At 38.6% G+C, this 62,274-nt stretch overlaps 2 protein-coding genes across 3 annotated transcripts; both read right to left on the bottom strand.

Moving 5' to 3' along the window:
* Positions 1-7,406: 7,406 nt before the first annotated feature.
* On the bottom strand, positions 7,407-15,478 carry LOC311081725 (guanylate-binding protein 4-like). 2 transcript variants are annotated; one of them, XM_084112342.1, is made up of 10 exons: positions 15,239-15,478; positions 13,696-13,888; positions 13,435-13,562; positions 13,010-13,119; positions 12,492-12,682; positions 12,054-12,296; positions 11,665-11,945; positions 11,172-11,384; positions 10,957-11,059; positions 7,407-8,298 (listed from the first exon to the last, which is right to left on the bottom strand). In XM_084112342.1, exons 2-10 carry the CDS (start codon positions 13,868-13,870, stop codon positions 7,856-7,858), a joined length of 1,887 nt encoding a protein of 628 aa, XP_083968468.1. In that variant the 5' UTR covers positions 13,871-13,888; positions 15,239-15,478; the 3' UTR covers positions 7,407-7,855. The 2 variants fall into 2 exon arrangements, with proteins under 2 accessions (XP_083968468.1, XP_083968469.1); XM_084112343.1 differs by lacking the exon at positions 15,239-15,478 and adding an exon at positions 13,987-14,091.
* Positions 15,479-19,669: 4,191 nt separating this feature from the next.
* On the bottom strand, positions 19,670-32,993 carry LOC311081738 (guanylate-binding protein 4). Its single transcript, XM_084112367.1, has 10 exons — positions 32,841-32,993; positions 32,108-32,300; positions 31,893-32,020; positions 23,702-23,811; positions 22,988-23,175; positions 22,498-22,740; positions 22,009-22,289; positions 20,819-21,031; positions 20,539-20,641; positions 19,670-20,230 (listed from the first exon to the last, which is right to left on the bottom strand). The coding sequence occupies exons 2-10, from the start codon at positions 32,280-32,282 to the stop codon at positions 19,785-19,787; spliced, it is 1,887 nt and encodes a 628-aa protein (XP_083968493.1). The 5' UTR covers positions 32,283-32,300; positions 32,841-32,993; the 3' UTR covers positions 19,670-19,784.
* Positions 32,994-62,274: the final 29,281 nt, after the last annotated feature.

Below are 62,274 nucleotides of genomic sequence, written 5' to 3'. Positions count from 1 at the left end.
AAACCAGTCCGATTAATGACCAAACGACTCTTAGTGAGTTTTAGAGCCCGCCAAAGTGAATTTTTGTCCCGCCAAAGTCTTATTTGATCGGTGAGTAATGTAGATGAACTGCTGCGCTTGTGACAGGGCGTATGTTTAACTGAAAGAACGAGCATAGAGAGAGAGAGAGAGAGAGAGAGAGAGAGAGAGAGAGAGAGAGAGAGAGAGAGAGAGAGAGAGAGAGAGAGAGAGAGAGAGAGAGAGAGAGAGAGAGAGAGAGACGGTCGCGCGCGCGCACTCTCTCTCTCTCTTCGGAGCCAGGCGAAAGTGTAAACAAGACTTCACCGTCTCCAAACTAGGCGCTGTCTTGCTCTCTCTCCCTCGCACATATTAATCAAAATAAATCGACACGGTGGTAAAAGGTCGGAAGACCAAAATTTCATGTGGAGCATTCAGAGATTTTTTTTTCCTTAATTACCGCTGGGTGTGAATTGTGCTAAATAAGTTGTTGCCTTATCTTCTCTGAAAAGCGATCCGGACATTCAGCTGACATAAAACAACACTTTAATTAAACGAAAAAAACTATCCAGTGATGAAATGTTTTCTGTGTTGACACTAATCTTGGATGTCCATGTCCTAACTGCTGGGATAATCACACAACGCGCACACGTCCAATTCGTTAACTAATGACTCTTGAACGATTCATTTTAATGAATGGTTAAAACAACTGATCTTTCCAACAGTGAACTCAGGAGATGTCTGAATCGGTGTTTAACTAATCAGTAACACTTTACAATAAGGTTCTATTTATTACATAAATTACATAAAAAGTACAGTTTGCTTAATCAAGCTTAAGCTTTAAAATAAATAAAACCCCTTGTTTTTTTTGAAAAGCATATGACTAAATGTTTCCACACAGTGCTATCAAGAATCGATAAGAGAATCGGATCGATAATCAGAATCGTCAGTGGCATTATTATTATTGATAAAATCTTATCATTTCCCATCCCTATGTGAAGACGGTAAAATTATAATCAAACATTAAAGAACATACATGTTTTTTTAATAGTTTTTTTAAGAGTTAAAAGTTTAAAATATTTTGCTAACATCAGGTCTTGTCACTGTCAGTCTTTTTACATCAGTGCAAAACTAGGGTATGCAGATTAAGACAATCAGCATGCATTGATTAATCCCATGGCATGTAGCAAAAAAAAAAAAGGTGCGACCAAATCATGCTGGTGCGACCAACTGAGAAAGTTGGTAGCACCAGTGCAAGTGGGTCTTGAGATTGATTATACTTGTCTAGGTGGGTCCTAGAATGAAAAACTTTGGGAACCCCTGGCTTAGATAATTACGAACCAATTACCATTTCAGTATAACCAATCATAGTGAAGAAGACTTGTGTAACTTGCGTTTTTTTATTAACTTAGTTGCAAGGTATGGATATGCGTGTATTTTTCTGTCCTGGGAGTGCTCCCGGCCATTGTGGAATAAAACTTTGTTCCTGCAAAGAGAAACTTGTGTTCTTGAATGCTGCATCTTGGAAATAGGAGTACTAAAGATTTTACGCCCAGATGATCAGAAAATAGTCAGTGTTAGCGTTGGAGAGCGTTGGCCCGATTCAAGGTTTTGTCGCAAACAACTTTTTTCCACAAAATCCTCAATTGTGTGGTGTCATTATGATTATTTTACTGCTTGGGATCATCAAAGCCTGCACTCTTAATCAGGCTGCCTCTGACATGATACCCGCGATAGCCAATGAGAGCAAGCAAGCTTCACCAACTGGATGTTGCGTACTTCTATAACTGAAACTTGGCAATTGCAAACATTCAACAAAAGTGGAGATATAGAAGTGGAGAAAGAAGACCAACCATATTATTTTTTTCTCCTTTGTTTAACAAAACTCACGCCAGGAGAACCAGCTGACGACGTTGATCGTCCTCCATTTGTTTTTATTCTCAAGTATATTTGATCTTGTGTAACCCCTCTCACCGGGTTACCATCCGGGTAACTTCCATCCGGGTCACGGCACCAATGTAACCCCTCTCACCAGGTCCTTCACACCCCGCTCCGTGCGGGTCTCGAACCCGGGTCTCCGGCATGAGAGTCAGGCGCTCTAACAAGGAGGCTAAAGACTGCAGCCTTTAGCGTCTGTCGTTAGAGCGCCAATTGAGATCAGAGGAGTGAGGTTTACTCGCACAGCAGCTACTAGCTGGCCTCCGTTACACTTGCATATCTGTGAGATCTCGTCTCACTGTAAAAAAGATACTAGGATCGACAGGTGTGTGGTCTCTTGGTCTGGACGAATCTTCTAGTGTGTGTATTCGGAAGATTATAATGCTAAAAATCGGTTGAAACTGCCTGTGGTCTCATACAGTTTTAAAATCGGTTCAGATGTGAAAATGGTCTACTGTGTCCCAGGCCTAAGTCCTTCGCTCATAGTGAGACAGTTATACTCAGAGTTATGATCATGTGACTCCCAGTAGGGTGGGGATAGTCAATAGATGCTAAAGACCTGGTACTCATCCGTGAGTTAGGGTAGTGATAGTAGTTTTTAGATGGGATGGCATCACCATATTCAGGAAAGGAATTACCCTTCCTGAAGTATTGTATTGTATGTATTCGGGATGGGAATTACCCTAAAATAGTTTTTGTATTGTATTTGGGATGGGATTTGCCCTGAAGAATTGTATTTACAACTGGAAGTTGTGGAAGCATATCACATGGCAAACCAGGAACTAAGACTGTGAGCATGAATACTATATAAGACATGAACACATAACCAAAACATAAACAACGTGACATATTCCCCTTCAGGGAATATTATATTCCCTGGACAGCTCCAGACTATAGGTACACCATACCTATACCATAGGTACACCATAGGTACACCCACCCCAAAACAAAAACAAAAAGTCCAGGAGGGTGGTGGAGAGAAGGTGGTCCAAGGGGAGGGATGGAAGGCCAGGCCCGTGAAGGGTGTTCGGCCTAGGCCATGGAGCAATGGCGTGAAGGATCAGGTGGTCATGGTGAGGCCAATGGAGATAGGAAACACCAAGGTGGCGCTGGAGGGACTGGACACCCAGGCAGATCAGAAGTAGCTTGGGACAGAGGCATAAAGGCAGCCTCCCATAAAGGCAGCCTCCGTGGCCGTAGCGTCACTGCCGCCTCTTGAGGGGCTGTAGCAGTCACTACCGAAGTGGAAGTGTATGCGGCTCACACGCACCAGATGGTGCCTGCCAATACAAGAAGTGTAGCTAATGGTGGCAGGACCTTTAAGACTACTGTATTTGAAACCACAGGACTTGGAAACACAACAGCCATTAAAAAGGGAAGTTCAATGCTGGACCAAGATCTGCATCGGCACAGCCCCACTGGAGATGGTGTCCACTTACATTTTTGCCAATTGTTCCAGAAGTCGGAAAGAAGTCAAACAAAATGATACCGGAAAGGTATTTAACAATAGATAGTCATCTGTAAGTGCATGCAATCTCTTCAGATTTATTTTTGAGTCACCTCTGCCAGTGACTGTGATTCCATGCTTCAGCTTCTTCACATGGCTTTTGTGAAAGACAAACTTGCATAAACGATCCGTGATCTTCATAAACTCAAAGGAAATTTCTCTGGAGAAGTTGGAAATGGGAAAGTGAAGCACATCTTGGAAGGGAAGAGTTTTTAGATGCACTCCCTGGGCAAGTTGTAAAACAAATGAGCACATTCTGCAGATCCTCTAAATTCAAATATTATTAAACCATAAGTATTACCTGAATAAACTATGCATTTTAAAAGAGTAATACAAAAGATCTCATGACAAACCTGTTAAAAAAACAAGTTACACATGGTGATAGTGTTTGTAAGGGCTCTAATAATAATTTGTTTACTATCAATAAATTACCATGTTTCAGCTTCAGAGAAAACTCTAGGTACTCATTCTCTGTTACGCCCAGATGAAACTAGGAGAAAACTTGACAAACTCGTTTGATTCATCGGCATCCTCATCTGATGATTTGACCTTAATGCAATCTGTTAGTTCAGTAACATATCTGACAGTATGTTCAGGCATGTCGAACATGTCAGGAATGTCAAGTGACTGTCAAACAACAACAAATGATTCATGGTCTATCAAAACAAATGTGTTATTCCATGAAGTACTAAGCAAAAATGGAGTTAGGAAAACTGGAGATTAATCTAAAAGAAAGCTGATCTATGATACTGTGTTAAATCAGTACAAATTTGTCTTTAATAAATGTGTTGCATCAATCCATTTTTTTAAAGGACAAGTTCGGTATTTTACACTTAAAGCCCTGTTTACAGATCGTTTCTGATTAAATAAACGCATTAAACTTTCGTTTACAAAGACGTGAAACTCACCGAGTGGTCAGGGGTGTTCACTGATATGCTCACACAAAAATCGCTGCAAAAGATGCTTTCCAACAGGTTTTATCGTAGTTTTTGTCCAACTCCATTGACTTGTATTGGATGTGCTGTGAGGTACGGTATTACTCCGCCGACAGAAACTGGACTGGAGTGTCTATTATTCAAGCTCTCAACGGAAGAATGTACGGGTGTGAGGCGTTTGGAAAGATAGGTCCACAGTTTTACAACGAATGGTAAAACACCTGTTGGAAAGCATCTTTTGCAGCGATTTTTGTGTGAGCATATCAGTGAACACCCCTGACCACTCTGTGTCAACTCTGTGAGTTTCACGTCTTTGTAAACGAAAGTTTAATGCGTTTTAGGAAGGATTGTTCCAGTGCACCTATGCAGCCATTGTGGAGGTGGGGGGGAAAGCGAAAGAAACCGAAAAAATTCTCAGGCCAGCAGCATGTGTCCAAATTTTAATCTTAACCGTTCTATTTCATCAGAAACGATCTGTAACCAGGGCTTTAAGTGTAAAATACCGAACCCGTCCTTTAAGAAAGTGCATTCACTGAGTCCTATTAACAACAAACTATCAAACTATTAATTTAATGCATGTTTATTCTCAAAAGCCAACAACATGCTGAATGTGACATTGTGATCTCTGATCTGAAAGTGAAAGTATTGTTGAACCATTGAAAATGCTTTTAAAATTTGATGTTACTTTTAGTTGTGTTTCAGTACTTTGGTTTTTACTTCACTTTGTCCACGTCTCCGAGTCCCTCAGTGTCCAGCAGCACCAGATTGATTCCTGCTTTAGTGGGGTGAGACACACACCACATCCAGATGCCCTTTGTCTCGGACTCAATGGTGCTGCCCAACGCAAACCCTGATAATGCCACACACACAAAAACAAAAAACTATGCCTTAAATGGATGTAACTGCATGATGATTCTAACAAGCTTTTGGATGTCATCAGCGCTGCCTGTGGGGCCTAACCTGTTTATTTCCCTGTGAGGCAATTCATCAGGTGCAGTAGAGACCCACCACCACCACTGGCAGCTGGATCTGCTGCAGAATCTGAGGGGAATTTGGCGTGGCGGCCATGATGATCTCCACAACTATTTCTAAACGTTTCATCTCAGGATGTTTCCCTTTGTAACAGTCTCGATATCTTTTGACCCATCCTTTACTAAATCTTAATCTAAAGCAATGTTTTAATCTAAACTTTATCTTTTAATTTGCCACACCATGCCAAAGGGGTTTTTGTGTATTAACTTTTTGATTTGATTTGTATTTATTCAAATCAAATCAATTAACCATCGGGATATTTCCATCAATACTTTTTTGTCCATCAGAGCGGATCTTCCTCACATGGAAGGACGATTCCAAAATATTTGTTGGGTAAAACAGTACCCTTGAAGACAAATCCTTGAGGAAAGCATGCTAACTGTTCTGTTGTTGGCTGCACAGATGAGCACAGAACACTATTTAAAGTCCCAGACTCAGAGGAGACAACAGAGCAGTGAATTTATTTTATTTTCAATGGAAATCCCCCAGAAACAGTAAGCAAAAACCTGCTTGTGTGCGCAAATCACTTCAAGCCGGAGTGTTTTCGCAACCTTGGAAAGTTCAAAGCAGGATTTGCATCAAAGTTGTACCTGAACAAGGGAGCGATACCAAATTAACGAGGCAAAGTTGCAGATGAAGAAAATATAAGCATTTTAAGTAATGCAATGTGTTTCTTCGATTCAGGCAGCTCCACTTTCGTGTGCTTTCCCTAGGCCTCCATACGCTCTATTGCATTATGCTAGCACAAACAGAAGTTGTGTTTGACAGAAATGTATTGGTGTTACTTATGACTCACACACAAAACAGCTTAGACTACTAATGTGTAAGACTTGACAATTTACAAAATGCATGGCCGTGCGGTTGAAGAATGACCACTCGCTGAGAAATTAAATTAACATTTGAACTCTCTCTTGAAAAACTAGCATCCCCATCCAAGATGAAATCACACTGAGTCAATCACCTCAGTATTGTATTAATTTACATTTATTTCCATTGACCTCTCTTCCCCCATCCATTCTCTCTCTCATGCTGAGATCACCTGAAATTCACCCAACAATCTATATGGTTTAATGTGAACAGTTATTATGTAACACTATACATGTTTGGTATCATTTGAAATGTCTCAGTGCGACTGGAACAAAGGTCTCATCCCCAAAGAAGTAATCCAAAAGGTAATAAAGTTTTTAAGAGTTTAGAGATATCTTGCTTACAGAGGAGGGTGGGTCTTTCATACAAATGACATCCTGCCCTCAAAAGGTGTAAACTCTGGAGACCATGATTAATGCGGTTTTTTTTGTCGTGGTCTGAGTATATAAAGAAATGTCTCAAGAGGCTCAGGGCGATTTGTAATGAGATCAGCCTGTAATGCTGAATGTCTTTCAGACACTCAGCATTATGTATACTATTTTCCTGAGTCAGGTATGCATCTTTTACTCTTTACCTCAGATTATTTGATGTTATGTATTGATCGTCTTTGAATTAATTCTGTAATTGGCATGATGCATTTACCTGACTAATAATAAATTGTTACATTTGATTTCATTCTGACTTACTCAGTTATTAACTTTAGTAGATTGCGTTGTATCCTTTGTTTCCGCAAAGCTACGACAAGTGTTAGATAGGGGCTAGATAAAAAAACTTTTTTCTTTTAAGGTCCTCTCATTAACATTCTCTTTCAATAACTTGAGCCTGAAGAGCTTATAGAGTTTAGCACTAGCAAACCTTACATTTTGTGAAAATCTCCTTTAATTTCATTATTTTTATTGTTTAGTGTAGCATGTAGAAAGCACAATTTCATTGAAGAGAAACTGACAAATCTAATTGCGTAATTATCTCATTATTTGTCTCAGTAATTTATCTGAATATTGACAGTTAGTACTCAAATAATTAACCACCCCTATGCAACACACACACACACACACACACACACACACACACACACACACACACACACACACACACACACACACACACACACACACACTGGTTTTGTTTTTACAAATACCATCAATTTATTTGATTCTAACATGGAATGCCAGAGAAATAGTTTCAGTTTCACTGTTCACTCTAATGAGAGTTATTTGACACATAGATGCAACATTACTTATAGTCAACATAATGTTCAAAATGGACCATCAAAATAAAGTGTTACCAAATCACTAATTAACCTTATTTGTCACTGTTTATAATTAATTAGCAATGTCAAATAATTATAACAACAATTATGATTTACCATAGATCATTTTAACTGGACACATAAAACAGGCTAGTGAACTGAAATTTAAATTTCCTTATCCATCATATCAAATATCACTAAAGGTCATATGAAGATAATGAGATCAATTGTATTGTTTTATTTTAAGATCATACCTCTATATATAAACTCTGATTGCACTGTGCAGTTACAATCCTCTGATGAGTTTGATGATCACAGAATTTAAGCATTTCACAAGATACAACATCCGCCTGAAGAGCCTGCATTCATCTCCTGTATGGCCTTCATTTGTTCTCTGTGTTGCTGCATCATCATAGCCATAGACTCCTCATGTCTCTTGTTGGAGTTTTCTAACATCTCTGCAAACTCTCTTGCTCTATTACTCTCAGCTTCAGCATTCTGTCTCTTGAACTCTTCCATCTCCTGGGTCATTCTGTCTGCCTTATCCTTAAAGCCCTTCTCCAGCAGATCAGCCTGCTCCCTCAGTTTGCTGTCCATGGCACGCTCAGCCTCCTCTCTCTGGAGCCTCATCTCCTCATCCATCTTCTCTTTCATCTGTCTCATCCTCTCTTCGTTACTCTTTCTCTCTGCTTCCATCTTCTCTTCAAGTTGTCGCTGCTTCTCCTCTTTAGCTTTGATTTCCTGCTCAAGAAGGGCTGCTTTCTCTGTTTCCTCTAGTCATTCATTGACAAAAAGAGAAAGGTGGAAACAGATGCTTTATAGATACTCAAACTATGAGATAGAGTTTTTTTTGGTGAAAGACAGATAAAATATTGATTATATATGATTCACATACTAGTACACATTTTAAGAAGAACACTTCCTTCCATTTTCAACTTCCAATATTTTACAAAAAAAGTGTTTATTTTCATCTAAGTTGCACTCTTTTAAAAACATCAATAGCATACTGAATGAGACATTTGCTAATGTAGTTCTGGCCTGATGAGTTAGAACTGAATTAAAACCATCAAGTAGACACAGAAGAGTTCAATGTATTGATCTTGATCACAGTGATCTTGATTTGTAATGATAATGTCATACAAAGCCAACCTGGACTGCATTTGTTATTGCAGGGTGCAATTCTTGGACCCTTGAAACAGCTTGCACCAAAATAATCTGGCTGTAACATCATCTTGTCCATGTCTCTGTGTCCTTCAGTGTCCAGCAGCACTCTCACAAGTACCTAAACCTTTGAGCACCTCTTTCACATAAAGCCTGGTAAGAGCTTACAAAGAAGGAAATTGGGATTTAAGGCGAGACACGGCAGGCAAAAACATCGATTTTTCATGCAGTGGTCAGTTTTGAGATTTTGGGCTAGTTTACTCCTTTAATATGTGTTCTTTCAAGCTGCTATAAAGAAAACGTTAAAAATATATATTAAGATGTTTAATTTTATTACATTTTGTTTACTTGCGGCAGTAAGTTTCTCCCGAATTTACCATGAAGTTAGCATTACAACGCGACACGCCGAGCTCCGTCTGTTTACTGAAGTCTGTCATGACCGGTATCGCTGTAAAGCTCTGAGTCTCCTGCACAACGCTATGTAACCCAAATATGGGCATTTCCTTTCTATCAGTAACCAATCGTGAATGTCCAAACGAATTAACTGTCGTTTTCTCAAAATTAGTTTTTTGTCATTCTCCAGTAGAAACATCTCAGCCTATGTAGCACCTATGTACACCAAACTTTCCAGTTATACACTTAGCAGTATTCTGAAGATATTTTCAGAGGGATTTGTTAATAAATCATTCCTGGCCTGATTTATGTGACATTTTAATAAAAAAAATATGGCTAAAATCGATTTTTTAAGGCTATGGACAGTATATTTTGATTTTCTAGGTAATGAAAGCATATATCCTGAAATCCCTCTGAGTTTTTATTTTCATCTTGTGTGTAAGATTTTGCATATTTAATGAGATAATGCCTAATTTGCATAATTAAACATACAAATTTCTAAAACTTGTAATACATTTTTTTTATATACTTGTGTAAGTAATCAACTGAGGAAGTTTTATGGTGATATCTATTATTTAAAAATTTTACCCTATTCACCTGTAGTGTCTCGCCTTAAAGGCTTAAGTAGTGTTGCGCAATATACTCCATAATCATATTGTCCTATTGTCTGCCTGTGCGATTGACGATACACAATACTATCTTGGGGGGCGGGGCTTACTTATTTGATCATTAAAGGGATGGTTCACCCAAAAATGAAAATGAGCCCATGATTTACTCACCCTGAAGTCATCCTAGGTGTATATGACATTCTTCTTTCAGACGAATACAATCAGAGTCATATTAAAAAATGTCCCGGCTCTTCCAAGCCTTATAATGGGAATTAATGGGTATATTTTTTTTGGAAGTCCTTCAAAGTTCATCCATCCATGATAAAAGTGCTCGACACGGCTCTGGGGGGGTTAATAAAGGCCTTCTGAAGCGAAGCGATGTGTTCGTGTAAGAAAAAAATCCATATTTAAAACTTTATCGACTAAAATAACTAGCTTCCGGCAGACAGCCGCACACACCGTTTACGGCGAAAGACTAACCTTGAACTTAATGCACAACGTAATGACGAACGCGGTTGCCCAGCCCTGTTTGTTTGAACCACGAGAGCTGTCAAAGCTTACGTTACTCGGATGTCCTACATCATACATCATCAAGTGTTACTGTTTAGGCGTAAGTTTGGGCGTCCCAAGTTCGTGTCCCCGCTCGTTGACCTTTTCTGATTCCTGATTAATGACAGTGAGAAGAATCAATATTTATAGTTAAATGCATTGTTTTTTAAGTCGATGTTTGAAGCTGCCTTTGATTTTCACAGATAACTGATTTGTGCTGTGTTCGGACTTAAAGACTGTTATTAGGATTATATAATATTAGTGACAGTATTATTATTAATATGTAATTGTATTGTTTTTAGCGTTATTGGTGTCATTAAATGTTTTGTTAATGAATAATAAATATAAAAATGATAAATATATATAAAATGATAAATAGATCACCTTGCAATTCTATTTTGATGTGGGATGTAGTTTTGTAGTTGTTTTAAAAAACATTTTCCTTGAGGAGTCCTCCATCCTGCGTGGCTGTCTCGCAAGTGTGGTTATGTGATGTTGTTATGAAATTAGGGAAGGCAAATTAATTGTAGGCCCGCCCTAATAATAATTTTATAATAATAATAGCCTTTTAATAATAATTATTATTATTATTATTTAATGCATTAATGGGAAAACAAGCCAATTATCGTTTTGATAATATCACCATAGGCGATATCTCTGGCTATCGTCGATACACGATACTATCGTCTGTTGGCCCAACCCTAGACTTAAGACTCTCACCCTTAATCTTTTTTTCCTTCTCGGTCAGTTTTTTGTCAGCCTGCAGAATTGCTTTTGATTCCACAGACTTCTGCTTCAGAAACGCCTCCAGGACCTCTTCAGCCTATTACATACAGACACATATAGAAAAACAATGGATAATTATGACAATGATCATATTTCTGTAGTGTAGTATGTGTAATAATGAGGTGTAATAAGTGTAATATGGGCAAGACCTTGACTTCTTTATTGGCCTGGTTGTTATAATTTTTCACAATGTCCTCCAGATCCTTGCAGAAGAGATCATAGCCACCAGGTTTGGCATAGAAACCCTGCTTGAGTTTTTCTGTCATTGTTTCCGAGAGCGATGACAAGAGATCCTCACATCGTCTCTTTGAAGCTTGCTCGTTTTGGCACAGGTATCCATCAAAGAGTTTATTAATGTTTTCCTAAAAACATGACATGTAGAATTTAAGTAGCAGTTCCCGGTTTTATACTGTATCAGAGTAGATTTCATTTATGTACACTCTGACTTCTCTTCATACCACTGAACCCCAGGAGAGGACAGTGAAATAATCACACTGATTATTGGGTTTGAATTCAGAACCAATAAAGGGCCAGAAGAGAGATTGCATTTTTCAGTTGGTTGCCCAGTGTTACTGAGTCAACAGTTCACAGCATCATCCTAAATTAACTGAAACTGAAAATCTGAGAAGAGATTCGGTCTACCTCTAGAGATTTCAGGTACTTCCCGTCAGAGTCCCTGAAGGAACGCTTCATGAAGGTTTGTGTCGCCATACTGCTGAGACGTTGGTGTTCTGAGGACACATCCTTCAGTTCCAGAGGGAAGGAGTCCTTCAGCTTCTCCATTCCACTCTGGTAAACCTGAAGCCCCTCCTTCACTGCAGCCTCATTCTCAATCATTGACATGGCGATCACTGCATTCTCCAGACACGGCACAGCCCCACTGGAGATGGTGTCCACATACATTTTCACCAAATGACTCAGAACTTCAGAGAAGGAAAGAAGTCAAACAACATGATACGGGAAAGGTATTCCACAACAGACAGTCATCTGTAAGTACATGCAAACTCCAAACAGATTTATTTTTGAGTAACCTCTGCCAGTGACTGTGATTCCATCCTTCAGCTTCTTCACATGGCTTTCGTGAAAGACAAACTTGCAGAAACGATCTGTGACCTCCAGGAACTCAGAGGAAAGATCAGCAGGATCCAAGCTCTCCAAACGAGACACATTCTCTGGGGCGGTTGGAAACGGGAAAGTGAAGCACGTCCTGGAAGGGAAGAATTTTTGGATGCACTCCCTGGGCAAGTTGAACTCCATCACTTTTTTTGATGTGCCTGAAACAAATAAGCACATGCTGTAGCTCTTTTCAATTCAAGTATTATTAAACCATAAGTATTGTCCAATAAATTCTGAATTTTAAAAGAGTAATACAAAATATCTGTTGAAAAAATCTAGTCACACAAACTCATTATGATTATGATAGTGATTGTGACTCTTAAAATAATCTTTTTGTACTATTATTAAATTACCATGTTTGAGCTTCAGAGCAAACTCTAGGTACTGATTCTCTGTTGCGTCTTTGCCATCGATCTTTCGCTCAAGGGTGAAGTCCCTCACAGCCCAGATGAAACTAGGGAAGAACTTCACAAACTCGCTTGAATCGTCGGCATCCTCATCTGATGATTTGACCTTAATGCACTCTGTTAGTTCAGTAACATATCTGACCGTTTGTTCAGGCATGTCAAACATGTCAGGAATGTCAAGTGACTGTCAAACAGCAACAAATGATTCATAGTCTAACCAAACAAATGTGTCATTCCATGAAGTACTAAGCAAACTCTGAACACCATTGCTTGCATACTTTTTAGTATCACAAAGCCTAGCTATGAAGGAAGCAGATAGATGTAGATAAGTAGGTGTAGATGTAGGTAAGTAGATGCAAATAAGTCCCCCGTACATGGCAATGTGGAGCAAGAGACATCAACTTGTATTGACAACAATGTCGTGATGTATTTGTACTCATTTGTCTAGGTTGTCAGAAGGATACTGCAGCTCCTCGATTGCCCTGTTGTCAATCGTCCCTCGACTGTTGTAGACCAGAGTGCTGCTCAGTAACACAGCCAGACAGAAGATGTTAGTGTCATGCTTTGAGTCTCCCTGAGAAAGAGAAAGACAATCATGGAGCTCTATTTTAATAGTGTTAAATCAGTACAAATTAGTCTTTAATAAATGTGTTGCATCAATCCATTTTTTTTAAGAAAGTGCATTCACTGACTCATATTAACAACAAACTAGAAAGCTATTAATTGAATACATGTGTTCATTCTCAAAAGCCAACAACATGCTGAATGTGACATTCTATCTGAATAAGGGTATCTCTGATCTGAAAGTGAAAGTATTGTTGAACCATTGAAACTGCTTGTGACATTTGATGCTTTAAGTTGTGTTTCAGTATTTTGGTTTTTACGTCACCTTGTCCACGTCTCCGAGTCCCTCAGTGTCCAGCAGCACCAGAGTGGTTCCTGCTTTAGTGGGGTGAGACACACACCACATCCAGATGCCCTTCGTCTTGGACTCGATGGTGCTGCCCAACGCAAATCCTGATAATGCCACAGCAAAAAAACCAAAAAAACATCACAATGACTTTTATGCATGTAACTGTATGAAGTTAAATATATGAAACATGTTGTTTCTCTCAAGCTTTTGGATCCTTCCAGCACTGCCTGCTCTAACCTGTTTGTTTCCCTGCGAGGCGATTCATCAGGTAGGACTTCCCGGTGCGGTAGAGACCCACCACGGCCACCACCACCACTGGCTCCTGGATCTGCTGCAGGATCTGTAGTGCTGACTCCTGCACACACAGCTTCCCTTCTGACCCAGTGTCAATCAAGCAGACTGGTTTATCCATGATCACTGGAGAATACAGCTGTACAACAGATACACACATTTAAAATCCTTCAAGCTACTGCAGTGTACTAGAAGTAAAAAGTTAAGTTGCATTGAGAAATATTCTAGTAATTCTACCGAACACCAGATGAGCAGCTTTTCCTTTTCTGTTTGGGGAAGTTTCTGTAAAAGTGTTTGACGTCACCTTAAAGGTGCCTTGAAACATGCAACATTATTCAGTGTGTTGACGTAATTTCCAGTGAAACAGGAAGGCAGGGAGGGACATATCGAACAGCTCCTCTCCTTTTTTAAAATGCCAGTAGCGTTTTGTTTATATCACAGCTCGGCCAGAGCCGTTAAGATCAGTAATGCATCAGTCAAGCATCAGTCACCTCCAAATCTCTAACTTTTTCTCTTTATAATCTCCTCCATATCACTTTAAAATATAGCATTCTGAGTTCAAATGGCTCGTTTTTTTACTCGCACGTATGATCTGCTCTGTATCTCTGGACTGGAGCTGCGGCGGTTTGCATGACACTTACATGTGAAACCAGGCTTCATTCACCCCACTGGAAAGCATATTTACACTGTACCATCCCCTATCCCCTATATAGTGCATTATGTGCCATTCACCATGTAGAAAATAGTTAATGTTTTGAACAAGTGACCAATTTTAGCTACAGCGTCTATTTAGGGGCCGGATGCTTCAGATTCTGGTGAGCATTTGATTGGACAGAAAATCTGATGAGAAGCTGAAGTGCAGAGTGATGTCATCAGAATCATTTATCCATATTGGCGGAAGTGAGAGACTAAGTTATGAACGCTTACAGTATATCTTGTAAATGCAAATTTTGTCATTGTTTTGGAGCACACTTGCTTTTAGATAACAGTAAGAGTAACATATTCATACTAAAAGACAAAAAACTTCCATTTTGATTTCATAGGGATTTTAACACTATAGAGAATAAAAATATGGAAAGATAAACAGACAAAAGCCACAGAATATGCAGACTTGTACACAAATACAAACATTCCAATAAAACCCACATCTTCCAAACTCACATAATGCACACATTCACAACAAATTACACAAACAAGCTGAATGGGGCGCATTCTGTAAGTTTAGTTTGTGTCCAGTTTGTGTATCAGCTTTACTGGGTTTAGTCCATGAACAATTATTTGAAGCTGTAACAAGACATGGCCCTAAACTTTATCGAGACATGTCAAGGTGTAGAGCTCACTCATACCTACTCACACACACACAGACACACACACGCACTTAAATCTTACTTATGGTGACTCTTCATATGTGTAATAGCTTTTATTTTAAACAATATTTTCTATCTGTTGTAATACCCATTTAATCCATGGATGAAGGAGTGTCACTTACCTTTTGGCTTTACTTAGGGTGAATTCAGGTTGATTGGGACACTTTTTTCAGTAGCTCGATCTGAGTTGTACACATGTTGTAGCTTCCTGTCATTCGATCTGTATATCTTTGACACTCCTTTAGGTTCGGCCTCTTAAGACTAATTCGTCTAGAGTAAGTACGGGGATGTTCCTTTTATTGACGGTGCAAATAACAATGTGCAGTTCAGCTCTTGGTTTCACTTTAAAAATCAGCAACTGCAACATGTTTTAGCAGGTACAAGAAACTTGGAGTCTTCCCAGACTGTGTAACCACATTGTCATTGTTAATATGTGCTTGGATTTTTTCCTGATGAAATTTACTGGTAATTCCCAACAATATCTGACTTTCTCCTGGGTATCAGACAAGAAAAGATTGGGGAAAATATGGTTACCTGTGGCTCAATCAGTAGTGTATGATGCTAACAATGTCAAGAGTTCAATGTCCAGGAAAGATTTTTACTCAAATTTCTACCTTAAAAAATGTGTTTAATAAGTGTATTGTTCAATAAAATTACAAACAACAATCCTTGTGTAACGTTGCTGAGAAAGGCAGGTGAAGACAAGGATCTAAACACAGGGTGATTTAATAAAGTAACACAGAACTCAAAGAACAAAGGAACAAAATCTTGGAAATCACAGAGAGATGCAACCATTACATGTACAACAACTGACAAAGTAACAAGTGAAACCAAGGGCTATAAATACACAGGGGCAAACAAGCTAAACAAGATAACAAGGGGGTGTGGCTAATTAGAAACACCTGGGAAGACTAATAAGGACTACAAAACATGGCACAGAACAGGACATAACAAGTCCACACAAGCCAAGGGGAACACAAGACAGGAATCATGACACCTTGTGTCTTCAAAATTCACATGGAAAGGGTTTGGATTCTAAAGTCTCTGAAATAGCAAACTACTCCCATGGTCTGACATGCTGAGCTAAGAGGTTGTTAGAGCCATGATTATGTATTTTATTTTATAATCACTAAAAAATTCAGGTGATAACAAGCCAGAGCTCTTGGGATTCCATTATAGTATTATACAGTATATACATACAGCACCATATGACTTTGTGACTCACGTGACTTGACTTTATATCTTAACTTTTTTCTTAATTGCTAAACTTTTGCAAAATTGACATTATTTTATTACTGTGAAGCTGCTTTAAAACGATCTCTATTGTATAAAGCACCATATAAATACATGTGATTTGACAGGTATCACTTGCGGCAAAATATCCCAATAGCGTCTGGCTGAAGACTTGCACTCTCAGACACCTGCGTTTCCTCTGCAAGTGAGACGCCTGAGAACAGCTCTCAATGTCGTTCAAGATTATGTTTATCTAAGTTACTTATGCACAACTCAGTCTAGGCTTAACATTAACAATGCAGCCTAACTAGCCAACTATGAAACCACTCACTGTCTTGAATACATAAACTAAACTATTTGATAGAGTGGTATATAAGCTGTCTTATGTAGGCCTATACTGTCTTGCCATGGCTTACACGTTGAAACCACTGTATAGTTTACCATACCCGTTTTATTTTGGGGGGTGAAAACATTGTTATTAGCAAAATACGTCTTTTGAAATGTAATGTAAAATACAACATGTAATTAATAAATAAAGCAACACTGGGAAGGTCATTTAAAAAAAAGCAGTTATTTTCCAAGGTAGTGCATTACACTATTTTACAGTAATTGTAGCAGACTAATAGGAGTGCAAACACATACATATTTTTCCTTCAAATAAACATTACAAAGTACTGCTCTGAAACAATTTGTGCTGAGAAAACCACTTTATAACGACTAAAAAGTTGATGATGATGCCAAAAAGATTTGCATGCGCAGGGTAAGATTTGTGGAAGTGTACATAAGATTGTAAATTAAATTTATATTCAGATTTATTTTATTAGCATGTAAATTCAATTTACATAAAAAAATTTGTTAGTGTGAAGCTGCAGTTTCACAATCCATGAATTACGCTTACAGTACAATACAAAACAGTACATTTTGCAAATCTTTTTTCTTACGCTTGAAACGCTATTTACACATTTACAGTGCTTTTCTTGTGCATGCAGTTTATTAGAGTTGTATCTCCCTTGTTCTCTGTATTATTGCACACAATCACTTGATGGAACATTTGAATAAGCCAGCAAGTGGTGTTTTGATCAGTCAGTGCTTGTAATTATGCATAATCTATTTATTTTAAGTACGTTACATATGTAACACTGTCACTGTAAAATAAAGTGGTACCAGTTTATCTTTATATAGTACTATTTGTATATTGTGTATTTGTACATGTTACTCAGTAATACAAAACAATTAATAGATGTAAATTAACATTTACAATAAAAATGTAAAAACTAGCATGAGCTTAATGTTTTTTGTTATTGTTTTTTTTAAATTGTGTAGACCTGATAATTCCCTTGTATCCTTTGCTGTTATTTTAAAATAGTATTTGCTTACTTGAATGCTAAATAAATAATATAACATAATATTTCAGGGATCACACTTCTCAGCCTTCCCGGGAAAGTCTATGCCAGGGTACTGGAGAGGAGAATACGGCCGATAGTAGAACCTCGGATTCAGGAGGAACAGTGTGGTTTTCGTCCCGGCCGTGGAACATTGGACCAGCTCTATGCCCTCTCCAGGGTGCTGGAGGGTTCATGGGAGTTTGCCTAACCAATCCACATGTGCTTTGTGGATTTGGAAAAGGCATTCGACTGTGTCCCTCGCGGCGGCCTGTGGATGGTGCTCCAAGAGTATGGGGTCCGGGGCCCTTTGCTAAGGGCTATCCGGTCCCTGTACGACCGGAGCAGAAGCTTGGTTCACATTGCCGGCAGTAAGTCAGACTTGTTCCCAGTGCATGTTGGACTCCGGCAGGGCTGCCCTTTGTTGCCGGTTCTGTTCATAATTTTTATGGACAGAATTTCTAGGCGCAGCCAGGGGCCGGAGGGTGTCAGGGTGAGACCACGCGATTTCATCTCTGCTCTTTGCGGATGATGTTGTCATCAGACCAGGACCTTCGGCATGCACTGGAACGGTTTGCAGCCGAGTGTGAAGCGGCTGGGATGAGAATCAGCGCCTCCAAATCCGTGGCCATGGTTCTCAGTCGGAAAAGGGTGGCTTGCCCACTTCAAGTTGGTGGAGAGCTCCTGCCTCAAGTGGAGGAGTTCAAGTATCTTGGGGTCTTGTTCACGAGTGATCGAAGGATGGGACGGGAGATTGACAGACGGATCGGTGCAGCTTCTGCAGTAATGCGGTCCCTGTACCGGTCTGTCGTGGTGAAGAAGGAGCTGAGCCGCAAGGTGAGGCTCTCGATTTACCAGTCAATCTACATTCCTACTCTCACCTATGGTAATGAGCTGTGGGTCATGACCGAAAGGAAAAGATCCCTGATACAGGCGGCCGAAATGAGCTTTCTCTGCAGGGTGGCTGGGCGATCCCTTAGAGATAGGGTGAGAAGCTCGGTCACTCGGGAGGAGCTCGGAGTAGAGCCGCTGCTCCTCCACATCGAGAGGGGTCAGCTGAGGTGGCTCGGGCATCTGTTCCGGATGCCTCCTGGACGCCTTCCCAAGGAAGTGTTCCGGGCGCGTCCCACCGGGAGGAGACCCCGGGGAAGACCTAGGACATGCTGGAGGGACTATGTCTCCCAGCTGGCCTGGGAACGCCTCGGTGTCCCCCCGGAAGAGCTGGAGGAAGTCTCTAGGGAGAGGGAAGTCTGGGCATCTTTGCTTAGACTGCTGCCCCCGCGACCCGGCCCCGGATAATCAGAAGAAGATGGATGGATGGATGGATAGATAATATTTTGATGAACACAAGCTGCAAAAAATTACTTTTGGTGGTGTTTTAGCACTTAAGTACTTTAAAGCGTCAATAAATCTAATGCACAGGTGTCTAAGAGTGCAAGTGCAAGTCTGCAGCCAGACCCTTCTCAAATATCCACACTAAGATACTCATAGAAATGTCCACTCCTCCTACTTCTATTGTATTATACGACCTATTATAAACATCATGTTGCCTTCCTATGGTCAGCCTAATCCAATGTTTACAGAACATGAAGATCTAGGCAACATTCACTCAAACAACTGCTGTGATTCACTGATCCAGGAACCAGGTTGGCTGCAGCTGGCCAAGGCTTCAATTTTTACTTTAGCGAGGATCTGAGACATTCAGCCTATGAAGTTTTCACTGCTAAATTAAATATAATACATCGAATACTTATCAAGCCAAACTTAATCATTTAGACAGTGGCTACAATGCTAATGCTATCAGATATGTTTCTGTCAGATTCTAAATTCCAAAATCAGCCTAACATGTAATTTACATAACTAGATGATCAGCTACCAAACATTACCATATTAAATTGACAAAACGCAGGATTTGAAACAGCTGTGATATAACATATAAAAGTTTGTAACTATGATTTTAAAACAACAAAAAGTCACATCAAATGCATTGAGACTATAGTAATTACAAATTGAGAAATCTGTAAAAGCAGTGATCTACATCTTTCAACACATTTCACTGTATAGAACAGGAGGATCGAGATGCGGGTCTTGGTCTGCTATTTATTGCTTGCATCTGCTGTCTGTGCTGCTGCCTCAGTACTTCCATGTTCTGTTCATTTCTTCGCTGCTGATCTGATATCATCTGTGCATACTTTCTCGATGCACTCTCCTCTACCTCTGCATTCTTTCTCTTCAACTCATTTATCTCCCAGGTCATCCTGTCAGCTTTCTCCTGAAAGCCCTTCTCCATCAGGGCAGACTGTTCCCTCAGCTTACTCTCCATTGCACGCTTTGTCTCCTGTTGTTGGCAGGACATTTCCTCTTCCATCCTTTCAATAACCTGTCTCACCCTCTCTTCATTATTCTGTTGTTCAGTCTCCATCTTCTCCTCCAGTTGATGCTGCCTCTCTTCCTGGGCTATAATTTCCTGTTCCAGAAGGACTGCCCTTTCTCTCTCCTCTGGGAGCCAAAAAAGAAGGAAGGAGGAGTTTAAGGAAACAGGTGAATTAAAGATGATGAAGAGACAAGAGTCCAATCATGGAGACATTCTAACATAGATAAACTCTACAGTGTCATCCCACATGTTTACAATGAGTACACTGAAAACTGCAGAACTCAAAACATTGTGGATATGGAACGAGATTGCCTCAGATTCTCTTGGCCATTGACTAGCATTTTTTATTGAAGAAAACGACAACTGTACAACTGGGATGGTGCTATTCACCACATCATGTGTGTCTACTATGTTGAAAACACAAAGCTTTTACCACAAATCCTTCTTTCATTTTCAGTTAGTTTATCATCAGCTTGCAGAATGGCTGTGGTCACTGCAACCTTTTCCTGTAGAAACTTCTCCAACACCTCAGCAATCTATGAGGACACACAAGGGAAGAGTAAAAGTGGTGTTAAAAATATAATATCACTTTACATTCAAAATATATACCACAATATTGTTATTGCATAATTATGGCTTTGCTGCATTTTAACTAATATTAAATAATATTGAATATACGATTGTCATAATTTGTATGATTTAACATTTAAGACCTTGACTTCTTTGCAGGCCAGTGTATTGTACTGATACACAATGTCCTCCAGGTCCTGGCAGAAGAGATCGTAACCACCAGCTTTGGCATAAAATCCTTGATTGATTCTTTCTGTCATTGGGTCAGAGAGAACTGACATAAGACTTTCACATTTTGCCTCAGAAGTCTTCTCATTGTCCCAGAGATACGCATCAAACTGACGATTGATGGCTTCCTAACACAGCAGACAGAAAAACAGGAAGGATACTTAATGCTCATTATTTGGGTTATTTTGCACATTATCCATCTAATCATTCAACAGATGCTTTTATCCAAAGCAACTTACAAGTCATATCTACCTACCAGTGGTGGAAGCTACCATGCCAGGTGTCCTATCCTATCCACTGGGAACAAGTAGGTATTCAGTGTCTTGCCCAAGGACACTTGATATATATATAGCCAGGATGCACCAGGGTTTGAACCAGGAACCTTTTGATTATCAGTGAATTTCTCTACCCCCTGAGCCACTGTTTTCTAGGTAAGATTTAGATGTTTATAAATTAAACAATAAAATAAAATTATATTTAGCCCTGTGATAGACTGGCCATCCATCAGGGTTAGACTCCAGCATCCCTGCAACCCTACATAGTTCAAGCGGTTTGGAAAATGGATGGATGGAAATTTCTATTTTTCCTTTGAAAGGGATTAATAGGAAAAATTGGACACTGCTTGGAACAACTTTGTCCAGATAAAGATATCTACCCATCCTACAAAACTACAAGCACATAACAGACAGATAACAAGGACAATCAAGTCAAACACATTGTTTGTGACTTTACTTTATAAAGGACACATCAGAATCGGAAGCTTGGGGGGGGTTGGGGGTGCGTACCTGTTTAATTACTTCAAAACCAGTGATTTTATCCCCTAGTTATTGAGAAATATTATGTAGCAATTCAATAGTAAACCTATTTTATTAATACAAGTTTCTGTGATCCCGAATGTTTATGTTTGTATGCAGCATGATCTCAGAGTGACGTATGCGTGTGTGTGTGTGTGTGCTTCAATGAAAACAGTATATTAATATAGAACGGTGATTCGTAGACTTGGAACTACCTGTGCAATAAACGATTTTATTACACACCTTCCAGCCAATCAGACTGAGTATTCAGACAGACCATGGTATAATTTGGTATGGCAACTCCCACCTACCTCTAAAGATGTCAAGTACTTCCCATCATGGTCCCTGAAGCAGCGTTTCATGAAGGTTTGTGTGGCCATGAGGCTGAAACACTGGTGTTCCAGGGTGATTTCATTCAGTTCCACAGGGAAGGAGTCCTTCAGCTTCTCCATTCCACTCTGGTAAACCTCAAGCCCCTCCTTCACTGCAGCCTCATTCTCAATCATTGACATGGCGATCACAGCATTCTCCAGACACGGCACAGCCCCACTGGAGATGGTGTCCACATACGTTTTCACAAGATGACCCAAAACTTTAGGGAGGCAGAGGGGTCAAACACAAAGAATTAAAAAAGGTCACAATAAATGCACACTGGCTACTTAGAGTTTAATTTCTGAAGCTGTTTTTGATCTTTCAAGCATCATGTCACAAAGATGTTGGTGAATAAAATGTGCAAAAATAGGAAACACTGCCCACCATAAAAAAATGGCAATCCATAACATTGAGGCTTCCTGATTTACCTCTTCCAGTGACCGTGTGTCCATCTTTCAGATTTTTCACTTGGCTCTGGTCAAAGATAAACTGGCAGAAACGATCAGTGACCTCCAAGAATTGTTTTGAAATCTCAGCTGGGTCCAGTGTCTCCAGATAAGAGACATTGTCTGGATTGGTTGGGAATGGGAAGGTGAAACATTTCCGTGAAGGGAAATATTTACGAATGCACTCTCTTGGAAGGTTGTAATTATTCACTTGACTCGAGTTACCTTCAAAAAAACAACACAAAGCTTTCCTTTAGTCAAATGATACACAGTGTACAAAATTAATTCTTTAAAATCAAAGAAACTGTAAGCCTCCAATTTATCTACAAAAAAAAATGATAATGACCAAATGACTGTAGATAAACACAGGAAGCTAAAATCTGTTATTGGAACAGTTCCACATATCCATACATTAACTACACAATCTGATAATGCAGGTAATTAAAAAAAACTTTCAGGCTTTAAATATTACCTAGTTTGAGCTTCAGAGCAAACTCTAGATATTCATCCTCTGTTGCGTCTTGGCCATTGATTTTTAGCTGCAGAGTGAAGTCCCTCACAGCCCAGATGAAACTAGGGAAGAACTTCACAAACTCTGAATCCTCTACAACTTCATCAGGTGATTTGATCTTGATGTACTCTGTTAGCTCAGTCACATATATGTTTACTGTGAGTTAAAGAACTGATTAGATAGACTCACTATGAGCCAGGGACCATATATAAAATCAGTTGTTATTTACCAAAATCTAACCAATGGCCAAATTCCAAAATACATAATATGAAGGCCATAATGATATTGAGTCTTTATAATTTAAATGCATGAAAATCTTTTTGAAATATAATCTGCAAGCTCTAAAATTAAACAGAGGAATTGTGACTACACTTGTTGCTTAATCCTGGCAACATAGTAGATGCATGGTCATTATTATCCAACTCATATTTATGTATATATCAAAATTAATATATTAATGTATACATCTATTCATTTTACATCAAATTACTTTGTTGTTGTAATTAATTATTTAAAATATACATGCACCATTTTTGCATCAAAAATCCAGGAAATTATTTTTATCAGTGAGGAATATTATGATATTGACAGTCATACACAACAACAATATATTTTAAGATCCTGCATTAGGAGGGCAAATTTACAATGAAATTCAAAATATGATCAGAAGGATACTGCATTTCCTCTACGGCCCGGTTGTCGATAGTTCCTCGGCTGTTCAGCACTAGAGTGCTACTCAGAAGGACGGCCAGAGAAAAGATCTTGGTGTCATGCTTTGAGTCCCCCTGAGATAAATAGGATGTGGTGATTTGACATGAGACCATAATAGAGACACAATGCCTGACATTCTATTGAATGGTGCTCTTAAGATTAATGTGTGATTGTGAGATTGGTGTACAATATGATATTTAAGATCCTGAAGATATTGATATATATCGGCCCGTGGGTCAAAACTGGCCTGTAATATTTGTTATAGGCTACTTAATCTCTCACTTTTCATTAGAGACATTTAATTGTGAGATTCTGGAAACGAGATTTAAATTTTGCGGACCCGTCAGGTCAGGAAATAAAGCGGGTGAACACAGAGTGTATTTTAAGCGGTTGCTGAATAGAAGTTCAAAAGTCGGACTGTGGGCGAATGAGGCATGATTGCATGATTGAGTTCATTAAGAGTATTTAATTTGTATCCATAGGCCTACTCCGAATAGCTGGCCCGCCATCCACTGGCTAAAAAAAATATTGGCACACGGCCAAAGTTACTTGCGGACCCCTGCTCTAGGGTCTATAGATCCACCTCCCCAACTAGGGCAAGCCTCAGTGACTACCATGAACTGATAAGAGGGTTTATTGCTGTTAACCCCCTGGGGTCGGCGGTATCGCCGGCGATGCCAGCTCGCTTTTTTTCTTATCAGTTCAAAAGAGATTAAAAAATACTCTGTTGACTTTGATTTTACAAACAAATTTCACACATCAATCGATCCTGTTAAGTGTGTATTATTTTTGTGTATACTCACAATAAAAACATAGTGTTGTGCTTTTTGAAAAAATAAAGAAAAATAAACATGATGCGAGTTCTGCCTACTCTCTGTCAGTGAAGTCAATTCTGAAACGCAACCGAAAATGAACTGTAACTCAGCGAATATTCAGTCAAACAGGCATACAGACACACAGGCATGAAGCTTGAATTCTCTTCTTTATAAAAAATAAATATTCACAGTTTATGTAATATGTATGAAAAGAGAGAGATGTCAGTCGTTCTCATCTCAGCTCAAGTTTTAATGTGACTCCGCCCACGGAGAGCGCGCGCTATTCAAACGCAAATGTGAGGCGATCCAAACAAACCTGTGAAACGCCCACATCAGCTGGATAACACACACCGCGAGTTCACTTTCAGACTCATGTACTTTACAACGCTGTGAGGATTAATACTATCTTGATAATAATCCTGGAAAATTTACCTCAGAAGTGCTGGAAGTTTCATTTCGAGGAGCAATTAATCCGGCTGAGGAATAGGTCAGTTCTAATCACAAGTGTCTGTACGCAAAAAGACTGTTTAAATATAAATCGCGTTTCTGTGTATGAATGAATGAACAGCTTTTACCAAACTCTATTGCTATACTGATATGAGTAAAAATCGACTACAAAATCGGATAGATTATAAAGTTTTTACTAGGGCTGTCCCCGACTATGGATTTTCATAGTTGAATCAGAATGGTCATGTCTTGCCTATAGTCGACTAATAGTTGAATCATGTGTATGGGGGTGGGGCTGGGGGCGGGGCTTTAACGTTTTAAAGCCGCGATGTACAAAATAAATTATACAGTATAAAAACATTTTTGATCAATAAAACTAAGAAATAACACAAATAACTCCAGAAAGGCCACACTGCAGATTTGCATTTCACATGCAAATCAAATTAAATCGGCTAAATTACCTGTGCGAGCAGGCCAGCCTACAGCACAACATCGATGCACCGAAAAAATAAACAATTAATTTACTAAATTAAATTAGAACAGAATATACCTTTCTAATAAATAAAAATAAAAAACGAAATAAATCAGAATCAAGTCACAGGATGAGGAGCAAATGTGTGCAAAAAGCCTGAAGTGCAGGGGAACATATATTCAGAACACAAGCCACAAATAGTTAGATTAGATAACCCTGACAGATCAATAAATAAAATAAAAATAAAGAAATTATTAAAATAACGATAGTAGCCAGAATTTTCAACTTTGTCTTTTTAACTGCAGAAACAACAATAAATGCTAAACTGGAGAGGCAGTCTTTTTAGCTAAAAATGTTCACAGCATCCAAAAATCAAATTAGAACCGGCTGAAAAGTTTTTAAATCACTTGTACCTGATTGAGAGAACAAATCCAGTCTTTCACTCTGTCTGTGTCCGTTGGAGTCTTTTCAAATTGTGCGCGCGGATAAAATACATTCTAACGTGAAACCCAGTCTATAGACGCGTGAAACATGTTAACGTTGGCCGGCAGAAGTGCGATCATGGTTTTCCTGATGCTAAATCCAGCCTTGGAGAATATCCTTTCTGATGGTGTACATCCACACTTTAGATTTTCTTATCCCAGACATTGTTAAAGATTTAAATCCTTGCCGCGAAGACGCTCCTCTGTCGGTCACGGATTGAAAGTGAAACTTAAATCTGTCACGGAGTGTTTAGATTTATTCACGCACGTTAAAAAAATATTTATTAAAAGCTTCTTTCTTTGCACATTTTTATATAGGCCTACAGCATTATCATAATAGGCTGAATATTAACGTATTGACATAAAAGCTAGTTCTATGTGAAATCAGACATTGAGCGCCCTCATATAGCCAAAGTAGCATGATCCTCGTTTCATAACACCTCTGCGAAGATTCGACCGTGAGATCGGTAGTCGAATCAGGCTCCTCCTATCGAAGCATCGAATCTTCGACTATTCGGGGTCACCCCTAGTTTTTACAGTAAAATACACAATTTAATCATATAGTCGGATCTACATTAGATCTGTATCAGGCTACATCTAATTAAACGACAAATTAAACCCTATGTAAGCTACTATTTAAATCGATTGCTGGACATCATTATGTTATTGGCGTCCATCTTCATTGAATTTTGAAATCAGATAGAGCCGGCCAGAGCGCTGCATAATAAGTAGCCACGCCGGCTTATTCAGTATGGAAATACACACCGACAATGACACGCCCCTACTGCGTGCTAGAATCTCCGAAAAACAAGCCGATTTCAACATCAAAATGTACGCTTTTAAATATACCAATACTGCTATCTCAAACATGGAGAGGCTTCTTCGTGATCTCAACTAACAGATTCTGCAAAAAAACGAAAATCACCAATTTTGACAAAAAACGCTTCTTTCTCATTTTGCTCGAAAGTTGTGCTGCCAACTTGAGTCCCTGGTTTCCGTGACGGGTCACATTTTTTTATGTGAACGATTAGGCAGGATGATTTTCACATCATTTTGAAGAAAAAAACTCTAGGCGACAAAATGCATTATCAGGGTATATGCAGGAATCTTGAAGTTAATTTTAATACCTTTTCAAGACTTTTTCAAGACCTTCTCAATATTTTTTAATACCTCACCGCCACTTCAAGCTGTAACCATTTACATCAGTGATACTTTTAACTTAACAGTTTTAGTTTGTGATAAAGACTATACGCACTACGTAATACGCACTGGGACCGCGAGAGGGCTCGCAAAATTTCAAAATCGCTGGTAGCCCTTTGGGCAGGCACTCTTTTGGTAGCCCGAAATGAATTTTACTAGCCCATATAAAAAGACTAAATTTTTAATGTAGAATATTGGTTAGGAGTCAACACAATGAATCAAAAACTTTTTCAAAACACAAATATCAACAAATATGCATCTGATTCTAACTGAACTGAAATGTGTGACCAGTATGGAACATGAATCAGTCTGTGTCGGTGGCTCAGCCCTCAATGAGGGTATGATAAAAAAATAAATAATAAGTAACTCTTTAGTTTAGGGTTTAATGCTCACTATTAACTTGTTTCATTCACATGCAGATGGCAGGGTTTTTTCATCACTGAGGTCCCGAATGTGAGGTAGGCTAGTTAGGGGGGTTCGGGGGCATCCCTGAGAAAATTTTGATTTCTCTGATCTACATATGTGCATTTTAAGATGTTTTGAAGGCCAAAAAAATTGAATAACAATAGCTTTAAAACCATATAAGTGGGCAGCTGATTTTTCTCTCCTCATCAGCATCACACTCCTATTCTCTTTGTTTTTCTCTTGCTCTGTCTCTTCCCCTCCTAAAGCTGAGCTTTGACCGATAGAGGCTTTTCATTTTTGTCTGTCAGTGAAAAAAGTAAACAAAGGGTCAACTGATAGGTTGATTTATGAATCATTTTCTCAGATTAATTTACTGAAAGCTACTAGGAAAGCTAGGTAGCCTAACTAAGTTTATTGAATTCATTCACAATATGTACACATTCATTATTGATCTTATTTCTAAAACAGGGCCATAGACAGGGCTTTATAATCAAAGAGGTCCTACATTTAAGGTTATTAGGGGGTTTAAATTTTTTATTTCTCTGATATGTCCATTTCAAGACGTTTGAAGGCCAAAAAAGGATAAGAAATAGCTTTAAAACCATGTCAGCAGGCAGTAGATGATAAGTTACCTGCTCTCACTTCTTATACATCACTTTCTTTTTCTCTCAGTCTCCTCATCTTGCCATCTCTTCTCCCTACCTAAAGCTGAACTTTTTTAATTTACTGAAGGCTACAAATTGTATTTTAATTCTCAACATGTACACATTCATTATTAATCTTGTGCCTATGATGAAAACGGCTTTGTTAATGCTAATGTCCCCTCACAATGACAGTAAACTAATTATTAGTCACATTACATAGGCCTATTTTCAGTTCCAAATGGCGAAATTCAACAAAAGTATATTCATTTGCCTGATTATTTTTGTCATTTGTTTCACATTTATGACCTAAAAAAGCTGTCAAATATGAAATGTTTAGTTTAGCTACTTACATTTTATCTCGCACTTGACCGTAAACTGAAGCGTCGAGTCGCTCTGCTCAAATTCGCGCTCAGCAGCTTCTTGTGAACATTAAGCCCGCCTACTTTGATTTGATTGGTCATCTCAATATTCTGACATTGACGAGCACCGCAGACCAATGAGACTCAGATGAACACACACACACCCTGTCCTCTCTGTTTCTGACGTGCTCGGCGCCGCTTCGGATTGAAGATGAAGAACGCGCTGAATCTGATTATAACAAGACTGAAGCGAACACTATTTCAGACAGCCCGCCGGTTATGCATTTTGGTAGCCCGACTGGAAAACACAATAGCCCCGGGACGTCGGTGCTCGCTCTGGTGCTCTCAGAGGCAATTTACGAACACACCCACAATAGCCTAGTTTTTTATGTACCTGTTCGTTTTTTTAAAAAAATGACTAAATTCACACACTTTTACGATGTTTTTGGGATTCAAACTTTTGGACAGCTAATTCAGAAAAAATACTTTCAAAATGTAAGACTTTATAAAGCCGTGATAAGACTTTTTAATACTTTTTAAGGGTCTTAATTTTCCCAAAATTGATTTATCACCTTTTAATACTTTTCAAGACCCCGCGGATACCCTGATTATTCAGAAGTCTTATTGACACATATTTAGTATGTGTTTTGTATCCTTATTTCAGAAATTTTCATTTTTAGTTTTTGCATACCATGCATAAACATTATTTTCTCAAAAATACAAACATGTACATACATGTTGCTCACATATTATGGTAGCCCTATTTGTGCTAAATAGTGTAATTATACCTTTGCCATTAATATGTTTATAAGCAACTGAAAAAAGCACAAATGTCAGGGCATGTCAGAACATCTCAAGGACCCCAAAAACACCTTAGACCCCAGAGGGTTAAAAATATCACGTGGAAAAGCAGATGCCATAGGACAGACCTACAGCCCTTAAAACAGATTTTCCCGCATTAATTTATTGACAAACTGATCTATAAATGAACCAGGGCACCAGGCCTTGACTCACAACCAGCCATGTGCTCATTCAGGAGAGAGAACTCTCTCAACCACAACAGAATCAAGGACAACATCGAGAGTTTGTCACAATTTAACTATTCAATGCAGAAGACGTCAATCGCTACTCCAACAATCGAGTCACAGAACCAATGAGATCTTCTTCAGACGTCACACACTGCTTCCACTGCAAGGGAGATGCAAGTATCGCACATTTTAAACAGGGGTTTAATAATAAGCGGTAGACGCCTCTTAATGTGGTGCTTTGAAAGAAGAAAGATGATGGTTCTTTTCATAGTTAAGGCGAGACACGGCAGGCAAAAACATTGTTTGTTTTTTTTACTGGTCAATTTTGAGATTTTTGGATATTTGTCTTCAATAACATGTCTTCTTTCAGACTGTGGTAAAAAAAAGTCCGAAATACACATTTAGGTCTTTATTTTACTACACTTTGTCTGTTTGCTTCTGCAGATTTTGCGTAAATTCAACAAAAGTTGTCGTTGTAAATCATCCCGCCGATCCGCGATCTCTGTCTGTTCTCTGTCAACACAGGCACGGCTGGAAAGCTCTCTCTCTTCACTGTACAATGCTGTCGGATCCAAATATGGTCATTTCCTTTTTATCAGCAACCAATCGCAAAAGTAAAAGGGCTGAATGCGCAATCTCATTGGCTGATGATAAATCTTTAAAGCCCGTTTTCTCAAAATGACCTTTCTCTCATACTCCAAGTCCGAAATTTCCACTTCAGTAGCACCTATATACACCAAACTTTCCAGTCTTGTACCTAGTTAAATTATGAAGACATTTACAGAGGGATTTGTAAATATATTATTCCTAGCCTGATTTATATAACATTTTATTCCAAAAAACATGGCAAAAATCATTTTTTTAAGGCTATTGACAGTATATTCTGATTTACAGGATAACAAAAGTAGATATCCATAAATACCTCTGTAATTATTTCCCCATCTAATATGTGAACACAATGAAATAATAATTTTTAATCTGGCTTTATTCAATACTCAGATTTCATTTTTTAAAATATATACAAATTAGCGCATATTTAATTAGATATTGCCTAATTTGCATATTTAAACATTAAATTACAGAAAACTTGTAATACATTTTTTTCTCATCTTAATGTAGGTAATCAACTGGGAAAGTTTCATGGTGATATCTGCTAGTTAAAAATTTTACCCTGTTCACCTGTAGTGTCTCACCTTAAATGGATCTTTTCCATAGTTTAATTTCCTGTTTCAGGTTTCATTCCGTCACTTACCATTTTAGCCATGTATGTGTGATTGTGTGTATGTGTGTTTAGATTAGTGGTGTTTGTTATTTAGTATAAAATGTGTGCACAATACATATTTGGTTCTGATTATCTGCCTTGCAAACAGTCAATTGAATTATTCCAGATTCTGACTACATGTTCTGTGTAGTACTGTACAGTAAGACAATTATTTCCCAACCTCGGAAATTTATATATGAATTAATTAATTAATTAATTAATTAAAGGGGGGGAGGGGGGTGAAATGCTATTTCATGCATACTGAGTTTTTTTTACACTGTTAAAGAGTTGGATTCCCATGCTAAACATGAAAAAAACTTTCCGAAACTTGTGACAAACTGGAAGGAGTATTTTTGGCACAGAAATACTCTATCAAACGTACAACTTAATTTTTGAAACTTTGTCCGAGTATGGGCATGTGTGACGTCAGATGGGGCGGAATTTCCTTATACGGGGCGCGCGCACACCCATAGACCAGAGCGAGAGAGCGAAAACAGTACGCACATCAAAGCGCTGTGCTCGCTGCAGTCACAGGACTTTGTTTATTCCCTGCATTTCGACGACCCAGTTCGACGCCGGATTTGCAGATCATCTAATGCTTAAGGATGGAGCAGTCCCAACGATAAAGGTTCACGGTCGTGCGTTGGAAATCCGGGCGGTGAGTAAAACTGCTTCAAATGTCTGTGTGTTATTAGCTATCGGCGTGTAAGCACCGCCCACACGGCACGCCTCCAGCCGCTCGTTTTTTTCCGGAAAAACACTCGGTACAGCCTATCTTTCTTATATAAATATAATAAAACTAAAGACTTTTTGGAGATATGAAGGATGCAATACTACTCTATAGGTACTCAAGATTAACATGAGATTGATTGAAACTGAGTGTTTTGTAATATTACTGTAGCTACATCAAGTTTATCTGATTAACTGACCCAAATATTGGTAATTAATCATAAATTATACATATTTATTATTAATATTTCCCTTTTGAGCTAATTTGCTACAATAGACAGATACTACATGATGAACCTAGTTTGGCAGTCACCTTGTCCACGTCTCCGAGTCCCTCAGTGTCCAGCAGCACCAGAGTGGTTCCTGCTTTTGTGGGGTGAGACACACACCACATCCAGATGCCCTTCGTCTTGGACTCGATGGTGCTGCCCAACGCAAATCCTGATAAAAAACAAAGACTTGTATGCATGTAACTGCACAATGTTTCTCTTGAGCTTCTGGATGCTCTCAGCACTGTATAGTTCTAACCTGTTTGTTTCCCTGCGAGGCGATTCATCAGATAGGACTTCCCGGTGCGGTAGAGACCCACCACGGCCACCACCACCACTGGCTCCTGGATCTGCTGCAGGATCTGTAGTGCTGACTCCTGCACACACAGCTTCCCTTCTGACCCAGTGTCAATCAAGCAGACTGGTTCATCCATGATCACTGGAGAATACAGCTGTACAACAGATACACACATTTAACATCCTTCAAGCTATTGCAGTGTACTAGAAGTAAAAGTCCAAGATGGGTTGAGAAATATTCCAGTAATTCTACAGTACACAATACCAGATGAGCAGCTTTTCCTTTTCTGTTTAGCGAAGTTTCTGTAAAATTATTTATCATGTCGTATTATTAACAAACACACACTCATTTAGAAAGAGAAACAAACAAAAGCCACAGAATGTACTGACTTGTGTACATATTTAAACATTACAATAAAACCTACATCTTTCAACACATCCAGACATCCACACTTACATAATGCACACATACACGTTCACCACAAATGCCTCAAACACACCAAATGAGACAAAAATGCTGTAAGCTTTGTTTGTGTCCAGCTAAAATATCAGCCCCAATTCAAACTCCTCTGGTCTTTAACTTTACTGGGTTTAGTTCATGAACAAAGTCATTTTAAGCTGTAGCAATACCTACTTTGTTTGTCAGTTGTATTATCAATACCCATGTAACCCATTGAATAAAGAATGTCACTTACCCTTTTGCTTTACTTAACTTCAGCAGCTCGATCTGAGTTGTATACAGTTTGTAGCTTCCTGTTATTCTTTCTGTATTTCTTAGACACTCCTTCAGGTCCGGCCTCTTAAAACTAATTGGTCTAGAGTAAGTTAGGGGATTTCCCTTGTCTCTCAGTTTATCTCTGGTTATTCCCTGAGGCTGACTTACATCCACTTTTATTGTCACAGCAAATAGCTATGTGCAGTTTAACTCTTGGTTTCACCTTCAAAATAAGCAACTGCAACATGTGTTAGCAAATACAAGAACTTGGAGTCTTCCCAGAATGAGTAACCACATTGTCGTTGTTAATCTTTAGTGTTTTTATTTTTTTCTCCCTCCAAATGAAACTGACTGGGAATTCCCAACAATATCAAATCAATTAAAATCAAATCAAGTATATTTGTATAGCGCTTTTCACAATACAGATTGTATCAAAGCAGCTTCACAGTATTCAAATAAAATAATACAACAAAGTTTGTTTCTAGTGGAATTTATTGATTGATAGAATAAAATTAAATATCCCCAAAATATCCCCAACTGAGCAAGCCAAAGGCAACAGTGGCAAGGAACCGAAAAATATCTGACTTTCTCCTGGGTATCAGATATCATGAAAACATTGGGGAAATATGTTTACCTCTGTGACTCAATCAGGAGAGCCTGATGCTAAAACAATGCAAAGGTCAAGAGTCCAATGTCTAGGAAGCTCTTATACTCAAACACTTTCTACCAGAGAAATGTATTAGTTAGATTGGATTAAAAAAAAAAAAAAACATTTGAAAGAGTAAATAAACTGTGCCTGTAGCAACTCATGATAGCAGATCCTTTTAATGGTCAAAAGTAGGTGAGGGAATGACTCGTTCTCTGTCAGATTGATTTACAGTATTAAATGTTCTAATTGAACTAAGTCCTAATCCTGGCTTAATAAGCTCTGTCTGTGAACCTGGGCCTATATGTTATAAGCAAAAAAGTGTATTGAGTTGTTTGCATAGACTATGATTAACTAAAAGTTTTCTTTTCTTATTATTAATAAATGTATTTATATAAAAGTTGAGAATTGTGGGGTTTGTTATTGATGATCATAATAGGTTACTATAACATGGATCAAGGAAAGTTATATGTGTAGATGTGTGTATGGTGTGACTGTATTTTATGGAAATCTGTTCAAGAAGATATCAAATTAAAGCTAATGTATGTAATTTACATTAGGGAGCAGTCCAACTGAGTAGATATTAGCACAAATGTTAACTAATATCACTTTGTAGAAGCAAAATAAAAACTTTTTGTTTCTTTAAACTGAACATGATAAGTAGGTAGTTTAGTTAGTGTGTGCTCCTCCTACAGGCAGTGGGGGGAGTTTTGTTATAAAAGGCTTGAAGAGGATTGTGACAGTCATTGACCGTGAGATATGACTTTACTTGCTTTATAGCTTAACTTTACTTTTTTTTCATAATTGCTGAACCTTTGCAACATTGGCATTTTATTACTGTGAAACAATCTGTATTGTATAGAGCACCATATAAATACACGTAATTAGGCAAATATCTCTTAGCAAAACATCCACACATAAACTCACACTCCTCTCCTCCTGCTCGTATTGTATTATACCAGCTTTACAATATTACCAATCATCTGGGCCTCTGATAATTAAACATCATATTTTTGCCTTACTTTGGTCAGTATTTTTACAAAACATGAAGATTCTCATAAACATATTTGAGGAGTGTAAAGGGGAAAACAATTTATGCCAGGTGTAAAATATCACAAGTTAACAACACTAGCTTTTTTGCTTGTAGTATTATCTAACGTAGTGCCATCTTGTTTCATTTCTTTTATAAAATGTCCACAATTTGGCTTAGCTTCAGCCCATTTCTTCACATGAGTGTGTTATTTTCCAAGCAAAATAAAAAGTTGTACTTTTGGAATCAATGGAATCCTGTACAAAAAAAAAAAAAAAGACATTATACAGATCAATTTGTATTAATGTTAGAAATGAAGTTAGAGACATTCAACCAAAAAAATACTGAATAAACACATTCAAAGAAAAGATGGATCAAAGATTATTTAGCAACCCCACAATCCAGGCTAGTCTTCCGTATCCAGTTTCAAACGTTCAAGTAACTCCTTAACAGGTGTCACAAACTGCTCCGAGACACGAAGGTTGAGATCCAAATGCAGCTTTAATTAAGGGGCAATCCAGACACGTAATCCAATATACAGGCAATAGGTCAAAAAACAGGTAGGCCGTCCAAACAAACAAACAAACCAACCAGGCAGTGGTCAGAGGCAAAAGAGTAATCCACAGAACAGGCAAGAAATCCAAAAACCAAGATACATGAAACCAGGGAAAACACTCAGAAATGCAGTACAACAACATACAAAACTTCACAGTGAGTGAATGAGTGAACATGGTATAAATAGGCTGAGACTAACAGGGTGATGATACACAGGTGAATGCAATCAGTGATGATGTGCAGGGTTCGAATTACAAAGTGGCTTTCGGGGGAGCCCTATTTTCCGATCCTCCCTGACTGACTTTAACGCTTTTGGTGCATGTTCGGGCATTTAAAACAATAGGTTTACAGTAAACAGTACAGAACGTAGCCTACTTGGTTACTTACGTAACCTCGGTTCCCTTAGACTAGAGATAAGGGAACGAGTACTGCGTTGTACTGCGTTGCCTTGCCGTGCTATTTCTCTCACGTCAGGTGTTTTCGCTTCAGTCGATTAGATCTGTCATATGGTGAGTTTTCTCTGTATTTATACTCTTCTATTTGGCGCGCAGAGTCTGGCAGGGCGCCAAGCGCTCCTATTGGATCGCGCGCTTCTGCTTTCTCGCCATTGGTTTATGCAGTTGCCTCAACACAGCCTATCAGCGCTCTCGCTTGTGCTGCTGCAATGCGTTTTAAAATAAAGGCTTCAATATTCTCGAGAAAAGGAGTTTTACCTTGTACAGAATGTACAAGAAATGTACAGAAAATCAAAATCTATATGCGACACAAAAAATGGACAGTGTTTTAGAGCTTCCCCTAAATGTCTCAAAGTAGGCTTTCAGGGGTGCCCAGGTCCTTTTCAGGGGAGCCGAGCTCCCCTTAGCTCCCCTGTAATTCGAACCCTGATGATGAGTCCAGGCAGTAAGTTATGGGAAATTTAGTTTGTGAGGTAGTGATAACAGTCTGGTGTGGAGTGCCATCTGGTGGCTCTCAAGGGCACTCCAGCTGGTGACCGTTACAACAGGGTAAATTCTGTGTAGAATTTTAAATGATAATTTTTCCACTGAATGTTTTCATATTTAGATGAGCAAAACACTGTTGAACATGGCAAATAATTTTTCTTTAATACATTTAACTTTTTAACATTTAACTTTTATCACCAATTTCCTTATTTCAAAGTTTTTGTTAAGGCTGCAAACAGGGCCGGCGCGTCCATATAGGCGAACTAGGCAATTGCCTAGAGCGGCACTTTTGTAAGGGCGGCAAAATGTGTGCCAATCGGGAATGAACAATTCACAAAATAGGCTACATGATTTGCTGCGCCGCCCCGCCCCGCCCCGCCCCCTTCTCTCACGAGTCATGAGTCATGACTGAGTGATGGGAAGTTCGGATCATTTTACTGTCTCTCTTGTTCTATCTCGTTCATCAAAATGAACGAATCTTTATTTGAGTCATTTCGTTAATTTAAGTGGCTTTAAATGTTACACTTTTAACAGCCAAATTCCCCGATCACATCCACATACGCATATAGTATATTTGCTTCCTCTTGGCCTAAAGTGTTCCTGCAACGGAAGTGTTCTCTGGCTATAGAGCGCAGAACAGCGGAGTGTGTGTGGACAGAAGCGCATGCCTGAGCTTGTGTTTTGGGTTAAGCTGCGTTGCTTTGACATTGTGGAAAATATAACAATAGAAACAAAATGTATTAGCCTTTTTACCCGTTATTATCAATCTAAATTAATCTCGTTTTTAACTTAATTTCGTTTTTCTTTATTTAAATTTAGTTTTTCTTTATTTAAATTTCGTTTTACTTTATTTAAATTTCGTTTTTTCTTTATTTAAATTTTACATTTTGTTTTTTCTTTATTTAAATTTAGTTTTTTCTTTATTTAAATTTCGTTTTTTCTTTATTTAAATTTTAAATTTCGTTTTTTCTTTATTTAAATTTTAAATTTCGTTTTTTCTTTATTTAAATTTTAAATTTCGTTTTTTCTTTATTTAAATTTTGTTTTTCTTTATTTAAATTTCGTTTTTTCTTTACTGAAATTTTAAATTCTGTTTTTTCTTTATTTAAATTTTGTTTTTCTTTATTTAAATTTAGTTTTTCTTAATTTAAATCTACCCTTTACTGTGTCAGTAATTTGTTAGTCAGAAAAATACCTTAAAGTATTGCTTAATTTAACAGACCTGTGTGTGTGCGTTTTATATCACTAGTGCAGCATGCGTTAAGTAGCTATAAGCCCTGCCCGCGTGAGGTGCGCCGCTTCCCGCTCGCGTTGTTCTGTAGTTTACTAAAAGTTTATTAATTCTGAACGTGTCGCGTCTCGCGTGTCCATCTATATTGCACCACCAAATGCGACACTGCACTCCCTTGTGAAGTCGATTGGATGAACGGTTCTCGAAATAATCAAAATGCAAACGGACATAAAGACACATAGAGAATACTGCCTTTATTCGAGAGAAGAATATGTTCAGCACCCTCTCGAAGCTTTGAATATTCGATGTTCATTACTACCGAAGCTTCGAAGCTCAAAAAATGGTATTCGGACCAGCCCTAGGGGCGGCACAAATGTTTTTCGCCTAGAGCGGCAGAAGTGCACGCGCCGGCCCTGGCTGCAAATTCCAATCCAGAAGAGGATTTCCTACGCTTGGACCCAAGGAGTCTGTAATTATTTTTATTTTTATGATGTGTATATCCCCCAGTTTCACAGACAAGGTTTAAGTATAGTTCCAGATTAAAATGGATGTTTGAGCTGTTTTAGCTGAAAGCAACTTGCACTGACAAATCTTAAAATACGTAAGTGCCACTGAATGTTTTTTATAAGGCATATTTACAGTATTAAATGTTCTAATTGAACTAAGTCCTAATCCTGGCTTAATAAGCTCTGTCTGTGAACCTGGGCCTATATGTTATAAGCAAAATTGTATTGAGTTGTTTGCATAGACTATGATTAACTAAAAGTTTTCTTTTCTTATTATTAATAAATGTATTTATATAAAAGTTGAGAATTGTGGGGTTTGTTATTGATGATCATAATAGGTTACTATAACATGGATCAAGGAAAGTTATATGTGTAGATGTGTGTATGGTGTGACTGTATTTTATGGAAAATACTTTTGTTAATCGGATTAATTATATCTTAGTAAAATGATGTCTGCGCAACATCAATCTGATGTCTTGCAGCTGTATGAACATTTCAAGAACAATAAACTGTAAACAGTCATGAACAATAAACAACTGTGCATAGTGAAACATAAAGCTCAATATAAGACACCTCATTCTTTTTTTATCTTTTCTAACAAACCACTAATTTCCTGTGAATAGAACAACCTTTTATCTCTAGGACTTAAAGGAACACTCCACCGTTTTTTGAAATAGGGCTTATTCACCTTCTTTCCTACATTTAGATAGGTGGGTAAATGCATTTTTGTCTCAGTGCATGCATTGTTTTAGTTTGACAGGGTCGGCGCTAGCTTAGCTTAGCATAATGAATGGAATCCTTTGTTGCCAGCTAGCATGCCCTGAGTAAAAGTAATATAAAAAAAAAAAACAACCCCACCTAATTACTTCTTGTGGCCTGCGTATTCACAACGAGTACAAATAGCGATGCAGATTAACACTAGGCGATTTCCTATGCAGATATTGACTTGGAACTACCGTATTTTCCGTACTATAAGGCGCACCGGATTATAAGGCGCACATTCAATGAATGGCCTATTTTAGAACTGTTTTCATATATAGGGCACACCGGATTATAAGGCGCATAGAATAGAAGATACTGCAGTCAAACGTTTGACTGGGTTTGCGTTATGCAGTGGTCACCAACCTTTTCATAAGATCACATCCAAAGTCCAAATATAAACCAAGATCTACCACTTGCAAAAAAATATGAAAAAACAAGTGGCTGAGCTGTAAAACCTTGTTTATACTCGACGCGTCCGCATGAGCGCGAAGCTATGGCGCGAAGGTAATAAAAAACTAATATCCATCTGCTCGGGCAGATTCGGCTTAACAGCGCGCGCGCCTCCGCATCCGAAGATGCACGACTTTGACCCGAATCTGCCCGAGCAGACGGATATTAGTACATCACATCATCACACCGGCACCCAGTTTGCGCGTCTAAATCAGTTGTATGGTCTGGTGTTCAGTCTAAAACAAAACAGTTGCGTCAAGTATAAATGCCTCGTCTGTTTGGGGAGTTGCGCGCGCAGTCAGCGGAGGCTCGCGCTCCGGTGCCAGGCGAAAGTATAAACAAGGTTTAAGTCAGCGGTTGTTTTACAGACATTAACATAAGGCGCCAGATCCATATATAAGGCGCTCCGGATTATAAGGCGCACTGTCATTTTTTGAAAAAAATTAAAGGCTTTTAAGTGCGCCTTATAGTGCAGAAAATACGGTATATTAGGGGGAAGCACAGGCGAAGCACTGCTACTTGGGCGCAGAGATATCACGCCCAAGTAGCAGTGCTTCGCCTGTGCTTCCCCCTAATATAGTCCTTAATATATAAGTCAATATCTGCCTAGGAAATCGCCTAGTGTTAATCTGCATCGCTATTTGTACTTGTTGTGAATACGCAGGCCACAAGAAGTAATTAGGTGTTTTTTTATATTACTTTTACTCAGGACATGCTAGCTGGCAACAAAGGATTCCATTCATTGTGCTAAGCTAAGCTAGCACCGACCCTGTCAAACTAAAACAATGCATGCACTGAGACAAAAATGCATTTGCCCACCTATCTAAATGTAGGAAAGAAGGTGAATAAGCCCTATTTCAAAAAACGGTGGAGTGTTCCTTTAAAGGCAGGGTAGGTAGGATTTTATAAAAAACTTTTTTCCAAATTTGTTTAAACTTTCTATATATATCAATACATAATTAAAATGTAAGTACTCTGAAAAAAAGAGTATAAAAATCAAGTGACTCTAGACCGTTTAATATGCATTAAACACAGCTCATTATTTCCATTCGGGACGAAACAAAGGATTGGCTTAGGCGACTGTCACTCTCTCTCGCAACCATGGCAACCATCCTTTTGCCACTGGATCTGCCCACTTGCGCACGCACGTTTGATTTGAGGAATTCAAGAGGCAGGAACCTAGGAATAGCAAAACAATGGCAGAGAAAGAGCCATTTACATTACCAGCATATGCAGTTAGCAAGGCAAACAAGGCAAAAAAAGAAGACAGTATTAGAAAAGGTAATGAACAAAAAGTCTTTGGATAAACAAAGAAATATAACGCGTGTCAATATCGGCGTGGCTTTCCAGCGACCACCCCGTCCTCGGTCTCTACTTCCTCGGACCCTATTTGCACGCCACGGCCTCTTGCACGACCTCCTGCTTTGCCCTAAAATTATTTTTATTTTATCATATGTCATTTTACAAAAGGACATTTTACAAACCTACGTTTTGTGCTCCTGCACGCACTTTTCCAGTCACAACACAGCAATCAGAGGAGGACGCGCTGAAAACTGTAATGCTGTTCTCTTCCTTCATAACTCGTACTGAGAAGGTTTGAGTTGCAGAGGAATTTGTGACTGTTTCACCTGTTCAACCACATCAAAGTTTCGTAACTAGTAAGTCCGTGCTTTTTCTCTTTTTGTTCTTATGTGCTGAAGGGCCGCTGTGCCTTGGTGAAACGGTGTTTGTACGTGAAGAGCTCTTTTCCAAAATGCCATAAACCTAAAAAGCTGCTAAAGTAATGATTATGAATATGTAAAATATTGCAATAACACATTTTAATTGTTTATTAATTTCTGTGTCGGCTGCAAAGATGAAGTTGACGATAGGCTATAGACTCGCGATCTTCGCAGTAGTGAACGCACCGGAGAAATGCACATTTATTAGGCTACATAGTTTTATTTTGTTTTGGATGGTTTTGTTTAGAACCAGATTTCTGTAAATATATTTCACATTTTTTTAGGCCTGTGAGGCGAGGCTACGGTTCGGTTCACGATGATATAATCTCCAGTTCAAGCACATTATGTTTTGATTGATAGCCTATATTTACTTTTATGTTTTAAATACAGGAAATTGGTTAATGAAAAAAATATTAAAATCAAGATACAATTAATACAAAACGAAATTAGTTTTAAAGAAAGGCTTTGTGCTTTCTGTTTTGAGGTCTCTGTGAAAGTTTGAAAGTCTTAGGGTGTATTCACACCAGGAAAGTCCAATAGTTCACTTGCTTTGGTCCGGACCAAATAGAATGTTGATTTTTTTTGTTTGGTACGGTTTGCTTTCACACTGCTCTTTTTACAAGTGAACCAAAATGTGTAAACAAAACCACACGTGTGCTAAGGTCGTCCATTCATTGGACAGGAATTCTCAAGCAGGGAAAAGCAGGAAGTGCACAAACAGGCTCAGCATTGAGATATTTCGTAATGTAATATTTGTTATTTTACTGATTTGGTGTTATTCTCTACAAACACAATATGAAGAAACTATGGTAGTATAGATAAAAGCCCGCCCGCACTGACAATTGATTGCTTGGGTCCTTACATGCGCTTCGTGAGGCACACTAGCTGGCACACACACGCAAGGACCTCTGCGCACGGCAGAGGTCTCTCTCTGCCGTGCGCGCGCTCTTGCTCGCTCGCTCTAGATTCGCGGAGATTTTAACTGATTTGCGGGCATCAGGGAGCCGCTCTCCCGGAACTTCCGGGAGACTTGGGATGTCTGTATAATAAGACACCATTATGCCAAAATGTCCGTTTTGTTAAGTATCCTCATAAGAGCAGTCAAATAAAAAGAGGCAGTTTTCTGCAGTCGGGTCGGTTCATGTTCACACCGTAAACGAACCGTACCAGAGTTCGTTTGGAACCGTACCGAGACCACCTCTTCAGCTGGGTCTCGGTTCGATTGTTTGGTCCGCACCCGAGTTCGATTGCTGTATTCACACCTGCCCAAAAGGTCCGCACCAAGGGGGGAAACGAACTAGAGTTCGATTCAATCGAACCAAACAAGGCAGGTGTGAATACACCCTTAGTGCCGCTTTCAGAGCCATCGCGTCCATAATGGAGAACTGTCAAGTAATATTGTTTTTTCCTCATAAATGCAAACACGAAAAATAAAAGACAAAAGATTTTTTTAAAAAGACAAACCATTTTTGAAAAAAAAAATTTTTTTATGGATTTATAGCGCTTTGGGGAAAAATGGATGGATTTATACCGTTTTGAAAATATTTTTTTTTACTTTGAATTGATCATCAACAATATTGTTGTTTGATTTAATAATCACTGTTGCAAGAAGTGCCTAGTTAAGTTTTTTAGAAAAAGTAGAAAAAGTAGGGGCTGCCACAGATTCTGTTTAGTTAGCTCCTTTATTGTTTTTTTCTATAGCCTACAATAATATAGGTCAAATGCAGCAAGTCAAAAGACCAACTGGACCTTCTTTGCCATTTTGCACACATTTCTTTGAAGGATGGCAAAAATATCGCCTGAATATCGATATCTAAAAATTGGGAAAAAAATATCGAGATATTCATTTTTGTCAATATCTCCCACCCCTACATGCAGAACACCATACTGTATATGTTATGAATCTTACACGAAATTCATCTTCATCACAATGTAACTGATGGTAATGGAAAAACGTGTATCAATGCAACCTGTTTTTAGCTTATATAACTAGCTCGTTAGCGAATCAAAAAATATATATTTTAAATTTAAACTTTACCAATATCAATATGCTAGCTTGATAGTGAGTACTAAAATACATCTTATTTGTTTATATTCATAAGCAATTAGCATTAGATTTTTTTTTATTACATGTGATTCTGACATGATGTCACTACATGCACTGTGCTCCTTCTTCTCCGCTTGTCTTATAATGCGTGTTCAGCTCAGCGGTCGGAGTCGCGCATTCATGTGTTTTGGGGGCGTGGCTTTGTAAGGAGCCTAGAAGGGAGGTGGTGGAGTGAATGGAAATAATGAGCTGTCTTTAAAACAGTCGTGAGAGGTCTACAGACACTCGATTTTTATACTTTCTTTTTCAGAGTACTTACATTTTAATTATGTATTGATGTATAAATAAATTTTAAACAAATTTGGAAAATAAGTTTTTTAGACAAATCCTACCTACCCTACCTTTAAGTACATAAAGTCCTTCAATTAGCCAGGAGTTTTAAAAATCCTCCCAGTCCTACTGATCTTCTGGGGAGAAATGTACAGGGTGGGCCTTTTATATGGCTACGCCATAATAACATGGGAATGGTTGGTGATATTAAAGTCCTGTTTGTGGCACATTAGTATATGTGAGGGGGCAAACTCCTCAAGATGGGTGGTGACCAGAGCCAGACAGTAACGGAGTACATTTACTTGAGTACAGTACTTAAGTACAATTTTAAGGGATCTGTACTTTACTCGAGTATCATTTTTGGGGAGTACTCATGACTTTACTCAAGTACATTTGAGAGGCAAATATTGTACTCTTTACTCCACTACATTTCTATCCATAACTGTGAGTACCCGTTACTTCTAAAAAAAAGAAAAAAAAAAGGAAAAAAGAAAAATCCCTCTCAAATGTGATTGGATTGTGCAGGCGCCACTGATTGGGACAGCCTATCAGCATTCACCTTCAGCTTTCCGCCAAAGTCAACTCCATGGTCAGATTTAGATAAGAGACGAAACCATGGACGAAACAATGGATGAAGACGCAGCAGGTCCATCCCGGGAAGCGATTTTTTTTTCCAGGATGGTAGGGGAAGACTCATGAATATTTATTAGGAAGTCATCCCTGATTGGTCTTAAACGCAGTGACGGGTAGGTTTAGGGGTGGGGTTAGGGGTAGGTCATCAGACCAATCAGGGATGACTTCCCTAATGAATATTCATTAGTCTTTCCCTACCATCCTGGGAAAAAAATATCGCTCCCGAAAATGTGCCAAGCCGTGGCCCAACCTCGCCAGACTATTTCAATTTTCTGAACAAGTTAATGATAGTTTTCGCTTCAAGTGTTTGCTGTGTTTACCAATGTAAGCACTGTGGCAGTAGTAATGCAATATTTAGAAAATGTACTCTTGTACTCTTGATACTCAAGTACTTTTAAAAACAAGTACTTTAGTACTTTTACTTAAGTAGACATCTGACTGTAGTACATTTACTTGTACTTGAGTAAAATTTAGCAAGGGGTATCTGTACTTTTACTCAAGTAATGAAGCTGTGTACTCTGTCCGCCTCTGGTGGTGACCATGGTGGCCATTTAGAAGTCGGCCATTTTGGATACAACTTTTGTTTTTTCAATAGGAAGAGGGCCATGTGACACATCAAACTTATTGGTAATGTCACAAGAAAAACAATGGTGTGCTTGGTTTCAACGTAACTTTATTCGTTCATGAGTTTCTGACCACTTATAAAATGTGTTCAATGTGCTGCCCATTGTGTTGGATTGTCAATGCAACCCTGTTCTCCCACTCTTCACACACTGATAGCAACACCGCAGGAGAAATGCCAGCACAGGCATCCAGTATCCGTAGTTTCAGGTGCTGCACATCTCGTATCTTTACACCATAGACAATTGCCTTCAGATGACCCCAAAGGAAACCTCAAGGCCACTGGATATTTAAAATTGCTACATGATGATGTGTTTCCCTCTTTATGCACTGAAGCTGGCACGTTCCGAGTTTTTCCAGCAAGATGGTGCACCACCACATTATGGGTGCCAGGTCCGAGCATTCCTAGATGAACAGTTTCCTGGAAAGTGGATTGGTCGTCGTGGGCCAGTTGAATGGCCCCCAAGGTCTCCCGATCTGACCCCCTTAGACTTTTATCTTTGGGGTCATCTGAAGGCAATTGTCTATGGTGTGAAGATACGAGATGTGCAGCACCTGAAACTACGGATACTGGATGCCTGTGCTGGCATTTCTCCTGCGGTATTGCTATCAGTGTGTGAAGAGTGGGAGAACAGGGTTGCATTGACAATCCAACACAATGGGCAGCACATTGAACACATTTTATAAGTGGTCAGAAACTTGTTAATAACTCATGAACGAATAAAGTTACGTTGAAACCAAGCAACGTAATGATGATATGTTCATCGACTGTCTCAGCAACTTTAGTGAGAGAGAATATTTTTTGATGACTTGCCAGATGTGTCTGACATAAAAAAATACAGCCAACAGTCTACCTAACATTTTAAATAAACACATCTACTTGCTCTCAAAATGTTTAAGAACTGAGATGAAATTAGTTGATGGTGAGGAGTATGTGGATTTTGCCACACTGGAACATTTGCTCCAAAAGAAATGACTAATGTCACAAACTCACACAATCAAATTGCAGGTGAATGTATATGGACTGTAGTTATTCAGAAGTTCTCCAAACCATCTTTTGGCTAATTTTAGGAAATGTCCCTCTGAAAGGGATCCATTTGTTATAGGGGTCTTTTGTGCAAACTGCAAACCACACAATCCTAATCAATATCTCCAAGACTTTCCTGAGGAGGTTTCCACTCTAGAACAAGGTTTCACTGTAGATAGGAGGACATTTCCCAGTCCCTGGACTACTTTATTTGTGATGCTCCTGCATGATCATTTATAAAACAAAGAGAGGAGCATGGTTATGATTGTTGCACACAGGAGGGATCATACTGTATGTGAGACGAAAAAAAATGTTTCCTGAAACACATGCTACCCGGAGAACAGACGAGTCTGTGCAGAACTGTGTGATGAACTGTGTGAAATTTGGGAATGGTCACACAATTTGTTCTTGACATGTTGCTTGTCTTGGTGTCACAACAAGATGCTTTTTTTTTTTTTTTTTGTGAAGATTTTTGTTAAAATACAGACAGAGCTGCCTTAAGATCACAGCCAGAAAACCTTGTCAAAGTACATATCTTGCGAGTTTCCATGAAAGCCAAGGTCAGATAGATCGCTGGAAAGCTACGAACGAATGAGCCATAAAGTTACTAATATTTTGACATAATGTCTTCATTATAGTCTATTTCTTGGTTCTGTATTTCTGAATGTAAATCCGCTTGCCAACCATAAACCCAAACGATTAATGATATTGTGGTTTAGTGTTTGAAAGAAAAAATTTAGAAGGTTACACTAATAAAACCAAGAGATACATTTTCCAAGGGAATAAGCCTATCTTAAATTTAAGGGTTTTATTTAGAGACACCATTTAATTTGAAAGTGAACGGTGTTGTGGGACCGCAGGTCTAAAAGAAACTACCATCCGGTTCAAATAAACCGGTTCACCAATTTTGAAGCAAAATGATTCCCGGAAATGAAAAAAAGTGTTTTTTACATAACGTAGTCTAACCATGTTCTGTACAACAATGATGTTCCGTACAGATGAACTTTTACAGGCAATCGCTGAATAAATACTTCCAGGCAATACACAATATATATATATCTGTGTCGTCTTCATTTACACCTCTTTCATCCCTGACCAAGACAGAGACACCCCAGCCGTTTGTTCCTGTGATATTTCAGTAAGTTTGCTAGGTGCGCCCACTGAAGCTGGTCTCTAATTGGTTTCTTAAAGATTCTCCTCCGGACGCAGGTCGCTGCGTCCCTTGCGAATCAGAATTGGATACATGTTATTTTGTCCAATCTGATTGGTTCTCGTCACCTGCCATTCAACTCAATGCTCTTTGCCACTACTGCGAAAACGAGTGCGCGGGCGGCTCCGTCACTCCGACTCCATCAAAACCTTGCTAGGCTGATCATTTTCGTAGAGAGAATGAGAGAATGGCAGAAGTTAAACCAAATTCTGTCATTGATTTACAAAAAAAAAAAAAAAAAAAAAAACTTTCACAAGGCGTTCGCTGGAAGAAAAAAAAGGATAAAGGATCTCCGACCGGACCAACCCGATTTACAGATCCAGCAGCAGGCCAGTGACAGAGGACGAAGCTACACCCGGAGCTTCACCCGCGCTTGTTATGAGAAACGGAGGTGGCTGGCTTTATTTGCTTATTTGTTAACTTATGCTGTTCAGTTCATTGCATTGCATTTAATGTTCATGTCATGTATTTGTACTCAATATATAATCTAACTGTACATATCTGTTCTGTTACAGTTAGTAACTGAAGTGTAGATCACATTTGTACAATTATATGAAAAAAAAGATGATTGAAATAAATGATAAACTCTAAAATTTCAACTTTTATCTTTTTCAGGTTTGATTCTAATCATAATGTAACATTATTTGAAAAAACAAAATTTCAGTACAAAAATTTTTTTTATTGTTAGAATTGTGATTTCATAATATTTAGATATGAATCCAACTGGAAAATCTTGTGAAAAGATATCTTTCAGTTAGTCAAATAGCACATAGTGGAGCTCTATAGCCATCTAGTAGCTAAAATGATCAATTTTTACTTTTAAAACTACATTTTACAAAATATGGGCAAAAATTTTACACTAAACCATGTAAAATTATCCATGATATCCCCATGAATGAAAGTTAGAAATATGGGTATTTTATAAAGTGAATTTTACATAAAATGCTGTTTTTTGTAAAAAGCCTATTTAAATAAATATTTATTTAAAGAAATTTAAAATATATCATAAATCTTCCAAAAACTGCACAAATGTTGAGTAAAAACATTAATAAACAGTGTAAAATTACATTTATAAAAAAAAAAAAAAAGAAACACTATTAATCTGTTACAAAATTTAATGTTATGGGGACCTTAAAGATAACTAGTGTCGTCCCAAATGAAGATAATCAGAGGGTTTCAGATCAAAACTTCAGATCAAAATTTCAGATGATAATCAGATCAAACGCCTTTTTGTTGACTAAATGCTTTGAAATGGGAATTTTTAAACGATTGCGGGCGATGACTGTTTGGCGCCACTCTGAGGCAGCAGAAAGGCAGCACGTCTGTTTAGACAGACGCTGTTTGCCCATCATCCTGCGTGCAGCGATGTTTATATTTATAAAGGGCCAATTAAGTTAATGTTAACATAACTTGTTACATGAATTGATAAAATGTAACTTATGTTATTTTACATTAACTTATATCTAAAACACAATGATAGGATATTCACAAATATTTAATAAGACTTCATACATCAAATGATTGTTTATAATTTGTTTTTATTTACACAGTTTTGTAATGACATATAATTTGAAGTTAACGTGATTAAAAATGTTATAACATATCATCATTTTAAATGAAAGTTACCGTTAACGTAAAACCAAAAGATGTCAGGAAAGAAAAAGCGGTACGCAAAGGAGATCTTAGTGCAGGCAGTAGAGGAAGTGAGAGCAGGAGCAAGCTTGAGGGCCACAGCAAAGAAATATGGCATTACCCACACCACTCTCCAGGATTATAAAAAAAATAAAAATATTCCCACAATCCTCATCCTAATTCGGGCCTGACACCCATAGTGGAAGAGGGCCCTTATTTCTTTTATTTTTTGGATGGCGGATCATGGCGTCCCAGTTACAAGATCCCTAGTAAAGATTCTTGTAACTGGGACCATAAAGGAGAGTAGCAGGACTAGGGTTGGGAACCGAAAACCGGTTCTTATCCAGAACCGGTAGTGTTTTTTGAAAAATACCGGAACCGTGCGAAATTCCTAAGTTTCGGTTCCAAAAACGGTTCTGGGCCGATGTGTGGGCGAAGTGCTGGGAGCTTATCCTTCAGCGACGTCTCACACTCACCTCATGAATATTAAAATAGTAATGAAAGCACTCGCGCTACTCATATACGTTTTGAGAGAGAGAGAGAGAGAGAGAGAGAGAGAGAGAGAGAGAGAGAGAGAGATACGATCTCGATTCAAACACTCACGCGATCTTATTCCTAAATGACAAAAACTTCACACTGGAACATTCAAATCTGTTTGCGCTGTCGCTGAGAGAGCAGTTGTCAATATGAAACAGCTTTACTTTCACAATCTTTTCAACAACACAGTATCGGTATTTCGGTGTTACAAATATTCAAATGATCACAGAAGTACTGAAATAAAAGTTTATAGTTTGAGAATAAACACTGATATCTACGGTAGCAACCAAAACTGAGTAAATCACCTTTTGAAAGTCGCTTCAAATTAGGGGTGTAACGATACATCGATATGGATCGATGCATCGATATAACGTCTAACGATACGATGCATCGATTCCACACTTAAAATATCGATATACACCTTTATTTTATTTTGACACTCTCCACATTCTCACGGAACATCCTTCCGCCAAAGCGCACATTTTCGTTTACTCACCAACCGTCTGCCGGTTTGTAACGTTAATCTCCTCATCTGAAAAAGACGCCTGACAAGACTGACTAAACCATAAACAAGTTTTTTTTCACAAAAGCCGGTATTGTCCGCTGTCAAGGCATCGCGAGTTCATGTTTTACAGCAGAAACAGACAAGCACTCGCACCCTTGTTGGTGAGCACAACACGACAAGTCCGTTTTAGCGACTCAGCGCGCAGTATTCAGGTCAGATGTCACTTTGAAAAGACGCGCTGGCTAAGAGGAGTTTCGTCAAAGCTGATTAAAAGTGATCGAGGATGGATAATTTCAATGAACTCGTGATATCTTCTTCAGGGCGTAAAAGGAAAATAAAACCTGAAACATTTTCACGGAACCTTACTAAAGCAGCTCGTTTAGTGGTGAGGGAAAAGCTCCCTGTAATTGCGTGTACGTTATCACAACAACAAAGTTCAGGCGTCTATGTCAGCTGAGGAGATTAACGTTATGAAGATTAACAGAGTGTTGTATTATTTATCATAGCAATTACTTGGTTTTGTTTGACTCAGAAAGATGAAATGTGAATGTATCTGCTCTGCTAAAAAAAACAAAAAAAAACTTTTAACATATTAAATTCTTTCAATTAACTTTAATTTTGTAATTTACCTATATTTTTAAGTTATTATTATATTATTATTATTATTAATTATTATTTAAAACAACCCAGCTGCAGTTTGATTGATATTACTTGGAATGCACAATTATAATAAAAAACATGATTTATGAAAATGAACAAGAACGGAGTACTTGCAAATGACCACTTCTGTTATAAATGTCCCAATTGGGAGAGGGTGTGCAATTTTCAAAGAGTTTAATTAAACGTTCATGTTATATATTTTGGTTGCATTTGTGAGTTAATAAAAACGTAACTGGTTGTGTGAACATAATATCTAAATATCGATTAATCGATCGATATAGCCCTGAATCGAATCGAATCGAATCGTATCGTGGAATTTTTTGAAGTATCGGAAAATATCGTATCGCTGGCTGAGAGAATCGATATCGTATCGTATCGTGATGAACTGTCCGATTTACACCCCTACTTCAAATAGCGAAAATACGCTTCAGAATTTAAATGTATATAATGAGCGAGTACATCATGAATGCGTTTTTTCAAACCGTGTTTTTGTCTTATCCTGAATCACTACAGCAAGCCTGTAATAAGCGTTTATACTCGGACTACTTTACACCGGCACCGCTGCGGAGTAGCACAGTGCCTGAGTGACTCACCCGCGTCATAGAAATAAACATAGAGAAGTAGCTCCGGCTACAATGTTCTTCCGCAAAACGTTCTGTTTATTTAACTGCTAGAGCGCTGATTCATCCAGTTAGTAATGAAGTGAAGTCTTTATGAATCAATCATTCAAATTGAAATATTATGTTTCACCTGTCTAGATCTTACATGTGTGTTCAATCATATTCTACCCCTTCTGAGAGGGTATTCTCCACTGCTGGAGATACAATAAGGCTTAAGCTATAGGAGAGGTCCCAAATTATCCTAGAGAATGCAGAAATATTTATTTTCCTTCAGAAAAATTAATTATTTTTGCAAAAATTGCTAAATAATATGTTGAATTTGTTGACATTACCAGTCTGTTAAACTCATTTGACAAGTATAAGAAATAAACACAAAAAGGATTTTTGCCTTACTACTATTTTTTTATTAGTTGTTTTAATAATTTGTATTGAATGGGAACCGGAACCGAAACCGGAAAATGTCTTACGATTCCCAACCCTAAGCAGGACAGACAGCACCACTGTCAATTTAGAGAAGGGGCCAAGTGATGTCTGGTGGTCCAGGTTTAAGACCCGCCATCGGGAACTGACGTCACGGACGGCAGACTCCCTGGATAGAGCCAGAGTCCATTGATTTTTTTTTTTTTTTTTAAATATATGAAGCCCTCTATGTAATGCATGGTTTGGATGAAAAGCCACAGCTCATCCACAACTGTGACGAGACTGGCTTTGGGGACAAGCTTAGGTCAAGGGATAAGGTGCTCTGCCAGACTGGGAGGAAGCATGTTTACCAGCAGCAGACGACGACCAGGGAGCACATCACAGTGCACTGTTGAGTGAATGCAGCCGGGGACAGCATTCCACCCTTCATCATTTACCCCCGGCTGCCTTCCGAGTACTGCACATAGGCTAGATGAACTAAATTTTTTTAGTTTCAGCAAACGCCCCTCAAAAAGTCTGTGCATGGCCCTGCTAAGGAGAGCCCACTAGTATTAATCATGGACCAACACGAGTTTCTAAAAATGTAATCATGTACTGCAGGGAAAATAAGATTGAAATTCTCTGCCTTCCTGCCCACACCACACACATTCTTCAGCCCCTGGATATCGCGGTCTTCAACCCGCTGAAGAAGACTGCCTTCTCCACCATGGCTTCCAGACACCTTGCCCCACCTGTAAAAGAGTGACTCCAAAAAATGACCTGGTGGCAGCAGGTGTAATCCCTGAGAGTCTGGCCAACGTCCTCATGAGCCCAGCCCTGGAGAGGAAGGAGAAGGTGAGGCGTCGCATTCCGTTGCCAGCCCGTGTCATCACTAGCGACCAGTATTTCGGCCTGCTGGTAGAGAGAGAAGCTGAGGAGAAAGAAAAGGAAGAAAAGAAAAGAAAGCGGAAGGAAGAGATGGCAAAGAAGGAGGAAAAAAAGACAAGACCAGGAGGCCCAAAGGCAAAAAAAGCAGGCACCTCCTTGGACTGAAGCGGAAGGAGAACACTGCGCTCTCTGCAAAAGAGTGGTCCCACCTGGCTCAGGAGATGACACCATCGATGAATGGGTCTAGTGTGATCTGTGCCATTTGTGGTTACACTTGGAGTGCGCAGGGGTGGAGGAAGTGCCGGACACTGACTGGCTTTGCCATAAATGTTGTATGTCCACATAAAAACACATGTTACACACACACACACAAACAAATGTAAATAGTGCACAGGTTTAATTTACAGTTTAATATGTCTAGTTCTGGTATTTTTTTAATTGGTTTATTGGTAACGTTAAATGTAAATAGTTCTAACATTACACACGCACACATGCACCCTGATCTGTTCTGAAGTTTTTTAATTAGATAACTAAATCATATATATATATATATATATATATATATATATATATATATATATATTTATATATATATATATATATATATATATATATATATATATATATTTTAATCAATGCAATTTGTTTGTCCTTCTTTGTCTTCAGAAAAATATGGTTATTCACTTGAACGTTTCACATGGTTCATGGTTAACTCACGTTATAATTAATTTCATGACACAATCATGCCTAACTTGCATGGTCGTCTAGCTTATTAAATCAGCAATTAACTTCCATTTTAATCAAATAAAAAGGTACTCACTTTTCTTATTCATTTATGATGATGTTTAAAATGATGTTTTATTCGGTTAAAATTGATCAGCTGATCAGTTCAATTTCCATTTTCCCGCTCTGTACGGAACACCATTTAATAAAGGAGCTATTGCAGTTTGACATAGAAGTCTCTGAAGAGGAGAAGAAAAATGTGAGGCGAGTATGTTAATTGTCACGTTTTTTTTTTTTTTTTTTATATCAAGGTAAATATCTTGATCTTTTCTCGAGAATTCTTCTCGGTGTGACAACAGCTTTTATCCATAGACTATAAACTTTCATACCCTAGCCTCTCATACCTTATTTTATTTTTTTTATAAAAACTGTGGCAAACATTATATATTTGCAGGGCTAACCATTGTAATTAGTGGTTATCTCAGTTTTTACATTTTGAGACCAAAAATTTTCTGCCGTTGGGCTCTGAATGATTATACCATAGACCAGGGGTCGGCAAGTAACTTTGGCCGCGGGCCAATATTTTTTTTAGCCAGTAGATGGCGGGCCAGCTACACGGAGTATGCCTATGATATATAAATTAAACCGCTTAAAATACACTCTGTGTTCACCCACTTTATATCCCGACCTGATGGGTCCGCAAAATTTAGATCTCATTTCCAGAATCTCACATTCAAATGTCTCTAACGGAAAGAGAGAGATTAAGTAGCCTATAACAATTATAAATGCTATACAAAAATTGTGTTCGTGTCAATATAAATATTATTTTAACATTGTACCCAGCAGAGAAAAAAAATGTCGCAGAAAAAATTAATGAAATATAAATAACATAAATTAAATAGGACAAAGCCTATCACTCAAATTGCCCTACTGACAAATGAAGTAGGCTATTTTCTGCCAAACTATTTCAAACATTCTTGCAAAAAAAGAATGTTGTTGATGACTGACAATGGTTTCAGTAGGCTACCAAACAGCTCCTCAGAGCTAGGTGTACAGGTGGTCAGAATGAAGCGCGGATACGCTGTCAAAAGATGTCGGGAGTGGGCTATTGTCAGTCAGACCGCCTGCTCCGTCCAAAGTATAGGTACACCAGAGTTCCGACCGCTACCGTCTTTATACTTTAAAACAGAGTCCTGCACGGGTTCGGGTACCCAACGGGTCACCCGCAAATTTTGCTCAAACGGGTGAAAAATATCCTGTGTCGGATACGGGTGCGGGTCGGACACGGGGGAAACACGGGTTTAAAAAAACCACATGCAAACACATCTACAAAAATATGCCTGTATTTCAAGTTGAGAAAATAATTTAAAATACACATCAGTTTATTTGTGCCCACGCACCACGCCCCTCCCAGGATCTATAACGTTACCTAGGCTACTTTCAGTTTTAAAAATTCATCATAACCGCGCGCGCGATCTGCAGTCGTCGAGATGGATGCTGAGGAGTTGAAGAAAAGAATAGCTAGTGGAGATTGTAAAGTTGGCGACAATAGTAGTCATCAAAAATCAAGTGCAGTGTGTGGGAGAAATTTGGAGTTATCTGAAGAAAATATTGTGAAAGGCTTTGCTGCATGCATTTTTGGAAAGCCGCAAATGTGGAACTTCATCGCTGAGGAAGCACGCAGATAAATAACTGTGGTAACAAAGCAGTTCTATCGAACAGTATTTTTCAAATTTAACACTGTTAAGTACGTGTCCGTGTGCTGCGCATGTCTGAACCCAAAATTGTCAGATGTAGGCGCGTGGCCACGGCTTTTCTCAAGTAGTGGAAGAGTTTTGTGCAGCATTTAGTGCAAATATTTTTTATCAGGTAATACATATTATTTATCAGTGTGTTATACCCGAATAAATAATAATAATAAAAAAAAGTTCAAAAGTCGGACTGTAAGCGAATGAGACTTACAGGAGAGCATGATTGCTATATTCACTCCCTTATTAAAATGGCTGTAATCTGTTACCACAATAGTACTTGATCTGTTTAAAATGATTTCATTGGTATATGTCTGCTAAGGTGTTAAATTAAAATTCAACATTAAAATTCGTGTAAACCCGTTATTCATTTTCTCTATTTTTGATCTGAGCGCACAATCAGAAAATTGGAAAACGAATCGTTATTCGTTTTTTCATTTTAGTTCAGGAAATAAATAATGGAAAAACAAGTTTTTAATTTTTTTTTAATTTTTGGTTTTAATTTAAAAAAAAAAAAAAACAACAACAAAAAAGGATTGAACGAATGATACACGGGTCCTATTTGTAATCCGTTATTGTAAAATAGAAATAGGCTGATAAAAAAAAAAAAAAAAAAGGACTTCCAAAATAATCCGGCGGGCCAGAAAATATTGCTGGCGGGCCAGTTTTGGCCCGCGGGCCGCCTATTGCCGACCCTTGCCATAGACTGTAAAAAAAATATGGACGTAGTGTCCGTGGCTCACCCGTAGGTTACTGAAGACCGTTTTTAAAGTTGGCGTTGCCGGCTGTCGTCATCTTGGCAGCGCGTCACTCCCGGACAAACAAAAATGGGCAAAGAGGCGAGACGTGGGTGGAGCTGAGGAGCCTGGTGCTGAAACCACGCCTACCTAGCTCGACGCGATCAAGTTGTCTATGAATGGAAGATATTGGCGGTTGATTTTGAACCCAGCTTACTATTGAGGTAAATTAACCTGAACCTACACAACAAAACTTGAAATAGCTATTAATATGTTATTGATATTAAATTATACAAGGTTGTAAACGCTGCAGCACTTTTAATACATGTGGTAACGTTTATTTGTAACACTAGATGACTTACAGAAACGTTTACAGTTGTCATGAATAAGAATTAACGTTATTAACGTTACTTAAAAACTTGCATCTCAAAGAAACAATTTGAAGCAAATCAATTAACCTAAATTAATGAGTGTGTATTTGGATATCAACTGAATATAACGTTACTAAGATAGGGTTAGATTCGTATTAGCTAACATTAAAAATGGTATTACCACTTTACATTTTGTTAGCATATTTTTTACAAGCTGTGCATTTTTCTTTTTAGTGATCGATTTTGAGGTGATGGCCACCCGTGACGCATTCACCACATCTGCACAGAGCTTAAACTGTAAGTACTAGTCTTGGATATTTGACAGCTGATATTATAATGTCTGTCTTAAAAGGACAACAACAAATTGGATTGTCATCTATATTTTGAGGTGTTGCTCCCTTGATCTATGTTCTCCCACATGTGACAGTATTGTTAACATAAAAAACTGAGCTACCTTTCATAGTTAAATTCTTAATTTTCATTACCTCAAGCGATTATGAAACTCATTTATTTTCCTTCCATAGACACAGTGTGCATCATTGGTGATAGTTACATCAGACGTGGTGCCCAGAGAGCTGCGGAGACCATGGGAAGCAACCTCAGTCTGCCAGGAGTCCGGATATGTTGGTTTGGTTGTGGTGGACTGCGGTGGAAAGGACTTCTCCCCTTCTTCTCCCACTCCCTGTGAGGAAGAGCAGCACCGGATGTCCTCCTCATCCACTGTGGCGGTAATGACATGGGGAGGTCAGCAGCGTCCAGTGGGTGAATGCCATGAAGGAGGACCTGCACCAGCTTAAACTCCAACACCCAGGCATGAAGATCATGTTGTTAGCTGTGACCCAGAGCTTCCGGTGGAAGGCTGCCAATTCAATTGAAACTTGACAAGGCTAGGAAGTTTGTTAACAGTGTTATGGCTACATTTGTTCGTAGCTTAAATAGTATGGAGCTAAAGTATGAGTCTCAAAGATAAATGCACACACTACATTCACATATGCACACACAGGATTCATACATGCACATATGATTCATAAATACACACACAGGATACACAAATGCGCACAAAATTCACACACAAAATTTAAAAAGCACAGAAGATTCACAAATGCATACAAAATTCAGAAATGCACACAAAATTTACAAATGCACACAAGATTCAGAAATGCACAGAACAAGATTCAGAAATGTATTTCTGATGCACACACAAATATATCTTGATTTACAAACTGCTTGCGGTCTGTGAACGTCACTGCATTTGTGTCTGAATTTTGAGACTCCCCTGACTTGGCTCTACACATAAGTGCCTTTTTTTAAACAGGGAATGATCTGCAACCAATCAGATCAGATATCTCCCTTGTTAAAGCCAATCACAAGAACGCACCCCAGGAGGGGGATTGTTTATTTATAAGCCAATCACATGAATGCGTTCACACAGCGCTATATGCATGTGGTTAACGTGGTGGAGTTCTGTCAGTTGGTTGAGACCTCAACATGGCTTCTGGCAACAACAGGGTAAATATAACTTAACGTGTTTAGCTAGATATCTCCTTGTTATGAGATGTTGTTTAATTGTTAATGTTAACCAGTTTAATTGTGCAACTATCAACATAAGCTAGCGAGCTACGCTAGCGCATCTGCATGCTAATAGGGTCAGGCTAGTATCTTTCCATAAAGTTGAAATTCTTGTGAATTAAGTGACTGTTTGACAGGGTCTTGTCGCCCCAAGCCGAGGTAGCAGAATCCATTTTTCTATATTGTCTGAAATGATTACCTGTTTTGTAATAAGTAGTGATATGGGCACAGTGCACAAGTGTAAATTTGTTCAATAACATTTAATATGCATAATTTTTATACACACGTCTTTGTCAGGGAATACCCATCCCAGAGATTCAATGGGAGGAGAGTGGCTACACAAATGAGCCTCATTCCGGGGTCAATATCCCTGAACTGGACAGTCCTCTTTTGGATCTGGAAATGATTGCACTGCGAGACAACATGAATCCATTGCAGCAATCGGACTGTTTCGGAGCAAATATATACCTCAACACTGTCCAATACGTTGAGAACTTAATTGAGGCAAGATAAAAGAGCATGTGGGTCTCTTGCCACTTTCCAGTGGCTTCCTGTGACTTTGACCAAAAATTTAACAGAAACTACTTTAGAACATTTCAAATCATATTTTGATTGTGCCTTATGCTAGGAGCCCAGGATCCTCCATACTAATTGACACTACAAATCAATACAGTAAGTTAGTATGACTTTTATAAATAAGAAGTTTGTGTCTGGGCATTTTATTTTGAAAAGGAAAATCCACCCCTAGTTTCCTCTCTACAGTGGCCATTGGATGTTTTGGAAAAGCAAGCCTCATCCTTAGCTAGGATGACTGTAAGCTAAGTCACATTTGGTGCTGCATCCTGGGAAAGAACGTGGTCCACATTAGCCGCTTTCCGACCAAGTAGTTACAGGAACTTAGTTATAGGAACTGTCCACTTCTAAACAGTTCTATGAACTACTCTCCCCCAAACTCGGTGTAACCCAGGTGTTTTTGCCTTATTCTCCTTATTTCACGGCTCCCCTCTGTGTTCGCATTGTCGCGAGACTTGACACAGTGTTGCGTCACTTTCCTTTAAATACGGCCGCGCGCTGTTGTTTGGTGTTTGTTTGTGCGGGAGTCGGTGTGTTGAGCAGCTGCAGGTAGGCGTTTAGCCCTGTAAAACATTCTACTGTTAAGCTAAACTGTTGGTTTAACTATTACGCCTTTTAGATTGCCTCTACCTTTCAATTGACTGCTGTTGAGTGATGATATGGGAGCTGGTGTGTTGTTTTTGTTTGTTATACGGTGCTAATAGTGTATTGTATATGTATATGGATCTGTTAGCTGGTGCTGGCGCTGGCTGTACTTTAATCATACTGTGTCTGACTATATATATATATTTTGTGCCTATTTAAATGAGCAATACATTAATAATTAACCTTAATCTTAATATTGTTGTTGAATTATGTTGTCAACTACTTTGATTCTGAAATGTATTATGAAGCTATTATTGATATTGTCTATTTATAAGAGTACTCTTGCTGTTTGTTAATTTATATTGCTAAATTCTAGCCTGGCAAGCCAGACCTACATCAAGATGTTAGGTCTGGAAACTCACCATAGACACGGTTTAATCCGAGGGGTGGGATAAACGGCTGTCTTTCAAATTCCCTCTGCACGCAATAGGACAGCGCTTCAACCAACCAGAGCGTTTTCCCAACAGCGGAGCTTAGTTGATAGATTCAACTTTTGCCATATCTGGCCTGCAAAACGACGAACACATCTTCCTTTTTTTAAGAGTGACTTAAGTGCCGTTCTTTGCTCTTTTCTCAAAGAAAAACTTAACTCCAAGTCCTCCAGAGTCTCGGCCAAAGCCGATTCGAAAGACCGTTGTTCTCCAGCAGCCGTCATTCTTTGTTTTCAAGTGGCAGCCGTCACAACTCTGTCGTCATATGTTAAGCCCGCCCCCGCCTACTCTATACACGATGTGATTGGCCTGACCCAATTTAGGTTTTTGCAGCTATAAGGTCTATTGAGAGTGCCTAGACCCACCTGGCTGCGAAATACATTTTGATGCCGCTAGGGTGCGTCTAGATTTCTAGGCTAGCTAAATTCAGTATTTATATTGAATCATGTACATGATGAAACGAATGAACTGAGATTATGATAATATGATGGCTTTATGATATTATGATTATGGTGATATAGTTGTGATGCTTGGAACCAGAGTGATGTATTAATTGGTCCTGTTTTGTACAGGCCAGGTTCTGTGCATTGATGGTGAGCCACTAGGCCCAAAACTGATGATTTGGAGTGCATGCATCTACTGATGTGGTAGGACGCGCTGCAGCTGCTAAGTTTGATACACCTGCGCACACACCCTCAGAGAAATTTTCACACACATTTGGACATATTCACATATCTACATATTGGTACTGAGCTTATGAACTGTTCCATCATGGACTCTGCCTGTCTCGAGGGCTGTGTGCTGTGAACTGCTGCGGCTTCAAGCACTGTTGATTGAGAGAATTTGAATTTTGAGATTGCTGTATGTTCATTAATAACTTTGAACTGAATATTTCCTATGTGCACGTGTAAATATTGTAAATGCTTGTTGTCCTATATGTAATACAATTCACAATTGCACTGCAGCCTTGACTCTGTGTATCATTGAATTTCACCTTTTCCTCCTTGAGCCAAACTAAGATCTTCTGATATTGGTTCACTATTTTTATCTATAATTGCTGCACATATATATGCTACATTACTTGGTTTTGCTGTTTGCATTCGCACTGGCCAAGTGGCCATGGGAACTGGTAGGAGGGGTGAGGGAGTGACGCAAGCACAGTGGCTTTTATTTTGCAGTCACAGGCTGTTCTGAGAAAGCATTTTATACAATAAAGTCTTGTATTACAACAGTCAATTTCTTTCTGTGTCTTATTTATGAAAATTCACATTCACACAAATTAAATTAAAGAAATAAAATTCCATCAAAAGTACGTTTTTACATTAATATTATAGACAAAATGCCTAAATGTGTTAGATCGTATAGTGTTTTTTTTCCCTCTTGTTGTTGTTAAACATACCTGCAGTTTATTAACAGAGGACAGACAATCAACACACAAGCCTTCAGGTTCACTCTTTCAGCTTAAGGATGTATGATGAGAAAAGACACGTTAAGTACCGTCCTCCATAACAGCAACTGCAATTCATCTAATATACAGGTCACACATATGGCTATAAACATACATTTTAACATCCAAATGAAAGCTACACACATTTAATATACTAAACAACATTTCCACAGACTCAATCCACCAAAATTATATGTGGAGAAAATTATTAACAGGGAAAAACCTGCACTCTAATTTGGCGCGCAGGCGGCAACACAAAACAAACACGTGCGTTTATAAAACAACGAAAATACATTGAACTCTAGGCAGAAAAATGCATGTGTAAACCTGTTCCCGTTTTATGACATTTCTATAATAAATATAAACTTTACACTTCACTTAATACAGAATATTTTCGCTCTAAAATGCAGAGCACTGCACAGACATACCTGACTCTCTCCAGTCACAGGCTGTTCTGAGAGAGAGAGAGAGAGAGAGAGAGCAGGCGCGGCCGGTCCATTACCGATGACGTCACTCACAGAACAAACTCAAACTATTAATTATAAATAAAAATACATATTTTACCTGTCTTGCAGAACAAAATAAAGATTATATTGATGATGCAAGTAATTGTTTTGAATTGTATTTAACCAATTTAATTATTGAACAAATAAAAGTTTGCTGGAACAGTTACCAGGAAAACTCCAAACACTACACAGTTAAGCTCAAATATGTGATATGTAGCAATCAGTGACTGACTGGATGGACTACCGTGAAAGTCGGAGGTTGGGGTGGAGGTCAATCAGAATCAAGAGTAATTATTTTTCTGTTCATCTTTTACACTAAGTGTGAATGTGTAAGCTTTTTGTATTCCAATATATATATATGTATGTGAGAACATAAAACAGTACACCAAGTATGGAAACAAGAAGCAAAGTGTGCTTTTTCAAATACAAAAATGAAGCACTTAGGTAAAGCACTTTACCATTTACCTTTGATAAACTTAAAGTCGGCATGCAATCAAATTTGACAAATCTTCTTTTTATATGTAATATTGTAGTGTTTTAAACACTGTGTTTATTATAAATGATTTATCTGTGCACTTTATTATTTTTTTTAAATTCATGTACCCTTATAATCTTTAATCAAATACATTAGGCTTCCCTCCCCCCTCGAAACGACCTCTCTTCTCTTTCTGTCACATGCCATGGCGAAAGGGTGCAGCCAGAGCCGATGAGGGTGCGGCTATCACCGCCTCTCAGAGAAACCTCAGTGTCAGTCATCGCAGCCAGCAACATGGTGGTCAGGTGTATTTTTGGTTGCACTCTTCCTCACATCCTCTTTTCTATCCCCAAAGATAAATAACTAGATTTAGATAAGATAGATAGCCTACCATTCGGACATGTCGAGATGCTCTCCAGGGTGAACTTGACTCATCTTGGTTCGCGTGAGGCTCATATAAATATGGGCTGATTCCTGCCTGAAAATTTAGCTGCTCATCCTCGTTCTCGTCGCCAGGCTCCTCAATAAAAAATAAAAAATCCTTCATGGGAGGGTAACGGGAAGTCCGGTGGAGAGAAATCCTCCACAACTAACCGTAAACTGGCATTCAAATCTGCCTCCATTTTGTTTGCAACGCCCAACCTCCAACGATCCAATCAATTCCCGAAGGACGAAATCAAGCCCCGCTCTACATTTTTTTCTAATTTCAGAAGCCGTTTCACTCAGATATACGTCACAACAAGGAAAAAATGACAATCTCAACTTCCGTTTCATGCCGAATTTAATAATGAACAAAGCATATTATATCATATCACTAAACAATGTATAACCTTGCTCATACATATAAAACAAACAAAAAAATTGACAACGCCATCAAAACACTAAATGTTTTGTGCCTGTCTCTTTCTCTTCTCTGTCAAACCCCTATTCCGAACAAAGTCTCTGATATTTTGTAAAGAGCGATTAGCAAAAGCAGGACTGTGCTGGCAATCAATTTTAGTGGCGAGTTTTCCCTGTGTAATGTGGTTTTTAAAGTGTCTCATTACTGCTGCGATTTCAGTTGGAGACCGTTGCTGTTTTTGTTTCCTTCTGGCATCCTGACAAAAGAGAAAAACAGATTCCTAGGATAAACACAATGATGACTAGATCTCATCTTCCTATTCTTCAAACCAGTCTAATAATTATCTTTAGTCTAGCCCATAGATATATATATAACTAGATGCCGCCTTCAAGCGCTC

The sequence above is a fragment of the Abramis brama genome, assembly GCF_963993115.1.
Source record: "Abramis brama genome assembly, chromosome: 4".
NCBI lineage: Eukaryota > Metazoa > Chordata > Actinopteri > Cypriniformes > Leuciscidae > Abramis > Abramis brama.
Note: the sequence above shows the minus strand (reverse complement) of the source record. Positions and strands in the feature narration are given on the sequence as shown.

What these genes read in the sequence shown, in the direction of transcription:
- LOC311081725 (XM_084112342.1), bottom strand. Translation starts at nt 13,870, where the DNA reads ATGGATAAACCAGTCTGCTTGATTGACACTGGGTCAGAAGGGAAGCTG. An exon ending in AGGGCAATCGAGGAGCTGCA is followed by an intron (nt 12,683 to 13,009) that starts GTATCCTTCTGA and finishes ACAAACGGTCAG; the next exon opens with ATATGTTACTGAACTAACAG. An exon ending in AGGCCAATAAAGAAGTCAAG is followed by an intron (nt 11,060 to 11,171) that starts GTCTTGCCCATA and finishes TGTATGTAATAG; the next exon opens with GCTGAAGAGGTCCTGGAGGC.
- LOC311081738 (XM_084112367.1), bottom strand. Translation starts at nt 32,282, where the DNA reads ATGGATGAACCAGTCTGCTTGATTGACACTGGGTCAGAAGGGAAGCTG. An exon ending in CGGGCCGTAGAGGAAATGCA is followed by an intron (nt 23,176 to 23,701) that starts GTATCCTTCTGA and finishes CACAGTAAACAT; the next exon opens with ATATGTGACTGAGCTAACAG. An exon ending in TGGCCTGCAAAGAAGTCAAG is followed by an intron (nt 20,642 to 20,818) that starts GTCTTAAATGTT and finishes GTGTCCTCATAG; the next exon opens with ATTGCTGAGGTGTTGGAGAA.